Source organism: Pungitius pungitius, chromosome 7 (genome assembly GCF_949316345.1).
Source record: "Pungitius pungitius chromosome 7, fPunPun2.1, whole genome shotgun sequence".
NCBI classification, from domain to species: Eukaryota; Metazoa; Chordata; class Actinopteri; order Perciformes; family Gasterosteidae; genus Pungitius; species Pungitius pungitius.
This window is the reverse complement of record NC_084906.1, coordinates 6,618,052-6,690,140: the sequence shown is the minus strand read 5'-3', so window position 1 is coordinate 6,690,140 and position 72,089 is coordinate 6,618,052. Positions and strand designations below refer to the sequence as shown.

General features: G+C 42.2%; 2 protein-coding genes across 4 annotated transcripts; one reads left to right on the top strand and one right to left on the bottom strand.

Annotated features, from left to right (window-relative positions):
* The first annotated feature begins 3,752 nt into the window (after window positions 1–3,752).
* LOC119217017 (kynurenine--oxoglutarate transaminase 3-like) lies at window positions 3,753–11,180 on the top strand. 3 transcript variants are annotated; one of them, XM_037470302.2, is made up of 14 exons: window positions 3,753–3,887; window positions 4,670–4,760; window positions 5,074–5,135; window positions 6,997–7,141; window positions 8,029–8,178; window positions 8,285–8,371; window positions 8,484–8,606; window positions 8,692–8,812; window positions 9,091–9,167; window positions 9,254–9,343; window positions 9,432–9,618; window positions 10,388–10,461; window positions 10,560–10,646; window positions 10,764–11,180. In XM_037470302.2, the coding sequence occupies exons 2-14, from the start codon at window positions 4,671–4,673 to the stop codon at window positions 10,818–10,820; spliced, it is 1,350 nt and encodes a 449-aa protein (XP_037326199.2). In that variant the 5' UTR covers window positions 3,753–3,887; window position 4,670; the 3' UTR covers window positions 10,821–11,180. The 3 variants fall into 3 exon arrangements, with proteins under 3 accessions (XP_037326199.2, XP_037326198.2, XP_037326200.2); XM_037470301.2 differs by having other exon boundaries at window positions 3,837–3,943; XM_037470303.2 differs by lacking the exon at window positions 3,753–3,887 and having other exon boundaries at window positions 5,061–5,135.
* Window positions 11,181–49,768: 38,588 nt separating this feature from the next.
* LOC134132177 (G2/M phase-specific E3 ubiquitin-protein ligase-like) lies at window positions 49,769–53,568 on the bottom strand. Its single transcript, XM_062563482.1, has 7 exons — window positions 52,868–53,568; window positions 52,166–52,249; window positions 51,594–51,880; window positions 50,876–51,099; window positions 50,494–50,694; window positions 50,195–50,384; window positions 49,769–50,076 (listed from the first exon to the last, which is right to left on the bottom strand). Exons 3-7 carry the CDS (start codon window positions 51,820–51,822, stop codon window positions 49,769–49,771), a joined length of 1,152 nt encoding a protein of 383 aa, XP_062419466.1. The 5' UTR covers window positions 51,823–51,880; window positions 52,166–52,249; window positions 52,868–53,568.
* Between the last annotated feature and the right edge of the window lie 18,521 nt (window positions 53,569–72,089).

Sequence of the window (72,089 nt, the reverse complement as noted above, 5' to 3'; positions counted from 1 at the left end):
GAACTAACTAGCATTGCTCCTTTATCAAGCTTGCCACTCTGCAGGGAGTGGACAGCTGATCCGCATTACTCAGTTGTTATCCGGAACGGGCCTTGGTGTGACTAGTTGCCTTCACAAGTCACATGAGTAGTAAATAGGGCACACCTGCAATTGAATGTATACATGCAAGTGTTTTGTGAAGGCCTGTTAGAGAGCATTACCGAAAAGAGAGGATTGTGAAGACCAAGGAGCTCACCAAAAGTATGTTAGGTTATAAAAAGTACCCCAAGCTTTAAACATTTTACAGTGCACCATAAAATCTGCAGACAACAGGACCCTGCTGTTTGTGCTTGTTGTCCCCTTCCCCCTGCGGGTCACTTCATTGATCCGTATGCTATTCGTCCTCGATCCTCGGGACGTGTTCTCTGGGCAGTACGGGAGAGGTAGCTCACTGGAACAAGAGGAACGAGGAGAAGACTGCAGCTGAGAGGCCGAGGTGGTCCGATAAGTCCTGGCTGTCCTCCCTGGAGCTTCTGAGAGTGGACAACAACCAACAAGTGCACAAAGCCAGCAGTAACCAATGAGGTGTGAGGAGGCTTCAGCACTACAGCACTCCCTTCAACACCCCAAACCGAGAATTAGAGTACACTACCCAGAGCAATTGGTTTGTGATTCTCAATGCTGTTACGATATTTTATCGTAACCTTTTTTTAAAAAGTCAGGAAGTACAACATGCAGCAACAATCCAGAAAAAACACGTAACAAGTACCCCTGGAATGCTTATGGGTAGCATGCTTCGGATGTTCTGCTGTTATTTTTGTCAAAGCCACATACTTTGTTCACTGACAGTTGCTCCACAACTTCCTCCGGTGTAATAAATACACCAGGATCATTAGGGACATCACCAGTATTAAATGTCACAAGAATATCGCTATAATGTTTACTCCACAGCTCTGCAACGTTATCCGACCCAGTAACTCCATTAATACTGGATGGCAAGGTCATCTTAATGTTGTTCACAACCGTAACATCTCTCCTGAAATCCCAGGCATTACTCCCCTGCAGCCTTTTGGCCATGGAGTTTGCTCTCATGCTCATTTATTTTGATAAAGCGCACAGCATATACAAATCTAGTATTTGTGTATTTCATTTGTTCACTGTCTGGACCATGTCTTGCTTTTCCTGATAAAACCCAGTTTTTAAAAGCTTCTTTTCCCTTATGTGTCTAGTTCAGACACATATTCATTCCACCCAGACCGAAGCTTATGCCATTTACCCTTCATTGGCAGAATGATTCACTGCCATTAATCAACTGCTACAGTCATAATTTAACATATAACTTTGAAATAAACTTGGACACTTCTCCGATTGTGAGCTGTGTGCTCTCAGGCAATAGGAAAGACACCTTTTCTTTTGCGTATGTAATGGCCTGTAAAAAAAAAAACTGAAGTAAGGGGGCCTCAACCTTATTGCTTCAATTTGGAAAAAAAAAGCCCCCCCAGGAGTTAACGTTTTCTTTGAACCTGCTTGTTGATTTATAAAGACCTGCGACATCCTCTCTCTTCAACACAAACTGTCAAATCCGTAATCTCTCCAAACAACAAAAACGTCACTCGAACGTACATCGAAAGTGTCCCCGAGGAGAAAAACCGTAAAACAAAAAAATCAGAATTCTCTAGTTGACTCGATCCAGCGGGTCCGATTTTACGAGCTCTTTCCCAGGCTTTTCCTTTGTTCCTGATCCTCCGCATAGGGCCGGTTCCCAGGCTGCTCTCTCCCTTCTCTTCCAGCCACGTGTTGTTGTTGAAACTGCCCCCTGCCTCACTTAGGTGACTTAAACACCCACAGCTGGGTGATTTTTGAGGCCTTTTGGGAAATGTAGGGGCGCCAGTGGCAGCCCTTTTGTACCAATCCTGTGCAGGGATGTAGCAGCGCTCCACTACCTGGCCCCTTGTGATGCCACAGTATGTACAGGTTTAGAGAAGAATAATCCTCTCCTTCCCACAAAATGTGGTACCATTCCGTCATCCAAAAATAGATGAGGCATCTTAAGAGAAAATCATTGTTATTATCTCCAAGATCACCACGTACGTGTGCATCCGTGAATGACTGTGCACCTCTGTCTCTGTCCACAGCTAGTGTCTCATTGTGTGGCAGCAGCCTGCATCACAAGAGGCCAGTTATGGCTGCGTGCACGGACTCTCCCCCGGTCCAGGTGACTCACCTTTGCCCGTCCTTCCTGTTTAGAGTATTTGATGCTGGCTGTATGACTTTATTTACTCTCTCTACAGAAATAGACAATTAAAAGCTATATTTTTTAATATTACACTTTATTTCATATTGGAATCGTTTCAACCAAAATCCCAAATAAGACCATTATTACGGGAACCAGAATTACTACATTCTATTCATACATTCAGGTCAGCATGCAGCAGATGTGTCAAAGACACTGCACATTTGCTAACATCATGTTTGACAACAGTTTAGGGCTGTTATTAGAACATATATCCCAATTAATATTGTTTTGACTCCATTTATCTCTTTCAAAATGACACTAGGAAAAGATATTTTAGTGACATGTGACTTGATGTCCTGGTTTACAAATGAAGGAAGCAAAAAAAAGAGCAGCCACTAGATGACAGTATGGGGAAGAAAACCAAATAAAGTCTTTCCAAGCTCCTACAATCAACATATCATGCAGTAATTAATATTACATAGTCATTCAATGATTATTTATTTATTTATTTTACAACCACGTATCCAGATTCAGATTAAATATACATGGTCCAGGTTTGGATGACAGGTTATTATAATATGAAGGGAGACGGTAACGACCATACGGACGATCACCTCGTCTCTTTCCTTCCACAGCAGGCCTTTTAGCTCAGTTCTGCCGAATTTACCGAATAAATGGACAAAAAAATATTTTGTTTCTGAGGTCAATAACAAAGACCTAATCTTTCGTTTCTAAATGTTTTTTGTGCTCCTCATCTTTTTGTTTGTGTGCTTCTCTTTTTGTTTGCAAGCTCTCTTGGCTGCAGAGTCAAGATCTTCTGCTGGTTTATTTTGTTGTTGTTGTGTTACTTTTTATTTTTCATCTTCAAGAACCTTATTTCTGGCAATAAGTAAATAATGTGTACATAGTGTAAAAAACGTTGTGTTTAAAATGTATTTTTGATAATCAAAGACAAAGTGCTGTGTCTCATTTTTACCACAACAAAAGACAGCCTTTTGTCAAACTCCCATACGGAAGAATTGGAAAGTGTTAATGGAAAATATTCTCAGTTGTGTATGAAACAGTCCAATGATTAAGAAAATAAACCATTCTCAAAATGCTCTGGGTGGCAAACCTTTTGGAATCATTTATTTGATCTTAGCCAAAGCTTTAAATAAGGATCCCCCCTTCCCACACCTTAGATATACAACTACTATTGTTTTATCTAGAGACAATACAATGTACTATGTTCCCCTGCAGTTTTTCTTTCTCGTTATTAAAATGCAGCGCTTTCTCGAACAACTGAAGTGTAGACCTACATCCTTTCCCAGACGATCCACTCATCTCAAAGACTTGTTACCTGACTGTGCTCTTCTGATACACCGTCTCGGTGTCTTATTCAAGGACCAAAAAGCCAACAACTAATGGCAATGTCGGAATGAAATGAAGAGAATTCCATCTATATCTGGAGGCCTGGGCCTTCATTTTGTTGTTATCATCCTGAACACATGGCAACAACACAAGGTAAAAGCTGTACAAATTTTCTCCGTAAATTCATGGCTACCGTCCGTGGTCGACATACAAAGAAATGCCAATTTCCGACAACTGTAAAGGCAGCACGGCTCTGTCAGGCCCGGGATGACGTCACCTCCTGCTGACCCTCACACTGCACTGGAGCCGTGTGCACCGACAAGTAAGTTGTAGTCGTTGAGCCGGCGGTGCCTTAACCTCCATCCGTCATGCAGCATGGTACGTTTATAAGGACCTTTGTAAGGAGCCGAGGGCTGTTAATTGAATAGCAAGTGAAAGCTAACGCAGCATGATAAAGGTCGCCGCTGTTAGCTGCTGCTATGCTAGCAAGTGCGAGCTACCATCTGTGACAGGAGACATGACGTTAATGGGTTGGCTAACGATAGCACGTGGCTAACTAATCATACTATCAACATGCATGTTTTACGTGGTACCGTCACAGGGGGATATTGGAAACGTTGCGTTATTGAAGGCAAGTGTCGAGAAGAAACACTCCCCAAGTGCTATATTTATAAGTCTTTGGCATACGTTTATTTTGTATTATAAAGTTACATAATAATAATAATAATACATAATATTTCCTCATGGCCTCTCAGTTTAGTAATAAGAAATGCATCACTTAGTATGACTTGATGTCATGTCTATTTGTTCAAACTCAATCAATGTCTGCTTTTGGTTATTAAAAAGTAATTATACCGTATGTTGACTAGAGAAGCAGCACACCGGATTGGTTTGGATCAAGCCACCAGACATTTGTAGCATGTCTATATAAAGTGATGCAGTGGAAAAAAATGTGGGTGGCATGAACCTGCCCACAGCTGTAAATAGATGCACAGGTGGCAACATACAGAAGCACACCGCCCGTGTGACCAAATCAAGCAGGACGTGGAAGCGGGCAAGATGAGAAGAAAAAATGCCCGCTTTATTCTTCATCTCTTTGTGCAGCATGAACACAGCACGACAAGTCCTGACTTGCTCTAAGCTCGCATATCAGTCAGCCAACGTGAACTGCAGGAGAAGATTCTGCACCTCACAGGTAAGACCACTTTAACGATATTTAAATGTAGAGATGTAATAAGTGCTTGGACACACTTGTACTTTTAACAGCTCAGCTTATTAACACCGGGCAGAGTGATGTTGGTTTATGGAAGGATAATGCCTTCAGATTATGCACTGACAGTTACAAAAACATTGACCAAAGTCCTGGCAGGTTAGCCTTTGTCAGCCGTGGCTGATGATTGTTTTTTTTCTATCGACAGGCGAGTGAGCTGTTGGGATATAAAATGAATAAGGACCACTCGAGGATGATTTAAGTTGTGTCTCTAATATATCCCAGTTTTGTGTTGCAGCACATAATGACATCACGGCACACACACGCCAAAAGGATCGATGGACTGGACAAGAATGTGTGGTAAGGGAAACCTTTATCTTTTGTTAAACAGTTTGTGGAGTTCTGCTTACCGACCTCTGATCAGGTTTCTATTTTCCACTGCTAAGACAAGACCCAGCATTATTACTTATGACAAGAGCAAGGTTAGGGTGTGTAAGAGCAGGTTGGTATTTGTTATTGATCAGCGTGTCACACTATATATGGTAGGAACCTTTGGGGCCTCGACCGGTGTTTCTGATGGGACTAAGAACAAACAGTTTTGACCGCTGTGGTACGCTGTAAAATAAATTGTAATCGTGGGTGCTGTAATATACACTCACCGGCCACTTTATTAGGTACACCTGTCCAACTGCTCTTTAACACTTAATTTCTAAGCAGCCAATCACATGGCGGCAACTCAGTGCATTTAGGCATGTAGACATTTTCAAGACAATCTCCTGCAGTTCAAACCGAGCATCAGTATGGGGAAGAAAGGTGATTTGAGTGACTTTGAACGTGGCATGATTGTTGGTGCCAGAAGGGCTGGTCTGAGTATTTCAGAAACTGCTAATCTACTGGGATTTTCACGCACAACCATCTCTAGGGTTTACAGAGAATGGTCCGAAAAAGAAAAAACATCCAGTGAGCGGCAGTTCTGAGGGCGGAAATGCCTTGTTGATGCCAGAGGTCAGAGGAGAATGGCCAGACTGGTTCGAGCTGATAGAAGGGCAACAGTGACTCAAATAACCACCCGTTACAACCAAGGTGGGCATAAGAGCATCTCTGAACGCACAGTACGTCGAACTTTGAGGCAGATGGGCTACAGCAGCAGAAGACCACACCGGGTGCCACTCCTTTCACCTAAGAACAGGAAACTGAGGCTACAATTTGCACAAGCTCATCAAAATTGGACAATAGAAGATTGGAAAAACGTTGCCTGGTCTGATGAGTCTCGATTTCTGCTGCGACATTCGGATGGTAGGGTCAGAATTTGGCGTCTACAACATGAAAGCATGGATCCATCCTGCCTTGTATCAACGGTTCAGGCTGGTGGTGGTGGTGTCATGGTGTGGGGAATATTTTCTTGGCACTCTTTGGGCCCCTTGGTACCAATTGAGCATCGTTGCAACGCCACAGCCTACCTGAGTATTGTTGCTGACCATGTCCATCCCTTTATGACCACAATGTACCCAACTTCTGATGGCTACTTTCAGCAGGATAATGCGCCATGTCATAAAGCTGGAATCATCTCAGACTGGTTTCTTGAACATGACAATGAGTTCGCTGTACTCAAATGGCCTCCACAATCACCAGATCTCAATCCAATAGAGCATCTTTGGGATGTGGTGGAACGGGAGATTCGCATCATGGATGTGCAGCCGACAAATCTGCGGCAACTGTGTGATGCCATCATGTCAATATGGACCAAACTCCCTGAGGAATGCTTCCAGCACCTTGTTGAATCTATGCCACGAAGAATTGAGGCAGTTCTGAAGGCAAAAGGGGGTCCAACCCGTTACTAGCATGGGGTACCTAATAAAGTGGCCGGTGAGTGTAATGGATGAGCTTTCCCTGATGCAAATAAACGGACATAAGTGCATATCAACCACGGGCAAGTGAACTCTTATTTATCCCTCGAGGCAAAGGCAGCGCGTCAACTAAAGTTTCCGGTCAAAAACGCCTCAGTAGCTTAAAGCATAGGCTTAGCTCCTACAGGGTGTGAGGAACCTGTTGTTGTGGAACGCAACATAAACACACGTAACACACTGTGTACAAAATAGGTGTCAGTCAATGTTGATATCGAAGCATAACAATGGATACATTAAATGTATTTTGGCTGTCCTTACTTTTTTCTTTGGTCAACAAAACCTTGTCTGTGATTGAATTTTTAATGTGATTTCAGGGTGGCTTTTATTTCGCTGGCAGCCGACCCAACTGTGGTGAACCTGGGCCAGGGCTTTCCAGACATCCCTCCCCCTTCTTATGTCAAGGAGGCACTGGCACGAGCTGCATTAGAGGACCGGATGAACCAGTACACCAGGGGCTTTGTAAGGCTGATGATATCACTGCTGTCACTCACTCCTGGTGCACTGCTCCTACATGCAAATCATTATTGGAAAGTTATTTAAAGGGACAGTTCACCCATAGTAAAAAGACTGCTTATTTCTAGAGCTGTTTGTACATTCTTGTGTTTGTTTTGGTGTGAGTCAAAGAGGGTTGAAGGTGTCAGTCACAGGCCGGTCTGTCTTCGCTCTCTCAAGAAAACCCCTCCAAAAAACATGTCTCATTACGTAAATTAGCATCCAGACACTCAAAATAATCCACATAGAACTGTTTACAACTATACTTAATTTGTGTCAACTTGTGTAACTTGTTTTTCATAAAATTTTGGTTATTTAGTTGGAAAAGGGTACTTGTTATAGCTGAAGAACTTTAATTTAGGTTATGAAAAGTAATGAGCTGTAATTTAGTCAATGAGGTAAGTCACTTAATGATGCGTTCAGGCTCTGTTCAGTAAGAATGACTATTAGATCAATGTAGGGCTGTCACGATATCACATTTTTGTAGCCTAGTGACATAAGTACGCTCTTTGAAAGAACGTTTCATTTGTCAGAATAGTTAGACATTACAATTGGAATGTGAAAAAATATACTTAATTAAATAAAACAAAGGAAATAACTGAGCAATAGAGCGGGCGAAGTGTGCGTGCACGCTGCCTAAGCTTTTTTACTTGTGCTGATCCAATCTTTGATCTGAGCACTGAACTACCAGCTAAACCTCCATCGTGTGGGAAAGCTGCAATTTGTGGTCGTGAGATGGAAGCAACCACATCAAACTGACATTGCGTTACAGAATTCACCAACATATTTGCCTTTGCCAGTATTCCCTTAATTGCTGGATCTCGTCTACGTGTTATTTTTCTGTTGATCTCAAGGGTCATCCGCCGTTGGTGAAGGCCCTTTCTCAGGTTTATGGGAAGGTCTACGGGCGTCACATTGACCCCCTCAAAGAAATCCTGGTCACAGTGGGAGGCTACGGCTCCCTATTCAGCACCATGCAAGGACTGGTGGAAGAAGGAGATGAGGTAAGGATCTCTCTCTCTCTCTCTCTGGGTCATACAGAGGTTATAATACTCATTCATTCGTAAACATGCACCCGGTACTGACAGTGAGTTTATTGCTTCTCTCCAGGTCATCATAATAGAACCTTTCTTCGACTGCTACGTACCGATGGTGCGGATGGCCGGGGCAAAGCCCGTGTTGATTCCGTTGCGTCTCGTGAGTTAAACCCACAGCTGCTGATGGACTACAAATACAGTTTCTCTTTAAGCCACTGGACGTCTTGAGTGGGTTTGTAGATTTCAGGGAAATGTCTTCTGCAATATTTCAGAAGTCTGGGAAGAAGACACCCTCAAGTGCCGACTGGTTTCTCGACCCGGAGGAGCTTTCCAGTAAATTTAACTCAAGGACAAAGGCCATCATCATCAACACCCCCAACAATCCTATCGGAAAGGTAAGTCTACATCCCCGTTGTCACTTGTTAGGTCTGAAAGATGTGGACACCTGCTGCCCCAGTAAGCCCTGTCCTCCTCCTGCAGGTTTTCAGCAGAGACGAGCTGCAGATGATCGCTGACCTCTGCATCAAACACGACACACTGTGCTTCAGTGACGAGGTTTATGAGTGGCTCATCTACAGAGGACACCAACACATCAAAATAGGTACGCTGTACAAAGAAGTCGGTAAGAGCCGATCGCCCTCATGAGCTCTGGGTGTGGGGGTTTCCATTGCGCACACACACAAAAAAAAAATACTAATTTGATTTCAGCCTTAGATGGCCACTTCGTACCCTTAAGAGCGTCTCAAGTATTTACTTTATACGCACCAGTACAGTTTGATGGAAAACTGTTTCTGTCAACGTATGTTCTTAAAAGGGACAATTTCAAAAATGTTGTTACACAATTTTCTGAAGGTGTGACGTAGGTTTCTTTCTCTTAAGCCACTCTGCCTGGAATGTGGGATCGAACAATCACAATCAGTAGTGCTGGGAAGACGTTTAGTGTAACCGGATGGAAGGTGAGAATAATGTTGACTCAGAACGCGATTTCTAAATTTGAAACAACCAGTTCTTTTACATTGTCGCTGAAATTCTTGTCTTCTAGCTCGGGTGGTCCATAGGGCCGGAGCATTTGATGAAGCACCTTCAAACGGTCATGCAGAATACTATGTACACCTGCCCGACACCTTTGCAGGCAAGATTACATGGCTCCTGGAAACCCGAAGGATCTTTTCATCCCATATTTTATTCTCAAGCTTCCAGCTGTCTGTCTCTCCTTTCAGGAGGCTGTGGCACAAGGCTTGCTGCATAACGTTGACCTCATGGGTCAACCAGAGTGCTACTTCTCCTCGCTGGCAGAAGAGCTAGAGGGCAAGAGGGACCGCATGGCTGCCATCCTCCAAGAGGCCGGCATGACTCCCGTCATTCCGGAGGGAGGCTACTTTATGCTGGTGGACGTCACATCTCTCAGTGAGTTTGTGGACATTCAAGCTGACATCACTAGCACATCTGCACCGCTGCTGCTTAACCTGTTTGGACAGCTTGTTTTCTTTGCAATTTAGTTACGTCAACCTTTAATCGGTTTCATGCTGTGGTTAAGAGCCACGCAGACATAAACTGAACAGGTGACACAATAATCTACATTCAATGGAAGTGTGAGCTCAGAGGGAATAACCAATCCCTGTCATGATGGGACAATAAGCAGATTTGTAAAGCATAATAGGCCAGTTTATGCAGAAGCAGACCCTCTGAATTTATGGACAGAGTTGTTTGCCTTGAATCCAAAAGTTTGTTTAAACCTGAAAGACTGTTTGCATTACATTTAGGAGTTAGAGCATGTGCCTTTTTTTAACAGGCGGACAATAATTGCAAGTAAAAATAGTTTTAAATCCTTTTAGATCATGATAAAATGAATACAACTGAAGTTATGCCACAGGACACCGCCACTGTCCCTCACAAACGGAGAAAAGAAATGAAGCAGCTTTTAATTAGTAACTTAATATTTGAAAAAATGTAAAACATTTGTTTTCTTAGAGAATACTCTGGGGCATATATAATTTGTGCTAAGATCAGCTTTTACTATTCACATAAATTACTACAAGGAAGGCTTTTCATATTGCGTTATGCTAATGACAAGAGAGCTAGTGGAAATTTTGATACAATTTGGAACGTGGTATTTTATGGACTTGCTGCAGAGAGACACGACTCTGTCTTCATTTGTGCCTGCTGTGTATCGTAGATCAGGACCTGTCTCATATTGTCGAAGATGAAGCCTACGACTACAAGTTTGTGAAGTGGATGATTAAAGAAAAGGTAATTGAATTACTTCATTCATCTAGCTCTCCAGAATATACAATACTTTGATTGTAGCAATATATTTAAAGTGTTGTTCTTACTAATATTTTCTTTAGAAACTTGCAGCCATTCCAGTCACAGCGTTTGTTGGAGAGGAGTCCAAGAAACACTTTGAGAAATACATTCGCCTTTGCTTTATTAAGGTAAATACAAAACTGCCTGTTACAAACCAAAAACACAGTACCTCCAAAATGTTGTTAAGATTAATATTAAACCCTGTTAAGATTAATCTTTTTTTACTTTTACTTTTTTCTTAACAGAAAGATAGCACTCTGGATGCAGCAGAGACCATCTTGAAAAACTGGAGGAAGATTTAATGTAATTTGTGTAAACTGGTCAAACTGACGGAATGGGACTTTACACCAATGTTGCGCACTAGAAGTCAGTAAAACACCAATAGTGAAGCCGCTAATAGCAACACATGGACTTTGCTATGTGCTCAAATTTGACTCCCAAAACAATTGTTTTGGGAAACTTCCATTGTGGAAAAAATGAGAAAAAATGTAGATTTTTGTTGTGTTAACAAAGTAAATTTTAATCAATATCTGTCTGATTTATACATGTATAGAATCAACTTGTTTTCCAAATAATGCCAATATGTGAATAAGTATTTGTTTGAATTTTTAAATTGTTGCCAATGCCACAATAAAGAAATGTAACTTAATCACAGAAAGCGACTAACTCTTAATTGTTGTTGGTTAATATCATATTTTATGGTTTGCAGTATACACAGAACTACGGGGTATGTTTACTTCACTAAAGTAATGCAGCCATACAATATGGCTAAATAAAACCTATTTACATTGTATTTGATCTGTGGATATTTAGAAAATTAAAATTAGACTTCATAATTGAATGAACATAATGAAAACCAAAATAATCAGTACATTGAGAAAGTTATTTGGATGTTGGCAAACATTGAGGTAAGTGACAACAAGTTGCACCTTGCACAAAAAGCTTTTGGGCGGTGAGCACTAACGTAATTCTTTCCTCAGGTAAGTTAGCATGGAGCGCTTATGTAACGTCAGGCAACAATATTGGTCACGAGTTTGTTTTGTATCTTCTCAAAATAAACTTCATTTTTTACCCATTCAGAAAATTAGACCAAGAGAACGCGGTCAAGTTCGTACACTAAAAGGAGCGGTCAAAATGCTCTGGTTGGCCGTCTGCCCCTTTCAACCACTTTTTCGAATCCTCTAATCCTATTGGACAAAACCCGCCTGGAAATGATCGACAGCTTCCTTAGCCACTCAGAAGTAAATTAGGTAGAGGGTTAGAATATGCTCAAGAGTTAGGATTGGCTGAAACCCCTCCCTCCTCCCCGCTCCTAAAACCTTCGCAGAAATGGCTCGTGGTGAGCATACAATGGCGGCCTCAAGTTACTTGCAAAAAAACAAAAACAGTTGTCGTTCAAAAAGTTAAAGGTAAGGGGCATTTATGATATATAATATATATATATATATATATATATATATATATATATATATATATATATTCTGGTTACTTGGTGGTTATTTTTGCTCTGGTTTTGGTAAGGTTTGGTAAAAATGACACTTTCACAACATCATTGTTATCACATTTCCTTTTTGTTAGCTCCTTGCTTCGCTGAGGAAATGTTAATGTTAGCACCGCCGCCGTGTTCACTTTTTCTGTACACATTAGCATATCAATATTTGGAGTTGTGTTTGGAGTATTTTCAAACGGATTAGTGCAGGATTTAGCCAAGGCTAACGTTTTGAACGGTGTGAAGCCTTTATATATTCGATACTTCTGTTCGGTTCTCCACCATTTTAGTAACTTAAGCGGGACTCTGATGCAGCAGGCTGGTCTCCCTGGTCCTCTAACGAGGGAATATCCCCGAAAACATTGTTTACAACGACGATTGCACGTCTGCGTTGATTGGGATCGATTGTGTTTGTCAGATTTACAGAACCCTTAGCATATGTACAGAATTGTCCCTCCAATCTACTTTATACTTAAATATTAATGAATATTATATGATCTAATTGTTGGGCACATGGCTTTTCTCCAAATGAGTGGTCTATGGCCACAGATATTTCAATGTAAATATTTGGTGGTCAATAAATAGAGAGAAACTCGAAAAATTAGAATATTTCGATATATATATATATATATATATATATAAAATCAAATACAGGCTTGAAATATTTCACTACACTGCATGTAGTCTATATAATATATTAGTTTCACTAGCTTTTTGCACGATATTCAAATTTTTCGAGTTTCACCTGTAATGCAGGAATCATATTTTGGGATTTTTTTATTTGATGTGTAAACAATAAAAAAGAAAAATAATTAAAATACATACCATTAAGATAAAACATCTGTAAGCCATGTTCAGTTTAGTGGCCTTTGCTGCTATTTCCTAACAGCAGCCACACTGCTTGTAAATACTCTTATTCTGTTTGGGGCTTTTTTCCTTTTGTTACAAAATACTTGTTTTTCAATATCTATATATAATTAAAAAAAACTATTTCACAACGGGATAGTGGTTCCCATCCCTATTCTGCCGACATTTGGGTTTAATCCTCGTTGTGAGCTGATGCCGTTTATCTCAAAATGAATAGGGTAGCACTCTAATGTTACTGACTAAATGGAGAAAATCAGCATGTTAATCAGTACAAGCCTTTCCACCCCGTGGTTTTGTTGACTTAAATCACTTTAATTAATAAACTCTGTCATAAGGGCCATGCGCTCCGTAATGCTTATGTCTCCACTTAGTCAGTAGGAAGAATAAAGGCAAGGGAAATGTATTTGTACAGCACATTTTAACAAGTCACTTCTCACAGTGGGAGTCTCACACACAGTGGACTCTACTGCTTCTAAATAATAAGATGTACATATACTCAAAGTATAGTTTGAAAGTGGCTAAGTTACTGTCCCAACACACAGGGACACTTGACTAGACCGGAGTTTAGTTTTTTAGTTGATTCAGTTCAAATTGCCCCTTTTTATTTATCCAGCTGCTAATCATTTAAATGTAAATGATGAGAGGGTAGTGTAGCACTTGTGTTTTATATTTCTGCCACACACACACAGTCTTTGCAGTTTTCACAGGTGCAATAATACCATTAATGATGGCTCCCCTCTCTTTAATGCCCCATTCAAGGACCAGCATGCACTCCTAGACCCGGGGGCTGGAAAACTGACTCCCCCGAAGGGAATGCAGCCATCATTAAAGTCATTAAAGTAATTTCTTGCTACAGCTTGTCGTTATATGTCATTTATATTGGGGTTAGGAAAGCATTTGATCAAATCCGTCTTTGGGGTGATGTGTGTCCTGTAAACCACTTGAGGGAGACAAAGTACACCACACGGTAGTACATGTCTCTGCACGACTTAATCTTCTGGTTTTACAGTGAAATTTAGAATAAATTTAATCTACATATATATAATACAAGTCATACTCCAACATTGCTGCTGCTGCTTACAGTACAATCAAAGTATAGAAGCAAGGTCAAATGAACAAAAACATAAACAAAAAATAAAGGAGAATATAAATCAAATAATGTCCCTATATTTTAGATGCTCTTTAATTTATACCCAGTAATGTTAGGCTCCTTTGTAAAAGGTAATGCTTAACTTGACTAAATACTGAACTCATGTATTAGTCAAATGCAGCAATCAGTCAGGGTTTCAGTGGTGGAAAGATGCTGGAAAATACGTGTTGACATTATCGGAACATGTTCCATGTAAAGGGTCATTCCCACTGCTTATGTATGACTGAAATGCTTATTGTATCCATATATCCCGCTGATCCAAATCACTAGCACAGTGTACATGGAAGGAAAAAAGGCCAGTGCCTTACCACATGCACACATCCCGCCTATGCCACTTATTTTTTTTGATTGACCAAATACTGTATATTTGTTGGCATAACGTAATGAGCATAATCTCAATGATCCTTTCCAGATGGTTTGTTGATAAACAATATTTAAACGGGTCCTACCAGTTTCATGTTTTAATTCAATTAGCTTGAATCAAAGTAAAATAACTCGCGGTATTGGAAGCAACTTCATAATTTCAAAATAGTTAAAGGACCACAGACGAAGGCATCAAATGAAACTAAGCTAGCCAGCTGGTGTCACTCTATAATCATGAGGCTGTGGACACAGTGCAGGGAAATAGTAAGGACTCGGTTGCAAGAATGTATATGTAAAGGAAACGGATCCTCTGCCCCAGCAGACCGGTGCAAACGGCTTCTGTGCTTATTCATAAACCTGGTGTTGAGTTACCACGCTATCTTGAGCCTCCATAAATTCAGAAGGTTGCACGGTCATAATGCCTAGATGCTAATGTAGGGATTGGAAGGGCAAACATCAAGGCCCTCTCACCCGTGGCGCTGAAGATATCCCATAATGCTTCCTTCTGCAGCTGAAGTGCAGGCCTACCGCTGCTGGCTGGAAATAGATGTTTAGTTTGGCTTTTTTTTAAACAAATTTGCAGTGCAAAGACATTGTGTATCAGGATGCCATCATGCAACAATGACCATCATGTATATCCAATTATTACAGACTTGTGTGTTTATTTCTAAACTGTTAAGTGAGCGATAATCTGCTTGCTGTCTTTATTTGGCTTTAGTCACACATAGTGTAGCTGTTTTCTGCATTAACAGACTTTCTTTTCTCAGTTTTCCATAACTGTATCTAGCATCAACTCGCACCATATGGGCCTTGTTAATGTGTTTTTCTTTCATGTATAGGAATATTCAGCTCCACAAATGTGTTGCTCTTCATATCTGTCCTTTTAATGTGAAACCGGTGCTGGGAACACGACAACTGCAGTTGGACATTTTAATAGGATTATTATGTGGTTTGCTTTTATCGGACTTAAGTAGTGTGCGGTTGTCAGATCCCCGTGGATTAGATCTGTCTGCATAATGCCGTCATCATTTATGTTAATTATGAATATTGTGCCAATAATCTACTGTCACACTCCTGTTATGAAGGCGGATTGAGGTTATTGTTGCCCCTAAAATGAGACCAGATGTTTGTAATACTTTGTGTTACCTCTAGGTGGCCATAGATCCTCTACTGTAGGAGAAGAACATAGCTGAGCATCACGTCCTCGCACGTCCTCATTCCTGCTCTCAAACCAAACTTTACCAAAAAGCTCTGATGTAAATAGTGGTCATAGTAGTGTTGCATAACCTTTTTGGTCATAAACATTTCATGAATTTATTCCTTCCAGTTAAGGGAAGAAGAGTCCAAATCAAAGCCGCAGAGGTAGAGAAATTGGCCCAATCTAGATCCTACATATCTCATAATGCAACTTGTTTTTCATTATACTATCTATAGCTCACCAACTTCTTTCAGAGCAGCACATCTCCAGTTTGTTGATAATTTGAAGCCTCTGGCCTAAGCTGAGAAAACTGACGATATCACTATGACATCATCAGTGTCTTTTCTCAAACTTAACTGTAAATCAGGGCCGCAGAGGAAGTGAACCCCCTGTGTTGTCACAATCCGCACCGCAGCGCCGCTAGTAAAGCCACATGTATGTGGAGTAACGTTAGTAGTTCTTTAGGTCAAAGGGCCGTCTGTTTACAGCACATTTAGAGTAACAGTATGCCCTTCAAACACACAATGTCGATGTCACAGAAGAATTACATTTAGAGTAGAAAAAAACAATTGGCTCAAGGGATCACAGATGGGTAAAAACTCAAGTACTAATCACCATAAACGATAAACACCCACGAAACATTTCTATGAGACTAATTCTGCAGCATTTCCCAATGTGTCATCCATTGTGGCCGAGACGTAAATATCTGTGAGAATCTGCACCCCCAAACGATGTCGGCTCCCACACAGGCCATATGGCAGTGTGTGCCTGCCTCTTATTGCCAGCCCTCGCTCTCTGCACACGAGCTAACAGCTTGGTGGACACATAATTAATTTACTTAGGCGTCTGCCATTTATTTTCCAACCTACATTTTGTTAATTGGACAGAGGAGGTTAAAATCAAATGAGTGTCTCTGGGTATGTTAAGGCTACTAATTGCACTGAATTTACAAAATAGTGGTTGCTTAAGGCAATGCAGAGGGGGGGGGAGAGGAATGGAGCAAAAACATCATATGTTTTTAAGTCATGTTTTCAGTCTTGCTTGTGCTGAAGTCTGCAAAGGACCAAAGACTGGCGATGATAGATAACATTTCAATTACTATATCATCATTTGGAAAATGTGATTCCTTTGATCTGACATGGGTTGTATTTGTTGGAATGGGTCATATCTGCCCCCCCTCCCCCCATCACTGTTGCATCATTTAACAGTGCTTCCGTGAATCAGACATTTTTTAAAATCAAGTTAATTCACTAATAAATGCGAATGTTATCAGGAGCCGACCACGCAGCACAAATCTTGATGCCTCTTGTTTTGTTGTATTTTGTAAACATCAAACGATGATGATGAAAGTTCTTATCTAAATGATCATAGAGATTAAAAAAAAGTATCAACAGAAACCGTTAATTAGAAATCCTCAATATGAAACGGGTCTCATTGTGTTGCGTTATTATTTATTACGTCTCTCTGCACTGAATAATTAAAAACGACAGCGGTCTCGGGTAGCAAATAATTAGCTGAGATATCCCACTCAGTATATCGGCTGCTTCTTTCCCTCGTGTCACAGAACTCTCAACTCCGCATCAACGTGTCCTTCTGTCCAGAAGACAAACGAGGGGTTAACGACGACCCAAATGATTGCACCCGCCTGCAGCAGCTGGGTGGAAGTGTTCGCATGGCGCCCCGCGAGCTCAGTAAAACAGGCCACGTTGTCCACGGCGGCAATCCCTGCTGTTGTTAATCACCCGCCCCCCCCCTTCCTGATCGCACCCCCTCCCTTTCTCCGGTTCTTTCTCCTGCTCTCTCCCCTGCACTGATTTGCAAGCGCAGATTAATCAGAGCATGGGGGCCTTGATGAAATTTTGCTGTTATTGTTCCCAATTTTAGCAACATCTTTTATTGTCTTCATCATTCATTTACGGGGGGGGGGGCGCTGTGTCAATTATGCAAATGATGTTGCACTCTTTTGCAGATTACTTCGTTTGGTTGCCATTGTTTGCGAGGAAATTTAATTATTAAATATTATTATGCTCATGTTTTCTTTCAATTTTGCGGAGCTTTGTTTCAATTTGATGCCTCCTCCATCTGCTCTTCCTCCGCTCTGTGCCAGCCTTGCAGCAGCGGACCACACCAAGGCCAAACAAACGCCTCCGTTTAATGATTTTGAAGTTCTGAGCTTGCTCTCATCTGTGGGTTCCGGACTATGAGTGGGGGGGAAAAAAGCAGACCACAGTCAGTTTAATCACCGGGAATTGAATTCCAGTTTATTCAAAATTGACATTCAATTATGTGGCACCTAATGATATTTTAATCTCTTTTCTTTAATTCCCAGGAATTGGCTTTTCAAAGGCTCTTGTCTGGCAGCAACACAGGCAGCCTGAATAAAGAATACAGATTGGTATTAGATCTGGCTGATGATAGGGGAATTAAAGCTTTTATAGTTCACACGTTCAGAGGAAAGGCAGTGTTGCCTTATTAGACATTTCAATCCCACTTTCTTAAAGCCATCGCGGCCATCTTCTCTCTAACACCATCATTCGGAAAATTCAGCAGGGCAGTTTTAAAAAGCATTCATCGATTTCTACAAACTCTTATTTGATACTGCTTTACTTTTTTAGGTTGTGGGGAATCTGTCAGTCATAGATGGTCTGATTTGGGGTTTGATTGTGCAGATTAATCACACATGTATGCAAGATAAAAATGATTGCAAATCGGTTTGTTAAAGGTTTTTTGTGGCGGCTCCTTGCAAGCTTCACGGCCAAAGTGGTTGGAAAGTGGAATCTGTCCACGCGAGCATCGGTCCAGCTCGGCCATATGCACCAGCTCACAAACCAGTGTGGATTCACAGGACACGAAGCGATGGCAAATGGAGTTTCTTTAGGTTTTGGAGAGCTTTCCGGACTAAACAAGTAATTTCCACATGTATGCCATTTAGTAGAATAGCTGGTCAGAGACGGTTGTAGTTGGAAAATTACAAAAAATAATACTTTTACGTGTTTCACATCCGGAATAGCTCCTTTGGCATTTAATGTCCCCAATAAACAACAACCAAACTACCACTAGCTCTCTGCAGGGCCTTCGTCCATGTTTCTGCATTCAAAGGGGCCGCTTGGATCTGGAGGCAAACGTCTGTTTTTAATTTTCTTTTCAAGTCAATGTTTTTTCAAGTAGTTTGATAGATATTGATCCTGTATCTTCTGCATTTGCCTCCCACAGTGTCACTGCCCCCCCTTTTGCCTTTTGGCTGCGTGCCCTGTCGGAGATGTGATTGTATTTCTACGACAGTGTTGATCTCACACACATGGCTTCCCTCATCAAAGCTCACGGGTGGATCTACACACCGACTGCACCTTTTTGACTCCACCAATTTAAAGGGACAGGACGGGGGCCGTGCGGCAGCCTCACAGGCGGTCTGGGGGGGGGGGCGGCTGGTTCAGCGGGGGGTCGGTTGTGGTGGTGGGGAGGGGGCTGGAAAACCTAATCCCCGAGGAGCGCTTTCCTGCTGATTACGCAGTGACATTTCCCTGCCTTGTGGGATCCTTCTATTTCTGACAGCCGGGTGTGTTGGGCGGCCGGTCCGGCGCCACTCGTCGTGTCTGCCGTGGTTGTGGCTGGGAGGAACAGCTGTGCGTGTTAACGAGGCCATGGCCGCGCAGACCAGTGAGGCGGCGATGCTCGACTGGACCGGAGCACCACACTCAGGCCACATGAGGCCCGGGGACACGCAAACAATGGCTTAATGAGAATGCGTGCCATTACTGTAATTAACACAGCTCACGTCAAGCACTGTCAGCTCTGCAGCGTTTCACGAAAGGTCTTGCGTTACACTGGAAAGGCTGCCATGCAATGACCAGAGGCCCCGCCTACAGTGTGGACCACGCAGCCTGCACAGTGTAGACCTACCCTGCCATCTATGGTTAAAGAATTATTATCCACAACATTTAACTTTGATCAAATGATCTGTACTTCTTATTCTTTTCTCTCATTTCATTTTTTTTTTAAATTTTAAACACGTGAAAAGCAGCACATGAAATGCAACAATATGCATTAATTTACCAATTCCAATTTAGAAAAAAAAGTGTACCAAGCAGCATCACACTCCGACTTTTCCTCCTGTGCTGTTATCACATCAAACTTAATTTGTCCCTTGTGATTATGTTCACACCAAAGCCTTCTGAGGCGTCTAGCATGTCTGTAAACGCTGCCATGATAAAAGCTCTTTCAGTTCTCTAATGCTAAGGAAAGGAGCTTCAATGCTTCCTTACTTGGGTCCTTTAGCTTAGGAACCACTGGATCACCAGTCGTCACACGATTCCTTGTGGCGGCCATATTTCAGTAGTGACGTACCATTCAGGCGTCCACAGGAAATAACGATCATGACTGAGAAACGTACATCATGTAACTGTTAGCAAAACTTATTTTATAGTGCAACCGTGTTAATAAGTAAAACTTTAAACCTTGTTGTTTATGTCGTCTGCATGACTCAAGGCTGTAACACTATATGGAGGCGTCTAACGTGTGCTTCTTTGTAGTCCATCCCAAATCATAAATGCGTAGTTCAGTGAATGTGGGGTCAGATTCCCTAAACACTGGTTTTCTTTTCTTAACTCCTCATGAACTCTCCTAACAATCTTTCCTTGACCCCATGACATTTTCCACAGAGGTCAAGGAATAGTGTTTAGGAATAAACGTCAGGAGGTCATTTTTGTAGCATCATTCCAGTTTTTAGTTAAAGTCCTTCCTCCTTCTCCAAGTGCAAACTGAAATCTTGTGCGTCACCCGTCTTAAGGAGAATATTCTCATGCAGAGGCCTGTTTGGAAATGGCGATTCTGCATGAACTTTTTTAGTTGGTTGAAATTTAGAAATTTGGGTTTTAGCCAAATGCCGCATGCAATGACAACCTCATTGGCATAATCTTTTCATGTTTTTTTTTTTTTTTACAAATGACATTCTTCTCAATTTCAATGTATGGATTCTGTCCGCAGAGCCCTGAAGCCCCGCCCCCTCTCTTGCACAGAGCACAATCTCTTGTTTATTCAGTGTATTGAAGTATATTAGAAAATTGAATGTGTCGTCTGTCCAAAATGTGACAACCTGGACACTGAGTCACATTCTTTGGTTCCCACAGATACACCCTCCAAGTTTTATGTAAATACGAGGAACAGTTCTCCAAACACACACACGTCTAGATTCCTTGTTCTATAGTTGGATAAAAGCTCTGTTACTTTGGAGAACTGTACAAAGATTGGTGGTGTGTTTTCTCTTTAAATAGAATTCCTAATTGGTAGTCTCGCAATCTGTGCTGTTTGAAGTCTGATGTCACCACTGTTTATTGAGTTTGTGGCTTTGCTCACTGAGGTATTTTGGGCCGTCGTAATGCTCTACATTCGTCGTCAGTTGTGGGGTCGGACATTTGTTTTGGGCTATATTTGTAAATGAATAAAAATCCACTAACCCGCTGTTGTTTTCGTAGGGCCGGGCCAGTTTTCAAAGCGGCTTCACATCCGGAGAATCTGCATCTGTTGACAAGCGAGGTGAGTGCTGCAGTCGGTCACAGGTTTGGGACTTGCGTTGCATTTTAATCTCAATTCCAGAGTGAAGCAAGAGGCAGATGAGGCGTGACAGACAAACACAGGACATATTTCAAAGGTGCCACACTTGATTGAAAACCATGAGGTCAGGGTAGGAAAAAACAAATTATTTCGGGGGCAATTTTTGCCCCCACTGACTGAAATCCAGGGGCATTTTACAAGAAATTGGGGGCATTTTTGGAATCTTGTGAAATAACATTCATCCTTTGTGAAAAATAATAAATATACTTATTTGGGCTTCCTGTATAGACATTTGTCATCAAATAGCACCAATAAGACTATTAGGCAGTAGTCTGTAGTGTTTCTTGGATTTTTTTAACCAAAATGAACAGAGAATCTAAATCAGACTCAGTTTCTCGTATTAAGCATTATGTTCAGCAGTGCCAAAAAGCTTGACCGTTCTGCTGTCTTTGAGTATGCTGCTCGGTCATCTTTTGACGAAAGGACACATTTTTCGATGTTTTTCGCTCCCCTTGATAAATTCAGAATAATTTGAATAATTTGCGGTGCTGCTTGACAACGACGTTGGCAGTTCATTGTTGGCTAGTTTTAGTCCCTCGAGTCCCTCGCAAAAATGCGGGTGGTTTTCTTGTGGTCTTCCGCCACCTGGCTGGATTTGCTCTCCGTCACTCACAGGTCTGATCAAGAAGCGCTGCTTTTTTCTTTTTCTTTTTTCTTAACGATTCTTCCCGCATGCGCAACATCAGTCAAGGCGAGAAAAAAACATTCTGTGGCAAATGGACCGGTTCATAAGGGCTACGATGTTTTGACAAGTTAACTAAATTGTAACGTTATTGTTGGAAGAATCCTTGGGATTTCAGGGGCAAACCTATATTTCTTAGGGGCAATTTGGCCCTTTGCCCTTGTGTATTTCCGACGCTGCATGGGGTATAACACACGTGTATCATAGAAGTACGGACGGAGCTGCCCGGAGCAGCTGTGGACAGAGCAAGCATTAAACTCTTCAGACGGACCCTTTTAAGCCTTTGAGACGTTGCTTTGAATTCATTACCTCCGTCACTGGTTTGGTTTGATGCTTCCGTTGATCTGGGATGACGTGGCCGACATGTCGCAGTGTGGATAAAGCAAATTATACTCTGTGCCGGAGCCGTGTTTTTACATGGAGGCAACATTATTAACCGTTAATCATGCAGGGAAGTTGTCAGCGGGGGCGGCTGCAGTTTTCATAATGGCCTAATTTCTAGCAATCGCACACTAATTATCTGCATTTGCAATTGTTGTGATTTGTCTTTGTGACTGTGAGGAGAGCTTTTAATGTACAGTTTATAGTGCAGGGCTGAGTTGTTGGGTTATGGCTTTGGAAAACACCATAGGGCATAGCCGCCTCATAAAGCTGTGACACGACTGCAGCATAATTAGGAAGGTCAATTCTCAATAGAATCCGATTGCGGTGGCAATGCTACAACTAGCCATTGTGAACTCCGTAGATGAAACACAAATGAACTACAGGAACTTGTGTGGGAGAAAATGCATTTTGTCTGAATATTAAAAGTATATTACAGCAGGTACATTGGTTTTGGACGGCATGAATACATATACGCAGCAAGTCATTGCTGCCGATAGACAGGACGTTTGATTATGTGCCAATAAAAGCTATTTCATGTCGTTATGTCGACGGCAGCAGGTCCGACGGCTCCGCCAGCGTCGTAGCACCCCGACGCTCCGTGTCTGATGCTTCCTGCCGCTCGCCTGGAAAGCAAGACAATGGAGTAGCAGCTGGTTGGTGGAGGTGGAAATGAGTTATCGAGACAACTCCCTTTCACTATAAAAACCCAAATCCTTTTAGTGGTTCTGAAAAAGTAAAAATCACACAAATAACCCGCCTTAACTCATAAACCGCTATGACACTGATAAAGGCAGTGTGAGCCTCGCTGTTTCACTTGAGGCAGATTTCCCCTCTTTAGGCCTAGCATACATAACATCAGTTTATCAATACATGGGCCTACAGTCCAGTCCACCCGGTGAAGGTGAGCCGGCCTCTGTCCCCTCAGCTTGCGATTGGATGACAGAAGGCTTTTCATATTTATTCATTCTTGAATTGAATTGAATTAGAATTGACAAACTTCATGGCGGCTATCTCTCCCAAAGAGATGTCACGTCAAGCATTGTGCTGGTGTCAGTGTTGATGCTCTTATTATTTTTGTGACTCGGCCAAACGCGTCACCTTTGACCTCCAAGGTCAAATGTCAGGCAGGTTTGTTTTGCCTTTAGTCTAGTGCGAAATCCAAACCCCTCCCCTACGAGCGATGCCAAATTAGCTTTGTGAAGAACTGAACCGGCCAATGTGTCACCACCATCGTCAAAACACGTCTCCAAGGTCACGCGTTCCAACACACACGTTTATATAAACACAGCGCTTGCAACGCGATGAATGGAGCAGTGTGTGCATGTCAACAATTGATGACTCTGCAGCGCTTAAAGTGGTTGTATAGCGTTGTGTCTTTTTAATTAGTGTTGAATTATTGAGGCTTACACAGCGAGCCGTTGTTTGCTTTAGGTTGTGTGGGTGATTGAGCCACAGAGGTGGATGGGGGGGGGGGGGGTCGATTTTACTCATAGATCTTTCTCTTGCCCAGCCCCTGCACGCCTTTTTTCCCCCACTTTTTTTACTTTCCCAGGAAATGAGACACAAGTTTGTTTTCAGCCTTTTGCAAAGGTGACGTGATTTGTTTTGTCTGAAGATTCTCATCGCTTCATTGTGTTTCCCCCAAAGTGAAGAAGCTACCAGAAGAGGGTGGAGACGGTTTACAGCAGTACGGTCGGCACCTATAACCGGTGTTTTCATCAGTGTTTACAACAATGGCTGAAATCGGTGAAAGGAGGTAGATCCTATTTTGTATGAGGGGGACAGGCGTGGACTTTTCACTGCCTTTTCTTCTCCATCTCTCATTTGCTTTCTCTGTGGTTCTCGCCCCCTTTTCCCCCCTCACATTCTTTCCCTTCAGAGAAAAGAGGGCTACGCATTAATGAGTCAATGCGGGGCTGTATTATGTTTAATTAGGTAGTTTATATAATGAGGTGTTCATTTCTAATGGAGAGACATGCTGTGAGCAGCACATCTGCAAGAATAAGTCAGGCAATCAGCGGCATGAGGACCCATGGAACTGCAAATGAGACTTACTTACTCAAAAATGAATTATGTCCCAGTGCCTCTCCTAAAGCCCATTAATTAAATCCTCTGGCATCAAGGTCTTTTTCTTAATTTCATGTTCCATTAGCATAATAAACACAATTTGAGTTAGCACAATGTGATCAGTTTAATGGATGCTATTTATTTTACTTTATTATTTAAAGCTCTGGTAATGGGGGGAGGGTAGGTGGGGGGTAGATACATAAATATATCTCTATGGCTCCCTCCACGAAAAAGCTCCCATCAGGCCCTGGTGTAAACAGAGATGCTCCTTTCAGAGGCCCCATTCAATCGAAGTGCAGCAGTGTGCTGAGGGAAAGGTGTTGCATGACTGTGATTTTTAGGGCAGTGGACTGCAGTGTAAACTGCTGTGTGTGTGTGTGGGGCGGGGGGTTTCACATTCATTAAAAACGGGCCCGCGGTCTTGTATGTCACAATCTTCTTTCTCATGATCTTTGGTGTACAGTACAGCACACTAGTTCTTTCTGCTAAGTGGGAGGAGAATTAGGATTCGGAGGCATTCATATATACACACACACACACACACACACACACACACACACACACGGGGCACATTTGAGGCGTGAGTGCAATCCGCGTGCAGGAATTTATGGACCTTCATTAAAACAATACAAGGACTTAATGTATGGCAGTGAATTTGTTTTGGCCTTAAAGCGGCACCCCAGAGGTGAGATATGATTAGCGTTATTGTTGAGGACAGGTACATCATTATCTCCATGCACCTCGACCATCGGCAAGTTCCGCGGCCATGCTCCCTCCTCTGACTCGGGCACTAGCACAAGACATAATCTCTTCTCAGGAGCAGAAATCCACTTAATCATGTACTCAAGTTTCAGGGACTGCCCCCGAGTGCTCTCTGTTTAGACGACTGCTCGGCAGTAACCTGCTGCAATGTTTTAAGTTCGCCAAATGAATCGGCTAATGGATTAGGAGGTATGGAGTGTCCTACTTAGACTGAGATGGGGCGCGCATTTTAAATTGTGCCAGGTAAGGACAAGGACAAGGAGAAGCTGTGTTCCAGAAGTAGGTTTTTTTTTCCCCTTTGAGAAAATACTTTTTTTTTTTTGCCCCAAATACTGTGAAACTTCCTCCTCCATTCACGGTTTCATTTGACATTCTAGTAGCTTGAGAAGAGAATAACGAGCAGTAGTTTTCTGTCACTGACAGTGTTTGTCCAGTACACACACACACACACACTCTTTAAGCTACACAACAGGGCCTCATGCACACCGAGACGATGCAGCGTGTTACCGAGACGTCTTCTTGGTTTCAAAGATGCAAAGACGCTTTGGTATTTTAAAAAGAGGGTGGGGTTTAAAATAGACTCCCATTTTGAACAATCTAAGTGACCAAAAGTCAGCCCGTTACTTTGGCATACCTCATGGTAATGGACATTAAAGTGGGGTGATTGAAGGAGAATGGCTCCACGTGTCAAGTGTTGAGTGAAAAACACATGACACCAAAACCCATTAGTGTCCTCTGGAGAGACAATGCCCAGAACTCTCCATCCTGCTCCTCCTCCTCCTCCTCCTCCTCACTCCAGACTCAGGGTGCTGCTCCTGTCTAAAGACACTCTTTCTGCTGCAGATAAAAGGCCCTACGATTAGCCCAGGGGTTGAACTGTGCTCTATTCCAGTTTCGCTTTTCTTTTGTAAAATGAGAACTTGAAGTGATGTCAAAGTCTGTTTTTCTTTGTAGTCCAGGAAATCATCCAATTATCTTTTCACTGGATCTTTTATTGGAAATGCTGATGCTCAGAGATGGTTTTCCTTGATGTTTATTGCATGGATTTGGATTGGCATTTTTTTTTAAAACTGAAATCCAACTTGGATTATTGGAATCTATTCATCTTTCTGTCCACCTTTCTTTCCCCGCCGTCTTTCTTTCTGTTAATTTCTTCAATGTAAAGAAACTATTTTCCATCTTTTATTTTGTCAGCTTCTGGTGTGTGTAATGTAGGTTGGGTGGCCTTTAATACACCTGGGCTCTCCACCCAAGTAGTAAACACGGAAAAAGATACCACGTCAACATATAAAAAATACATCAAAAGGATAATGTTCACATTTATTGTCCTGCCCCCTCTTAGTGGTCACGTGATTCTATTTAAGAAGCACAGTTCTACAGACCTGCACGTGTGAGTCCATTAAGAAGAATCTCCTTCTTACGAATCAAAGGTATCATCTACTACTCTTCTAGCTGAAATGTATCGGTTCATCGGATGAAAGGTGAACCGGGTCACTGTGACTCAGGAACGGTGTCTGTAGAGCGCTCACACACTGACGCATTCAGGTTTTGGTCCTGACATCAACTTCCTCCTGAAATTAGCTGTAACTATAAACAGCCGATTGCTGTTGCTGCCGATTGATTCAATGTTTTTTTTTTAACCTGTGAAAGTGATGGGCAGCGTTGGCTGGAAATGAGAAGCTGCGGGAAATGAATGGATCTGTTTCTGTCGCACCGCAGTGAACCTGTGTTTTTTGTCCAGGATTCAGAACAGAGTCGACCACTGTTGCACCAAAGCATAGTTCCACATTCAAAGTTTCACTCTCATATGGAGCCAAATGCTGTCAGGGAGGAGCTTAGTGGTGGTGTAGGGGAGCAACGCACTGCCACTCTACCAGCCAGAGATGGTGTAACCTAAAAAAGTAAAAGATGTACACTGCTGTGTATGAATCTGTTTATCGGGTTGCCCCTCAAAGTGAATCCGAGTGGACCTTCAGTCCCGCTGCTAACAGACGTCTCGGTTTGCTTGTCGGACTGCTTGTGTTTTTAAACACCCTCTATTAAGAGTGTTTGACACAAAGGGGGGACATGCGCGAATCAATAGTGGAGCCGTGTGCTTGTGTTACCCTGAGAGTCCCGCTGGCCGTTGAGTGGCGCCATGAGCTCATAGCTAATGACTGAAGATCAATGGCCAGGAAGCAGGCTGTGGTTGTCGCAGCGTTATGTTTACCAAACGGCCAATGCTCCACCCGAGGGGGGGGGGGCACGCTCTGTGAACCTGAGTTGTGGTTTTTAGTTGCTTATTGCATTTTCAGCTGACATAACAAGTCGCTGATTGTATTATTAAATCATGTCAGTCCATCAGCTGTACAAATACGATGCAAAATTTCCCAGCATTCATCAGACGCTGTCATATTCATTAGAGGTCGCTGCCTCAAACGGAAAAGGTTTTCAACTTAAAAAAACCCAAACCATATGAACAGTGTTGCAAATAAATACACAAAATGATATTGTGGGGAAAAAAGGACCAGATTAATTCTTGAGAGATTCAGTGCTTTCACATTCACATTTCTCCCAACACAACCATGTTAATGGTTTGAGGTGCAGTCAGACATCAGATCTCATGCGTATCAGCCAGTGACATCATATGGTTTAATTCATATGCATTTTCCTGTTGTGGAATGCAGGTTGATGGAAGATAGTGCAGTGATCACGGCTATTAGAGGCCACAGAGCCGCTCTCTGTCATCGTTTAAACCCTTTTTAATGGCAGTAATAACCCTCAGCGGCTGTTTCTAAAAAAGGTTATGGTGTCTGGGATATTCCCTGTTTGTAGAAAAAGGAATAGGTGATTGTCCTGCTTTTTGAAAAATGGGGGCAAAAATTGCGCGGCTCCTGTCAGAGTAAATCCAAAAGCTTTTTACTAATGCAGCTTGTCTTTAAAGCGCTCCCTCGCGGTCAGTGACGTCTCCCTGTGAAGAGAAATTGAAAATGAGTCCCAGTCCCACCCTGAGCCTCTGTGGTTTCAGGCTCAGAGCCCACATTCAGACAGCAGCTCATCCAGTCCATTTATTTCTTCTTGCTAACATGCAGACTTATTGTTACCCTCCCACAATGAATTGCTCCAGAAGGCTGGGGAAGCGCCGCCCTCAGTTTGTGTAACGGTGGCATCTTGGATGTCATTAGGAGAGAACTATGCAGGGGGACCGCAGATCAATGGATTCCACCACAGAAGCATTAGTACACTCTGTGTGCGATCATTTTACCACACAACAACACCGCCTGTGCGTCTCTTACTGGAAACAAGTGATGCTTTGTTGCAGCGAAATGAATCCGCTGAATTCATAACCCCAATCAGATATTGAATTGGCAGTCGGGGAAATAATTGCGCGGAAGCCTGCGAGTGAAAAGCGAACTGCGCACAGTGGCGGGAGGCTCGTTCAATATCCTCTCGTTTGACTTTGATTTAATCGCAGCCTTTTTCGATCCTTTCTAATCCACAGGAACAAATTTGAGTCTGTAGAGAAATGGGTTAAAGATATCAGCACAGTGGTTGTGTTTTTAGATCCGGCAATTGCACGTCACGCTGTGAGTTTGTCTGCGTCGTGATGATTTCCTGGCGATCTATCGAGTTCTCTGCAATCCAAACATGATCGACATGTTTGGCCTCAGCAGTCCTACCAGGCAAATAATATGCTCTCAAATACGGCGTGCTGAAACTCAAACCTAATTTCATCCAATGGGGTACACATCTGCCATCTGAATGAAAGGCATCCCAAAGCAAAGTGGCATTTTTAACGTGGATTACTTTGGTGCAGATGCATTTGACTGCTAGGATTACAAAATATTCCAACGGTCCGTACACAAAGATCTTAAGATTAGGTAGCAATGAGGGCCGGATGGTAGTTATTAAGGCTGTGGTTATGGCCAAAATCACGATAACAATTACTTGTACATCTTAAGATTGATGCGTCAATATTGTGCAAAGCTAAGAGGTTTTACGTGCTATTTTCACTGTGTCGTATAGATATGAAGGATGATGACTCCAAAAGAGTCCGTCCCACAAACCACGGTAACCAAAACACGGACCGTGTTTAGACGCTCAGAACCGCCCAATGCCGGCTCTCCCTGACCACCAATCGGAGGGTCTGTTTTTGTCAAGGTGTGACTTTGGAGTTTTTAAAAGGGTTGTTTCAGATTCCCCAAAGCCACAATCACCCAACAAACTGACCTGTTAGTCTGAAACGGCTGCTCTAAAGGCAATTAAACTATTCTCAAAAGGGACTTTTCTTTTAGCTCGCGGAAGAGGTTTTGACTTTAACTGTTAAACAACCACCATCAAAATAATTTTTCTGGTATTGATCAATTGAAAAATGTCTCATGGTTTTATGTTGAGAAGCACAATCACCATTATTCCAAATCAGTGTAATTGCAACACATCTTGGAGTTTCAACAGTTTCATCACCATTTTCTTTACGAATGCTCTTAAAAGCAATCTCCCCTTGTGACGTGTTCAGGCTGAAAATCAGGGAATCCAATCAGTTCTCTTTTGCCCAATACGTCCTAAAATGCAAAGTCCCATCCCCTGCAGGGGAAGGATAAATATTTTGGAGAGGTTGTATCAGTTAAGTGACACGGTCACAACGAGAGGAGCTTGCAGTCTGAATTAAAGCCGTGCTCTGTAGCAATGCTGTGGCCGCATTAGATTAGCCACAACCTGTAATCTGTCACTTAGCTGCAGCAGCCTCGCTGTTGCAACTGATGTAAACTGCTGCTGTCTGGCCACAGAGCTGGGGAGTGTAATGGGGATTCATTGATCCGCTGGTCTTTAGCTGATTGAGTTAGATAATTAAAAAGCCTCTCGTATCAGTTCCATTAAGGATTGTTTGTGTTGCTCCCCTCCTTGCTCTTGAACAACAAAACTTTGGGCTCCAGAGAGCTGCTGGAAAACCAGCAAAACTGTCTTTTTGAGCCCATTATTTAATGTAGTCTTTATTCAATTGGATGGTACGATTACTGATTCTCAGCTCGATGAAACCGCGTCAGTGGTAGGTCTAACCATACACTGTGTAAAACGTTGATGTAGACTCCGATGTCCCCCACTGGTTACTGAAGAGCATCTTAATCTTCCCGTGGGCTTGTGCTTCCTTGGTGCCAGTTGCAACGCATCTTATTTGAGACATGAAAGTTGTACTAAATTGTACCGCTTCGGTGAAATCCAATCTCGTTCGTTCCTTCCGTTTGTTTATTAGCGCGTTGGCGTTGAAGCAGACGCCTTCTCTTTTCCTGCCAAAGTTAAATTTGGAGACCCTAATGAGCCGAGGTGACACATTGCAGAGAGCTATAGGCTCTCTGGCGGCACCCCACTGCCACTTCACTATTGGGGCCATAACAACATGTTTATTTCGTCCAAAGAGTCGTGAATATTAACATTTGGGGATTGACTCCCTTTTGGAACGGGCCTTTAATTGGCCTTCCGATGAACTGCAGTCTTTGTCCCTTGTTTTAGGTCTTGCATGTTGCCGCTCGGTCTAGGCCGAGATCACAGACAGATATTTGCGATGGAATATCATCTCGCAGCCTGCGAAGGGACCAAAAGGCGTCTGTGCAGAACATTAGGCGGCGGTGGTCATGTGCCAGGATCACCCCCCCCCCCCCCCCCTCCCCTCCCCCTCCGGAACAGGATCTGGAGTGACTGTGCTGTCCTGAAGCGTGTGGCCGGAGGTCTGCTCTGTGCCTCCTCCAAGAGGCCAACTGTCCTCTGCTGTCACTGGCAGCGCCGGCTGTGGCGTTGAAAATAGCCGCGCTGAGCTCATTAGCAGATTAGGTGTTGCGATGGATCCGTGCGGTCTGAGCCGCGCGGCCCGACATTGTTCCTCCAGGACGCCAATTACGGCTGATTGACATGCTGGCGCATGGGGATGGAGGGGCGGAGCCTGCGGCGCGCGCCTGTAGAGAGGCGCCACGCGAAGGGCAGAATCATCTTCTCCACTTCGCGTACGGCATCATCACGACACGCTCCACGTCGCTGGCACCCAGAGAGAGATCTACATCCGCGGTTGTGCGCTTGTGTGCGTCAACTCGCGTTTGGAGCTGCTGACGTCGGCGGTTGAGGTTTAGAGCTCATGGCTCAAAGCTGCCTGCGGGCCGTAGACGTAGCGTCCAGTCGATCTTTGCCGTGACTCTTATTTCCTTGCTTACCTGAACACAGCGGCACCAGTCTGTTGGTCCTTCAGGCAGCTCTCGCTGTTTGATTGAGGATGTCTTGCGCTCCCGGGGCCTTCCCGTCAGCGCCGCTAATCAAATAGGTTTGCCCTTTTTGAATAGATGTTGCCTGTGATTCCCAATGACACCCCTCCCCCGCTGCTCCATTTGAAAGAGAATCATTGTGAGTCTTTTTAAATGATACAGTTTGATCAGTGGGTGTTTTAAAACTGGACAGAAAATATTAAACTTAATTTCACAGCATCAACGGAATGTCAGTGGTGGAATATTAGAGAATATTAGATTATTTGCAGAATGTGGAAAACTGCCAACATGGCCTCTGATCATGAGTTTCTTAAAAATGGGTCAAATCACAGAATTGGAGCATCCTCAAACATTCATAAACGTTGTGATGTGCGTGTTTTAAGTTTGGGGCCCGATAAACAAGTTGAGGGAAGGCTGGGGGAGGGTGGGCGACTCTCTGTCTCTCTGTGTGTGTGTGTGTGTGTGTGAGTAATAGTACGATAGGATATTATGATATTCACCCTTTGTGGCTTGGCCCATGTCCAAGCTCTCAGGGAGGCATCCTGTCATGTAGCATGTATCCGTATCTTGTTAAAAACAAGCGCTCATCTACATATTGAATGCAACCTCCAATTAGATCTTAACCCATTGTCTACAAAAATGTATTATTATTATAAAACATGGAAACATAACCAGAACTATCTTAGCCCGTCTTCTTGGGGGTACAAGTCGTACTCTAGACCCCCCAAAAAACTAACCAGAAGCATCAGTTTAAGTCACTTAATGATCCATGAAAGAATCAAAGCTCTTGGAGCATGTCTGCCTTTTATGAATCCAAAGACACAAGGGGGGTGATGTATTAAATATCCGCGTAGAGATGTATGCAGAGGACTCTGAGTACATGCTCCCCTGGGAAGTAGAAATCACAACACACACTCGGCCATCAAGAGAAAACAAAGGATTTACAATAAAACAGGAAACCGAGCAAAGTGAGAAATTGATCTTTTAAAAAAAATAATAGTCTACGGAGAATAAAAATCAAGAAATGCTAACAATAATGGGGAAAGAGCTCTTTTTGTTCCATGGCATGTACCTCATACATATCGTGTATCTTGTGCTTCGTCAGAGTTGAACAGAACAGTTTCATAGGTCAAAGGAAAAGTGCCCTTATTAGTCTTAGTTTGCAAAAAACAAGTGAAGTGGATGACCTTTCAGTCAGTAAAATAACAAGTCTATTTGAAAGTTTCTTGATGACTGTTATGATCAATACATATATATATATATATATATATAATTAGTGTGTCAGCATACCAGCAGCACCGGGGCAATCCATACCAGGGGTATTACAGAGACTCAGCGGCTTCACATTTAGACTGAAGACTTTTCTGTTTGCTGCTGCCTCTCACAAAACCACATTTAAGGATGATTTTTGTTCTTTGCTTCATAAACTACACTGCAACTTCTATTCTAGTTTATGTCTCTATTCTTTTTTAAATTTCCTTTTTCTTTCTTTTGCCTGATTTGGATCATTTAAATTTTTATATGTGCAATTCTATCTATCTATTCATTCTTTATTCATTTTACTTGAGGTACCAAAAGTTTTCCTTTTATTGTGAACTAGAATTTTGATTGTTTATGCTGCTCCCTGACCAAAGACAGGTTTATAAATGTTAACCTGCCTGTTATGATCATAGATTAACTTTCTATAACAAATGAGATGAAACGTTAATTCCCAGGCTTTGGCAAATGGCTTTGGATTTATATTTGATTATATACAATTTTATTCAAGATTTAGTTAAGATTTACACCAACTATGCATCAGTCAAGGGAATACAGCTGTTAAAAGCCTTTCTTTGTTTAAAGTGCGCAATAGAATACTTTTGAATTTTATCTATTATAATGTGATTATTCACAAAGATTCATGGGATTAATCGCAATTAAAATTGGTAATGGTTTCCCAGCACTAATTAATATTTTTTTGGGATCAGCTTGCAACCGTTAAACTCGCTCAGCCGATTTGTGAAGAAAAAGCTGGATTCCTCATTGTTTTAATACATTCAAGTGCACAAATGATCCTAGCGAGATATATTTTTTACACTAATTTTAAATCTGCATTTTATTTTATATATTCATGTCTTTTCTATTCTGTGAAATTTTTGGTGTCTGTTTTTGTCAGCTGAAGCTCTTTTTGGAGGTCCTTGATTTAGAATTCTGCTCTGATTCAGTTTAGACAGCAGGCATGAATAAATAAACCCAACGTCTGTTACTTGATCTACGTTTCCTTATATGAACATGTTTTTACATGCCAATCTTCAATTATAAATAATGACCCAATACGTATGACCGGAGATAACTTTTTCTACTTTGCTAATATGCTAATTTCCTGTGTTTTAGGTTAAGTGGATGAGGGCAACTTACAGTTGCTTTAAAAGAAAATTGAAATGTATATCAAAATTGGTAAAAATAACAGCAGTACTGCCTTGTACGCACTTGATGTCGCATAAGGCCTCCCCTTGATATGGTGAAACAAAAAGGGACCTTAGGTAGAGCTGGATGACTGTAATAATTATTACAGTATCATCCTGTCAACAAACCACAAGCCCATCAGCTGTGCACGCCACATCTGGCTGGGCTACTTACCTTAAAACACATGATTTACAGTAGCAATCTAAAGTTTAGACACTTTCTCATTGAGAAAATGATATATAAGAATATTTATTGTATAGTGAACAACTAATGGGAACCGTTCAGGCAATGTCCAGTTGTTTTTAACCCCTTTTCACAGCCACGGTGTGGAATAAACTACCAACATTTCTTGGATTGATTGAAAATTATAATACTTTTAATTCTTAATATTTTTCATAATTGATTTAACACAGAAAGAAGCATTCAGAGAGTGAGCAGCAGACTTTCTATATTTATAGATATATATATTAACTGTGTTAAACGCAATTAAACACTAACTTGCCCAGCAGCAGTATTTTTTTGAATGTTGCAAATATGTAAATCTAAATGAAGATAAAGTCAATAATGCAATAATGTGGGCGATGGTATAACAAATGCCGTCTTACTTTCCTGCTAATGCTCTGTACTGCTCTGCTGCGCTTCCCACACGTACTATTGGAAAACCTGATACACCTCAAAAATTGTACTGTACAGCTTGGATGTGAGAGAAAAGTCAAATGTGTTTTTGTGCATCAGAAGAAAAACAGCCCACAGCCAAAGGGCTTCATTCAGGAGCAGATAAATGCTGCCGATGCCTAAAGGTTATGTGGCTTTCAAGGCACGCAGCGTCTTGATGCTTATCACAGATCTCACACGGGGAAGTCATGCATGTATGAATACGTGCAACCAAAAAAAAGTACATTTAGCGACAGGACTCTGTTTTTTTTTTTTTTTTTAATAAGCTGATGTGCTCCTACTACATTTATGTTATTCTATTGAGATGCTAGCGAGAGAGGAGTGTCTTTAACAAAGGAGACGATCCTATTAATATTACTAATAAGTCTATAATCACACTCTTTTTATGGAAGAAAACTAACTTTGAAACTAGGTCACCCTTAACATTCTGTTCCAATCGCTATGCAACGTTGTGTGGTGTTAGGCTGACAGCCCCCCACCCCCATACACCCCTGCCGCCACTGAGCCATCATAGCAGGCTATCGTTACAGAGCTGCAGATTAGGGACGACAATGTCGCAACACATTTCTCTTTCAAAGGGCATTACTTGACCACCTGTTGTCACAGAGTGCAAATGGTTTCCTTTAAATAAATCTTCACATCTTCCTCTTACTCCCCTTTTTGCCTTTTAATTATCACAACCCTGCAAACAAATGCGACAAGGGGAGTGATGGGAACATGATTATGGCCTTTTATTTGTAAAGTAAAATGTGTTGGCGGCGCACTGAAGGTTTGTTTGATTCCTATTGGATCGTTGAGGGAAACTCTGGGGGTGAATTCACACTCGCGGTTCAGACACTGAACCCCAGGCATGAAACCCACTCACAAGGGGCAGCGCACACGCCAGCTGCGTTGTGGACGTGTCGTAAAACGGAATAGTGCTTCGAAATTTTGCTTTAATTTGTTGTATACCAAACAAGGCAGCCATGATTTATCGTATGAATGAGCACATTTCTTAAATACATAATGGGCAAAGTCGGCAATTTTTAATGCGTACCTTTTCAAGGGAACGTCATTTGTGCTCAGCCTCTAGCAGCATAACGGCTTGGATGTTGTTCATGTTGAGACCAGGAGCAAACCTCACCGCAGTGAAAACTTGATGGAACATTTTCAAATTGGAGTAAAACGGAGTTAAAGTGTTCCATAATGTGTTTGCTACATTATGATGAATATGCCCCTCACGGCCTGTTAAAAGCCTGAGCCTGACATGCAGAATAGCCGTAATCCACTCTGTGCGGCTCCGCGTTGCTTGATTTGACTTTTATTGATGTAGATTTTGGATGGCATCTGTTCTCTAACTACTTAAGCCTGAATACGCCTCGGCATCGGCCTTTATCATTTGATGAATGTTTTTTTTCCCCTGAGTGCACGTCGAGTCCCCTTTTACAGGAAATCCATGGCTTTTACCAAAAGGAAAAAAAACTCTGTCGCACCAGGAAGTAATTTCATAATGAACACAACAACCGTTTACACACTGCCTGCCTTTGTCCCCGTAATGCAAACAGCGGGTCCGGTCCTCCTCTGACGGAGTGCCGCCGCAAAGCCTTTCATTTAATCACAGGCCGAGCGGCACAGGATGAGGGGCTAATGACCCATGAGCCATAAGCAAGTGTTAGACCCAGTGTTAAACCAAAGCAAAAAAAGCTTTTACCGAATAGCGTATCAATATTTTAAAGCAAAGCCGCTCTGTGCCCCCCCCTCCCCCCCCTCTAAGTGGATTAGCTGCGTGATGTGTTCCGACAGTATGTTGTTAGTGATACTCCATTTGCTTTGTCTATCATCTGACGTTCCCTCGGTAATCGGCCGAGCAGCGTTATATTTCATAATTTGTTTTGCTATCAGGGCTGATTTGTAAATGTGCATATTCTAATTAGCTCCAGCGACTGTTTCTAATTTATTAAATATTAAGTGATTCGTGCGGTGCCGTCTTTCTTTACATCCCGCAGATGAAAGTTTGTGGTATGCAAATTCAATTCCCTTTTAGATGTCAGCAATTCTTTTCCTCTTTTATTTTTGAATGTCTCATCTTGCGACTGAAGCCACTTGTTTGCCCTTAAGTTGATATTTATTCATCTCCAGTTGTTGTGTTTTAGCCTTTCAAGAGAACTTTTACTGCGTCAGGCTTCGTTTAACTTCGTTACTGTTGTCTGAACAACAAAGGGGGCCCTGCGTTCTCTTTGTAGCCAACTTGTAAGTTAGGGCACTCAGAAACTGAAAACGGTGACGTTGAGCCCATGTGGCCGTTTCCCACGTAGCACACGGTGTGAACCCTCCGCCATACGTGGTGCGAGCGCTACGTTGGCCTACGAACGCTCCTGTTGTACGCGGCGTGTGAACGGGCCGTCCGTCCTTTATGCTTTGTGTCCCTCCAGCCTGCTGGAGATCTGCACCCTTGTAGTTTATAATCCCCCCCCCCCCCGGGTGGGGTACCTGGGAGGGTGTTGGAGATGGGCTGCAGGAAGGTGAGAGAAGTGATTCGCAGTTGACGTAATGTAGTCCTTCAAGGAACATTCAGGCTGACTGTTTACCTTCGTGAAGCAAAAGCAAACACGGGATCTGGTGCAGAGGGGAAAACTGCAAACAGATCGTCAGGGAGGTGGTGGAAGAGCCAGAAGAGAGAGGAGGTGGAAGGATGGGCCGAATATATTTGCAGATCCAAATGTGTGTCTGATATTTTGTGGGGACTTTAGTTGCTGTCGAACCCCCTCACTCATCTTACATCAATAAACAAAGAGGCAGCCGAGGCAAAGGCGAAGCAAAGCCGTCATTATTGGCTGCTGCTGCAGCTTCTTAAGAAGCTCTTAGCCGGCTCCTCTACAATCCTTCACCTCGCAATGTTTTATGGAACTGACTATTTTGTGCTCCCCGCAGGTTTTGCAGACCTTGATCATCCAGTTTCCTTTGCTTTCGCTCCTCTTTCACTCTCTTCGCTATGCGATTTGAAATGTTTTTGAATGCCACATGTACTCGGCTGATAGACATTTATCGAACACCCACTTATCCTCATACTAATTAAGTTTCAAGCAACACATCCATCAAGCTATTGAGGCAGGTAATTTACTATTTACTATCACTCTGAGGAGCATTACAATGTGCTGGATTCTTATTTGATCACAATCATTGTTGATAGAAAGATCTTTCTTTCTGACTTACTGTGGATATGTAGCATATATTGGTACAATAGGCCCAAATGTATACGCATAGAGTAAGTAATCTAAAGTGTACGGCGCATGTTTTTACTTGTATGTGATATGGACTTGGAACATGCTAATAGTAGGCAAAGAAAAGTCTAAATCCTTGCCCCAATCTGTACCAAACCCAACTGCAGCCTCCTTCTATTTCATCTCATCTCTGCCTCCGTCCTGCCTTCCCCTTTTGCATAATAAACCATCAGCCAATTTGTCATGAAATCCCTCATTTGCTGCATACTCAGAAAGGCCGATTATGCTTATTTTTCATTTGGACAGTGGGAGATGGAGCCAGGTGTTTGGCAGCAGTGGAGTGTTCAGGTGTAACTGTGCCGGTGACAGGACATGACGAGCAGCCGCAGATGAAGGATGAGGCGTGGAGGATTTTGGGGAGCGGGGCACCCCTCGACCTCCTCCCTCTAGAATACCCCCGCTGGCGAAGGGGAGGTAAAAAGTTTCTCCTGAATCACTTCTTGCTGGAATCAGCTATTATGTCTTAATTAGCCCGTTAGAGCCATATTGAAAATACAGCTGTTCATTTGGGAGGAAGAAGAGAAGCGATTCTGCTCCGCTCGACAAGATTAGCTCCCGCTCAGGGCTGCACCAAATGATAATCACCATCGTTCTGATCAATATTGGAATAACAATATATTTTTTTCAGGATTATTTATTATTGTTAGGGAGTGAGTATTTGCACATTCATTCTAATGTACACTTTATTTCGACATGAGACTTATTCACAATTCATATAAACAAAAATTAAATCAAAAGATTTCCTTACCTTTTGCGTAAACATCAAATGATGGCATTATAGCAGAACAGGAAAACATTGGAATTCAGTTTCTGTTTTACCCGTTTGCTCTGTGTTTAAATGAATAATAATCTGCAGCGTTCAGGAAAGTGGGTCCCAACCGGTCGCAGCAGGGTTTATGCGCGCAGCGGCATGATGGCTCCCCAAAAATGAGGCCGAACCCTCAAGGGCCCATCTCTGGCTGGCGGTTTTTAGAATTTTATTCACTTGTGGGAAAGTCATAATCGTGAGCCGCAAGTATGCCATTAATGGTGCCGCAGTAATTAAAAAGGAAGTAGTTGTGTGATGTATGACGAGTGTGTGAACAGCTGTTTGCTGGTCATTTCTGTGGCTGGGATGAGATTGAAGAGCTTGGATACAAACGGTATGTTGTGGGCCTTATCTCACGTAGTGCTCTACGCTTGTAAGGTGTATCTTTAGTGTGTAGACCTGGTCCGGGGGTCTCTGACCACCCTCTGCCTTGTACATATGTGTACAGAAGAGGTTTGGTTGAACCGTGGTTATCGAAACCTGTTCCAAATGCTCTTTTGTTCTTCCATAATTCCCAGAGGTTAGGGGTCATTCAGACTAATACAGTGTCATGAACACCTTTACCATCCGATGGTTTCTATGACCCTACCCGGTGCCCTTTGGTCCTGAAGTACTGGCAGTACGAAGGGTTGCAAACGGACAGAACGGTTCCGATAAATTTCCTGACACTCGGGAAGCATTTAACAGGAACTTTAAATGTATTTAAGAACGAGGCCAGCAAGCCAAGCTCCGCTTCAGAACATAAATGTTAAACATAAAACGTTGTTTTTGAACATCTTTGTCATCACTTAGAATACTGATTCCTTATTAGACTGAAGCCATGTTCACTGAAATACCAAGAGTGTTTGTGTACAGTAGGCTAACCTTTTACAGCAGTGAGAGTAGGATGTATGTACGTCCACACTGAAGTACTCCATCATGTCGCGTGGAGGGGACTCAAAAGCATCTCATTGCAAATCATGGAGGTTATAATCTCTCAACAGATAAACGATATTTGGCGTAATTTATTTTCTGTCTCGTGGTCAACCAGCAGGGGTGATGTCGTGCGCAGCTGGTGGCGCTAATGAGCCGTGATGGGTAGCAGTGTGCCAATAACACGCCACAAGACCACCAGATGATATAAACCGTGCAGATTTTCAAAGAGGCTTTGTCAATCTTTTGTGCATTTAACGTTGTTTAAGCCTCGAGGACACCTTTTTTAAAGTCTTTATTTATAGTGAAACGTTTAGTTTATGACTCAAATAAATCAGCGTTCTCTCTTTGACGTCCTGCGTACGGAGCTATAAATTCAAGTTCCTTCAGCATTCAGTGCTGCTTGATTGAGTGACTACAACAATAACAATAGAAACCCACAATATGAAAGATTCAAAGGATTCTGAATATTTGAAGTGATATCCCTAAAAAAAACGGGTTTGGTAAAATGAAAATACAAATGAATTGTATAGGCTCCTAAATAAATTTCATATGAAAGGATTGTACTCTGGTATACAAAAGTAAATGACATTGTGTTATTATTATATATAGTATAAAGTTTAATATCCTTGGCAGGAGTTTCTTTCCTCTGTTGAGTTTGTCGTGTAGGTACATTTAAATGTTTTCATAACAAAATTCAGTCCTGAGTGACTTCTGCTTTAGTGGGTTAATACACGGCTCAGTATTCCCTTTACTCTTTATGTTTGTAAATGTTATTATTTGTATTGTTTTATTTATTTGTCTTTTCCCGTGTCTGACATCTAAGTTCTTGGGTTTGACTTTTCTGGCTCTCCATGGCCGCTAGCAAGCCCATCGGAGCATGCAGCCTCTATCACGTAAGCCCGTGAATAGAAATGTCCTCGGCTGGAAATATTGACTTTAATATCTCATTTGAAAAATTAATGTAACCTTTTGATGTTAAATCCATACTCAATTTTGCAGAATGTTATAGAAATATGCAGAAAGGGGATAGGAGGTATTATTATGTTGTTGATTTTTTTTTTTTTTCCTGCAGAGAAATTACATTGTATGGTTGTAACGTCAACCTCCCCTGTGTTCTTTTTAGTCCACGCGGGGGGAAAAAAGACGGGGCCATTAAGGCAAAATGAGAAGAGCTATTGATTGGGCTCTTATGCCTTTTTCTCTTTGCCTCATTTCCTAAATGCATGATAACAAGGGCCAGTCACTGAAACTAACAATACTCCTTAATGAGCCCAACTCCAAAGAATTAACCCAAGTTTGCATAATGATTCACAGATGTTTCCATTAATGCTTGATATGCATTTGTTTAGTTGTTTTGTGGACTCATGTTCCATTTGCCAAATATACGCTCATCTGCTTATATCATTATGATACAATCAAGACATTATTTGATGAGTTCTGTGATGGAGAATGGCCTTCTGGTTATCAGAGCTGTCTGGGTGACAGCTTTTAAAAGCTATCATATTAGAATAATGTCGCAGTTGATGTATTGGAGATAATAATAGTCAAATAGAAAACAGTGGGATATGACATGACAAGGATAGAAAAACATGCTTTTAGCTGATGGGATCTTTTAATAGAGATACACAGTTTGCTAATATAAGGGATTTGCAAATTGTTTATCCCAGGGGCTCCAAAGAAAAGATACACAAGTTGACATATGATCAGCACTAGACATGGACATTTAAAGTCATATTGCTGTGCTTAATTGAAATGTTTGAATTGTTATTTTATTTTACTCTTTACTGGGGTATTTCATGCAATAAGACCTCATGAGGTTTATAGTTATTGTTAATGTAGTTGGCACAATTTTGTATCAAGACATCTCAATATATATTTTGCCCAGGTATGATTGTAATAGAATTAAAGCTCAAATGTGGCCATGCCCTAAATTACACCCTCGGTTTTGATTTTAGTGTTTGCCACCACACGCTGTAATTTCTGTAATTTTCTCTCTCCATTAGAACAGGCAAGACAAACACACCTCACTCTGTCTGCTCTTTGTTTATTTATTTTAGCATTAGAAGAAAGCCTATATATCTGCGCTGGTTAACAGTGCAGTGAGTTGAATCAATGCCGCGTCATACGGCTCCAGTGTTTCACCATTTCACCAACCTTACTGGTTGCGCATCGCCCAGCAAGGAGCTAGTTAGTTGTTAGCTAGAGCAACGTTCTGTTGGTGAGGAAAACAAACAACGCTGACACGTTCAAGAAGCCTGTGTCTGCTATGAGATGCATTTAAGCATGTTTTCAAGGCCTTACACAAACTATTTGGTGAGCAGCGCTGAATGCAAACAAAACCCTCTTTGTTTACAATGAACTTTAATTATCTCCCCTAAGTTAATCCGGGCCTAATTAATTTCAGTCGTTGTTATCTTGAATGTATTTGCCCAGCTACTTGGGACCCTTGTGTTGCTTAGCATGATGAAGTGGCGCAGGTTTATCCCAGTTCACGTTGCTGATAAAGCCTTCTTTGGCTACAACAGAGGCATGTCAAATCGCCATAAGTCTCCTTATCAGCAACGTTTTCTCATCACACACAGACGCTAGGTGAAATATTTCCTCTTGGGCAAACAACATACATGTCCAACCAGCGTATCTAAACATGAAAGCTGCACAAGGTTATCTCCCAGCCCTCACGCCTTTGATGGGGGAAACAGGAGCGTTGTTAAGTACGGCGTTAATTGTAGTGTCTTCACTCTACAGAACTGTATCGTCTGATACGCTGTGGCTGTTTTCCTTTGCATTACCTAAGGCTACGCATTTGCATGATGAGCGTTTGGAGCAGTGCACAGGGGTGAGGCTCAGATGGGTTTACGTGAAATCAAAAGGATTTGTTTCTCATGCACTCACTCAAGAAATGTGCATTAAAAACTATGGAACTTTTTAAACTTCACTAAGATGCCTGACTCAGGTTATTGGTCCTTTACAAGTAATGAATACTATACCATTTTCCCCTGTAGGTCTTGTGTGCAGTGTTATCGTTGGATATTCGCATTTGTAAGCAGTTTGTTGGCCTCATTGTCGGAAGTGAAGCTTCTTCAGGATGTAGTATTCCCAGCATGGGGCACTCAGGGCCTTTCTAAGCCAGGGACAAATCCATGGCCACGGTGAGACCCCCGGGACGTTGATGTCGGAACGCTGGGAGCAGTGGCACTCGACCAGTACAACGAAACAAAAAATAAGAAATGTAGCACCGGTACACTCTGAAAACTACAGTAGGTTGGAGAAGTGGCAGCTGTAGGGTGGCTTGTAGCGGGCCATTACAGGACTCTGCCTGCTACAGCGCTTCATAGCGGGAGGGTTTATCCCGCTGCTCCGTTTCGCTGGCTCAGCTGAACTGCATCCTCTATCCGGGGACAGTCGCCTGCAGAGGGGCAGATGGTCTCCGTTCTCCCACTGGGACGCTTTCTCTCACGTGCAGCAGAGTGGCAGAGCTTTGCGCCGCAACATCGGTGTGGCAGAGCGTGCTCGGGGTATTGATTTATTAAATTAATGAGTTAGTGAAGATTGGTTTGCTCTATGGTTTTGGGTGGATACAATCCTAATCATCTGTGAATTTCAAATGGAAATGGACCAATTGGTGCGAATGCTGACCTACTTTGATGTCCTTATGTTGGTCGGGTCCCCAAATGTTGTAAATGTATCTACACGGGACGTCTTTATGCTGTGGTTTGGCACAGAGACTGAGCGCAGTGCGTCATCCCCTCCCACCTGAGGGGGAAACAATTGGCGCAACAATATGCAACCGAGCACTGAAATGCCTGTAGCTAGCTAAACACATTAGAATGCATCATGTCAGAGGGTTAATTTAGCACTATATATGTCTACCATGCACCAAAATGATGGATGATGATGAAGTTAGCCGTTATTATGTGTAACGTCGAAAACAGGCCGAGCACGATCACTGTTGAGCTATGCTCAATCGTGATGAGAAGTTTTTTTTCTTGTTAAGGATGATTTCATGGAAATTCCTGTGATATTTGGCACAATAAAAGAAAAGCTGTACAAGAATAAAAGGGGTTTTCATCACATGGGATGCTTATTCTGTAAGAAGCTACTAATCCAAACCTATACGAATAATGATAGTTATGTGAATGGATCAGACCAAGTAAGACTAATTTAACAATAACATTGCAAATTATATTTACAACCAACCGTGGGACTAAAAGGTTAAGCCTTGTTACATTAATGATTCTATTTGGTTACCGAAAGGTAGGTAGGTAGGTAGGTAGGTAGGTAGGTAGGTAGGTAGGTAGGTAGGTAGGTAGGTAGGTAGGTGTGTGTGTGTGTGTGTGTGTGTGTGTGTGTGTGTGTGTGTGTGTGTGTGTGTGTGTGTGTGTGTGTGTGTGTGCGTGTGCGTGTGCGTGTGCGTGTGTGTGTGTGTGTGTGTGTGTGTGTGTCACATTTCTTTGATTTTCTTTAATCTTTGCGATCAATGGGGCTGAGATTAATGCAACAAATTATTTTAAGAAGTGCCAACAATGGCAATAATCTCCCAACATTTAGTCGGGACGTTTTCAAACCAGTGTTTTAGGGACACACAGTTGGTCCTCTGCAGACTGTGCTGTGCAGTGTTAGATGTTGAGATGGAAGTAGCCTAGCAGCTAGCATAGCCTAGCGGATAGCTTAGCCTAGCAGTGCTTTAAGTGGTCTGTTGGCCACTCGCCCGCTTCTGTTTGACTCATGGAGGAATTCCTCTGCACAGTTCTCCGCTGTATGTCACACTTCTGTTTGTTTTACTTCCCAAACAAAAAGCTGTCTCCATCTTGAGCCACCGTCTTGCTTTCTCCAGTGTTATTGACTGCAGCTAGCCGAGTATTGTACCGCGGTCAAACAAAGGTACGCTAACTATGTTAAAATATTTTCTTGCATTAATTTGCCACTTTTATCGCATAGATTAACATGTTTATGTTTAGAGCCCTATTTTATATATGTGTAGGGTAAGTGAAAGGTTTCTTACCTAGTTGCATGAAATTGTAAGTATAACGTTTTGAACTGACAGTGCAGGCCCACTTTTAAGTGGTTAGGCATTTTCTCGTGGGTTCAGGTCAAGTCGGATAATATCCACAGGTGGTATCCAAAATAAATTGCAACACTAAGTTGTGGCCCTTTTTTCTCTTTGTAACCATTAATTAGCCTCACAAATGCAGGTCTTCATGATCGAGTAAGGTATCATTTTCCTGCATACACAGTGGCCGGTTTGCCTTGCATGTCCCACATCTCAACACATCATTAATATTGCATGAACTTGTTAGTGTCTTCTTCCTCACCGGCTCCAGGAGCCAGAGGGTACATCTGAAAGTCGACTTGCATCTCCTGCTTTAACCAGAATGGTCTCACATCAATGTAAGGATTATCCTCCACTCTCCCTCTCCCCCAAAATATTCATTACTGGGAAGTGTCAAAGGAAAAAAATATTTGTTCTCTCTTCTCTCCCCTTCGCAGTGGAAAATACATTTTTATGTGTGATTTTGACCCAAAAAGGTTGGTTGTACGGATGAGTGGCTCCCCGACAGTTCTGAGTGAGGAGCGCACTCCACCAGAGCAGCAATGGAAGGAGGAGCAAACGCACCTTTGAAAAAGCATTTGAATGCATCGTTAGAAACTGTGTTGCAGGCCTAACATCCAATTACTTGACCCCTCGTCATCTCTGAAGCATTCCTTTAAAGAAAATCTAAAAATATTTTGGAGGTTGTAAGCCTGCAATGAATGTACAGAGCCCCTCCCTCATTACAACAGGCGGTCAGGGCAGCAGCATCAATTCCTGTGGCAACGAAGACCCCACAGGGGCCAAGCAAGAGGGTCTGACCAAGTGGGTGTGTGTTTATAGTGTGGGGGCAATACTGGAAGGCAGTGGCTGCTGGTGCGCATTTTCTAGGTAGAGCATTCCAATCAATTTCAGTCAACATCACAGTATGATTGAATGCAAAACAACTAATCAAAAACACATTATTACTTTGCAGTTAACTATAACATTTATTCAAACACAAAAAGAAGCAGTAAATAACACTTTGACTATCCCATTTTTGTCACCCTTAAAGGCAATTCAGTATAATATACAGAATACATATATACACATACATATTAAAAATGGACCTGCAAAACAACAATCTCATTATAGAAACCCTGTTATTTTGTCGAATTGTAAGTCCCCCGAACATTTGCATGCATCTCTGTGTGTTTCTATACCAGATTTAAAGGCCAAAGCATAGACGACTCATTGCGAGTGTTGCTCAAAGGAAGACTAAACTAAAATCTGTCGTTAGGAGCAACAAGCTTTATACTCTGTGCGTCATAGATGAGATTTCTAACCTCTTGTACTCATACATCTGTTGCAAGGGAAAGTGTTATTTTCTGTAAGTAATGAGATTGTTTTCAAGGTTGCTGTTAAGCATCAATTTACAAAGAAAAAAATGGATTTTAATGAAACAGAAAAAAATGTCATTATTTGTCTTGATTTTCTCATTTAGGCTGCTAAATATGACATCTTGTTTTATTTATTCAACCTTGCGAGTGCAAAACGCTCGCAAAACAACCCAAGCTAAAAGCTGGAAACATTGAATGTGGATTAATTGACTCTAGAACAAAGGTCAGAATCTATGCCTTGAGTCCTATGCTTTCTTTTTAAAGTTTGGTCCAGATGTTTTTGGATAGAAGAGAACACATCTTCCCTCTTTGCTGCTGATGGGGGACATCTGAATGCGATATAGTTGGTGTGAGTGAAAACCAAAAAACGTGTCCTACAAATCCATGATGTCCTCTATGGGGCGCCGTTTGTAAAATGTTGCACGTTCTAAAATCCTGCGCAGTTTTCGTACATTTAGCGTTATCATATGAATAAAAAAAGCAGGACAATATTCACATGTCACTTTTTCAAACATTTAGAGACAAAATCATGTAAATACATGCAACAACTTTTCCAAGTACAATGTTTGGCAGTAACAAAAAGTTGTTAAATAATATAAATATTAAATGTAAATATAAGTGTTAAATGTAAATCTAAATGTTAAATCTATATCTAAATGTTAAATCTATATCTAAATGTTAAATCTAAATATTAAATCTAAATGTTAAATCTAAATCTAAATGTTAAATCTATATCTAAATGTTAAATCTATATCTAAATGTTAAATCTATATCTAAATGTTAAATCTAAATCTAAATGTTAAATCTAAATCTAAATGTTAAATCTATATCTAAATGTTAAATCTATATCTAAATGTTAAATCTAAATCTAAATGTTAAATCTATATCTAAATGTTAAATCTAAATCTAAATCTAAATGTTGAGTTGACATGTTAGACTCGAGGATCGAACATTCCCATATTTACGGTAATTGTGTTCCCGTTGTGTAACAACGCATGGAGAAAGCGCGGTATTTTAGTCACTTCATGCTGCAAGGCAAGATGGCCAGTCCTGAACTAGCCCTTGTCATAGAGCGAGCTGTTGCAGCTGGCGTTAGGGCGGCCCTCCAAGACCGACCGACGCCTACACCAGGAACAAGTCTCGTCGCAACAGACACCACATCATTGCCGTCGGTAAGTTCGTAAATACGGTTGTTTTTTAAGGGGGAAGGGTAGCTAGCAAGCTAACTATGCTAGCTAGCTAATTCTCCAATTAGCCATGTTGAAGCCTACAAAGCTACCACAGGGATTAATGGCAGGTCTTGACATTAGCACCCGCCAAATGCAGATACATTTCGGCTGCGGCGGGTAAAGCGGTCGCTCCCGTTAGCCACTTTGATGGGTGGAATTCTATATATCTCCGTGTACTTGTTATACGGACTGTCTCGTGTTCAGTGTGTTACGTCTAAGATATTATGTCCCTTAAAATGCTGCCGTAGGGGAAAACGGGTGGTTATAGGCAAAAGGGTGTTGGTACTGTGTCATGAGTGCATCCTCCACCAGCCCAGAATGCTCTGTTACTTTGGTGGCAGCGATGGTTCATGTGCACCGACTACGGCCCGCCTCGACTAAGTGACGCGTCGGCATCTATGCGCCTCCTCGGTTTAGCTTAGCTCTTTCAGATTAGCTAGTAGGCTGAATCCACTTCTGAGAGCTATGCGCCGCCGGAACCAGGCGTAGAGATGAAGACCCGTTTAACAGCTCATGGCTATTCGGCAGATGGTCGGCCAGCTGAGATCCATATTGACCTGCCTGCGCCGTTTTCTAAAATAATAAACTCATTGTAGGGTTGTCAAGCCTCACGCATTATCCGTGAGACACACGCATTTCAACCACCTCACACGCCACACTTTGATAAGGACACGCCAAACAAGTTGTCCTGCTAACGTTGATGCTGCGCACGTATCATTTTCCCCTCGGCGTACGCTCGTTACTAGGCAACATACAGCGCGAACACACGTGTCCGGTGGATGCTTTTGATGAAACAAGGCGCATTTAACATTTAGTGACTGTACATATACGAGTTTTTTCTTGATTTGGCTGTTGCTGATTATTTTAACGGAACTGACAACCCGGTTCATAAATTAGACCAATTAATAAAATGTATGCAATACTGCATACTAAAAATAAAAACTCTACCTAGTCAACTAATGACGTGCCTGTGTCGATAGCAAATGTTATTATTTGGAGCACTGCATTAATGTGATGTTTTAATTTCTTTAGGTATCAGCAGTGATTTCATCACCAAGTACAGCGACCACATCACAGAGATCGGTAGGTTTTGAATTCATGAGAGACCTGGTACCAAGCCTGTTATGTTGTTATCAAAACCTCCTCCATCTTTTCACCAAATTCAAGACCTGTCATTTTTTGTAAGCGTGTTTTTTAGTCGTTTTCAAACGAGGTCCTGCGGGTACCATTGAGTAGTATGTAGCTGCAATTGCAAATCTATGAATTATCTAGGTCATATCTTGTCGGAAATGTTGCATTCATACATTTGCAAGAGTCAATTGCCCATATACATTAAGTTAATTTTTCAAGTTAGATAGAGAATGTTTGTTTCTGTTCAGTCACAATTGAAATTGTTTAAACACGGTTGTTGGAACTTAAATCTTTTGGTATCTTAAGTAAAAAGTGAATGACTGTAATTCAAAGCTGTATTATGTTTCAAGTATCCACTTTGCTGTTCTTCCAGGATGGTAACCTTGGACAGCAGAGCTACATTTCCAAACAAGATATCGAAAATGTGCTGTCATTAAAGACCACACTGACAGAAGTTGCTTCCATCCTCTGCATTTCCAGACCAACCCTGTACAAACTTATGAGGGAGCACAACATCTCAAGAACAAAGTTTGTACAATTTAGTGATGAGGAATTAGATTCTGCAGTATCTCAGATTAAAGCAGAACATCCTCATGTGGGAGAGGTCATGCTTAATGGACATATGCGTTCAAGGGACATTGTGGTGCAAAGAAAGAGGTTAAGAGAGTCAATTAAAAGGGTTGATTCTGGGGGTGTTGAGTCCAGGCGGAGAACAACGATATCCAGGCGTGTTTATTCTGTGCCATGTCCAAATTTTATCTGGCACCTGGATGGTAACCATAAACTGATAAGATGGAAATTAGTTGTACATGGTGCAATGGACGGCTACAGTAGGATGCTCATGTTTCTCCAGTGCTCTAACAACAATCGGTCTGAAACCGTTAAACAGCTTTTCACTACAGCAATAAGACAGTTTGGCAGACCTCTGCATATCAGAACTGACTTGGGGGGAGAGAATGTTCTTGTTTGGGAGGATATGCGGGAAAGCAGAGGAGAAGAATCTGTTTTAACAGGAAGCTCTGTACATAACCAGCGCATTGAACGTTTTAACAGGGACTTAAATAATAATTGCAGTCATGTCTACTCACCCATTTTTTATGAACTGGAGTCAATGAATGTGCTAGACTTGGACAATGAAACAGATATATTTGCTCTTCATTATGATCAGTCTGCTTATTTTCTACTGTTACTTGTTTGGTTCCCCTCGGGTATTGAAGTTGTGTCATGTGTTCTCTGTCTGGTCGTCATCTAAAGTCTGTTAAGTGCCCATGTGGGATAAGTTTTGATTTGTTTTGTTTTTCCTTCTCTTGATGGAATTTTGAATTAATTTAACCCTTTTTGGAATCATTATTTTTCAGATACTTTGAGTGTAACCTTAATAAAAAAAAAAGTTTCTGCTCACATCTAGTCTTTATTTGGATCATATCCTACAAAACCATCACAGCAACATTTGTAGGTTATCCTAAACATTGTAAAGTTAACTATAGCCACTGGAACATAAATATACAATGCAGTTGACAGGTCAGTAGTCGAAACACACTTAAACCATGTGTGACAATGTGCCGTCACTACAAGTGTCCTTAAATGGTGCTAAACAAGGCTCCATTCATCAGGGCCACCACAAAGCAGTACTCAAATTCATCATCATCAGCCATGTTTTTGGCATTGACAAATATGAGAAGCTCATTTGAGCAGGTGTGCGCAACCGGATGACGCTTAATCTCGTCATGAATGAAGACGATTTTGGGATTTGGCTGGAATCCAACAGCTGGAATTTTGCTGCTCCCTGTTGCAAAAGCCAGGATGTGACCGAGGCCCAAGTTCTGAACGAAGTCCTTCTCTTCTTCAGTCAGTGTTCTGGCCCCAAGGATTTCACCAAGCTCTTTATCTTAAGAAAACAAAACAACCCACATATGAGAACAACATTATTGCAGCTTCAAAATAATTAGCACACGGTCTCTACAGACACAAGTGGCATGAAGTGAAGAGTGCATGTGCCCACTTACTCTCCACACACTGGAGAAATTCTCTGAACTTTACAACCATGAGCTCCTCTTTTGGCCTTTTGTCGCTGCCCAGGACAGAGTAGCTTGGCTTTAAGAGGCAAGCAAGAACTTCTGCTGTGACCTCATCTCTCTTCTCAGGCATGTCAAGAAAGATTCTCATGCTACGATGTTCCCTCAGAAGTGGAAGTACCTTTCGGGGGGAAGAAAGGAACCATGGGAATAGTTTTTGTTGCAGAACTAGCTGTTGTGTACACCATGGTTGATGTTTGTCCCATAAGTAATACATTACTTTCACTTACTCCATAGTAGGATAGACCATCCATCAGTTGATTGAAGCAACTTTGTTGATGCAAGATGACATGATACAATGTTGCATTCCTAATAAATTCATTTCTTCTGTCCATGGTGACTGGGTTTGGAAGACCCTCAATCTGAAATCTCCATGTGTCACAGCAGTCCAGCGCTTCCTCTAGCTCATCCACTGTGCTTGCTTGTTTGACCTGAAGATGAGATCAATTGCAGAATTTACTATTTAAAAAAACTTTAGAAATTACCTTTTCATGTAACAGCAAACTCAGGAAACAAGATAAGGCCCACATTACCATGGACATTCCAAGAAACAGACAACAGTTGAATCTGTATCCCATGCATATTAAAGCATAATTGGTTTTATACTAATACCTTCTTCAGAGAATCCCTTAACTCCGCGTCAGCTATGTCATCAGGAGTGACACGTACTTGCAGGATATCTTCAGTCACAATGTAGTCCACTACATGTGGTGCAAGGAATGCTGGTGGTTCACCACCTTGGACTATTATGGTAGACATCATCTTTCCAATGGTTCTGTACACTCCGTTTTGCACATGAGCTATGTTCAGCTTTGGAGTAAACCCGTTGGGAGACTCTGAGGAAAAGAAAAACAAACATAACAGCATTATACAACAAAATCAGCTCACCAGGTCAACTGGCATGCATGCTACTTTAAAAACATTTTAAAGACTGTTCAAGTTCAAACAAGCATCGGAGGAATATATTAACTAGTGTCAGTGGCCACCACTGTTCACACATTGCCCCCACAATTCAGTGGCTGGAATTGGAGTAAAGGTGTAGGAAACTAAAATCTTAAAGCTGCAGTGCGTAGGATTTAGTGGAAACTATTGGTGAGGTTTCACAAACGTTGGTGGCCTTTTGGCAAATCCTCAATGCACTGTATGTGTGTGTAAAACCACACACGTACAGTGAAAAATCCTGTAAAGTCCTCAAGAAACACCATCTCAATCGTGTGGCAACGTCAAACTGTGGGAATATTTCTCAAATGCAGGAACTGGAAACTTTAGGTATGGTGAGTGGAATTACAATCTACACAAAATAAGGATTTCCTAGACACGGATATTTTACCTTCAAATGCTCCACTGCCTTGGAAGATAGCCCTCACAAGCAAACGAAAGAACTCTCGTCGTGGCCCTCCCAAATCTTCAGCATCTTCCTCCATTTCATCACTTGCAAACGTGACATAAAGCATTCCAGAGCTCTCTGAAAATCTGGGTCTGTTGAATTGCCGAAAGGCAGTGGTCCAAACATTACTCCGGCTTATGAAGATTGGTCTCGGCGTTGGGGTAACAACCATTTCGGCATGTGCTTTCAGAATTCCAGTTATCTCTTCTCTGGTCAAAACTTCTGAAGACCTTGAAACCAAAACAAACTGAATATAAATAGGATATTTGTCACAGTGTTTTATAGCCTTGTGTACTTAATCCATTTAGAAAATCTGTGTTGCACAATTAAACTAAATACATAGTACTTTGGATAGAAATACGGTGTTAATTATTATAGAGGCACGTTCAATGTGATTTACTACATAAATGGAATAACTAGACAGGAAAATATGAATAATAGTTTGGATAGTATTGTTTAAAGATAATTCAACAGCACTGCATATAATACAAGACATTTTTTTATGAAAAATATACCTTGAATCAAGCAAGACCGACTCTTCCAAAAGACTGCGTCTTATGGCCTCATCCACAGCTTCATCTTCCTCATAATCCACAGGGCTGAAACAGGTGCATTGTTAAATAGTGGGAAATAATTGAAACAATTATTGAACTACTGGAAAAAAAAACATGTTTAACATGCAGTGTAATTTCGTAGATTAAATACTAGATAATATATTTGTAAAGGCAATATTATTATATAGTGAACATGCAGACATATACATATCACTGCAACATTTTATTGAACACAAAAAAGTACCGTACAAAAAATCTGCAAAGTGATTAGGGATCACATGTGCATCCAGCCTTCCAGTCTGTCCTTCCCTTCCCCACTCTGCCTGAGCTCTGGACTCTGCCTGCTGATCTGCCTGGGATCTGGACTCTGCCTGCTGATCTGTATGGGATCTGGACTCTGTATGGGATCTGGACTCTGCCTGCTGATCTGTATGGGATCTGGACTCTGCCTGCTGATCTGTATGGGATCTGGACTCTGTATGGGATCTGGACTCTGCCTGCTGATCTGTATGGGCTCTGGACTCTGCCTGCTGATCTCTTCCTTGAGTTTCCATCAGGGATGTACACAATGCCTCTCCCCGAGTCACTGAATGATAAAAAACACTTAGTCTCCCTTCAGATACAAGTCTCACTTCTTGTAATAGCACAAAAACATTGACCAACCTCTCCTTCTCCGTGGTGCAGGATCTTCAAAGTCACTGTCATCAGACACTGCTATAAATTCCTCCTGAGCAGAAAGAGGGTTGTTTACCATTAGCCAAAAAAGTTATTTCATATGTTTTTTATTTTTAATAATCAGATTTATTTCACTTCATGCAAACATTGACACACTGTGTGGGCCTAATATCTTAGAATATAGCAGGGACATACCTGAATATAAACTGTAATACCTCTTATATTACATATTTATGTAAATCAAAAAGAATAATAACTATACAAAAGATTGGAAGAGAAAAATGTTTACCTCGGCAGGTCTCTGCATTCCTGCTAAAATGTACAGGCATGTGTTTGAGCAGATGGACGCAACTTCTTTTCCTCCCCATGGAAAAGAGTTGGTGACCTTGGGTTTCATCAGTTTTTTACATCCCTTTATGGTGCATAAATATTCAAATGGGAATTCCTGGTTCTCCGACAATCCGAACGTGGCTCTAAAGATGGCTGTTATTTCCAATTTTAATTGGACTTCAGACCACTCGGATGAAAATGATATTTTGCCAATGAGGCCATCTTCCGCTAATTTCGTTCTGGTGTCTCCTCTTGGTATGGAGAAGATTGTGTTTGTCGACCAAGGCAAACACACAATGTCCTTTGTGAATGTTTTGTAAGGTCTTCGTCTTATTAACCCCGGTCTTGCACCACTTCGTTGGGGAAAAGATGTAAGAGGTACCTGTGTTAAGAGTGAACAATTTTAAATATGTGAAATCACAACAGGGTCAATGCCCTAACCTCTTCAGCATCTCTTAACATGCATTGCAGAAAGTTGTGGTGGAAGATTTTGCACAGATAATCGTAAAGTAAGAAACAAAGGCTCTGAGTCAAATATGTCTTTCTCTGTTTATTTCCTTGCAAGGGAGGAAAGGTCACAACAGCTACGTGCTCTGCAGACTGTCAAGAACCTCCTTGCCCCCTAACAGAACGAGGCAGTTCTTATACCTAAGTTCAGTTATCGGTGGCGTCAACAGAAACCTTGACCACCTTGTTGAGTATCTACTGCCAGGATACTGGGGACATCTAATCCATGTCATGACACGTCAGTTGTTTGTCCATGGCCAGTAATTTTATGGTTTTTACTAGGGCTGCAACAACGAATCGATGAAATCGATTAAAATTGATTATTAAAAGCGTTGGCAACGAATTTCATTATCGATTCGTTGTGTCGCGCGACTATTATGTTTGAGTATTAAAAGAAAGTTGCGCGCGCAGAGCTGAGGAAAAAAAAGTTGAGCGCTCGCGCAGCAGAGCGTTGCTAAGAAAAATAAATAAAAAAGAGCAGAGCTGAGGTAAAGGAAAGACCATCGGAGAGACCCGTAATACTGTTCTGAAACATGCGGAGGCAGAGAAACCAATGCGACCTAAATCCTCCCAGGTATTTCACACTGAAATGGGGGGTGCGGGTCCTAGCGGCAACGGGGGGGGGGGGGGGGGGGGGGGGGGGGTGCTGCGGTTGTCTTTGCAGCGCCAGTAGTTTCACGTTCTAATCGCCGCGCTCGACTTCAAGGTGTAACCTTTATTATTGTTCGGTCTGAAACAGCGCGCCCAGTGACGGGTGGTGCAGCAATATTGTTGTCCGGGTGGAAATCAGGAGAAAGGTCGGTCCGGGATATTTTCGTGAGGGGCTTTGAAATTCGGGAGGGTTGACATGTCTGATTGTAAGATATGCAAAAGCGACATGGCCTGGTACGGGAGCACCACGGCAATGATTCATGATTTTGTGCCTAATATATTTAATTTGGCGGCTGTAAAGTATACATCATGCAATGTGTGTATGTTTTTTGTGTTAGTCCATTTTATTTGCTTACTTAGGGATGTTCAAGGAGCAATCTGTTAGTGCAAAACATATTTAGAAAGTGCACAGTCAGTTCTATTTTTCAATAAAGGGTTGGAAATGAATGTTTTTACATTTTTTATTTTTTTATCCGATTCATCGATTAATCGAACAAATAATCGACAGATGAATCGATTATTAAAATAATCGTTAGTTGCAGCTCTAGTTTTTACCATGTAGTTATTTATGGTGGTCAATCACAGGTTTACTATAATCGGGGCTGCCCCGCAGCCAAAAGGTTTTGATAACAACATAACAGGCTTGGTACCAGGTCTCTCATGAATTCAAAACCTACCGATCTCTGTGATGTGGTCGCTGTACTTGGTGATGAAATCACTGCTGATACCTAAAGAAATTAAAACATCACATTAATGCAGTGCTCCAAATAATAACATTTGCTATCGACACAGGCACGTCATTAGTTGACTAGGTAGAGTTTTTATTTTTAGTATGCAGTATTGCATACATTTTATTAATTGGTCTAATTTATGAACCGGGTTGTCAGTTCCGTTAAAATAATCAGCAACAGCCAAATCAAGAAAAAACTCGTATATGTACAGTCACTAAATGTTAAATGCGCCTTGTTTCATCAAAAGCATCCACCGGACACGTGTGTTCGCGCTGTATGTTGCCTAGTAACGAGCGTACGCCGAGGGGAAAATGATACGTGCGCAGCATCAACGTTAGCAGGACAACTTGTTTGGCGTGTCCTTATCAAAGTGTGGCGTGTGAGGTGGTTGAAATGCGTGTGTCTCACGGATAATGCGTGAGGCTTGACAACCCTACAATGAGTTTATTATTTTAGAAAACGGCGCAGGCAGGTCAATATGGATCTCAGCTGGCCGACCATCTGCCGAATAGCCATGAGCTGTTAAACGGGTCTTCATCTCTACGCCTGGTTCCGGCGGCGCATAGCTCTCAGAAGTGGATTCAGCCTACTAGCTAATCTGAAAGAGCTAAGCTAAACCGAGGAGGCGCATAGATGCCGACGCGTCACTTAGTCGAGGCGGGCCGTAGTCGGTGCACATGAACCATCGCTGCCACCAAAGTAACAGAGCATTCTGGGCTGGTGGAGGATGCACTCATGACACAGTACCAACACCCTTTTGCCTATAACCACCCGTTTTCCCCTACGGCAGCATTTTAAGGGACATAATATCTTAGACGTAACACACTGAACACGAGACAGTCCGTATAACAAGTACACGGAGATATATAGAATTCCACCCATCAAAGTGGCTAACGGGAGCGACCGCTTTACCCGCCGCAGCCGAAATGTATCTGCATTTGGCGGGTGCTAATGTCAAGACCTGCCATTAATCCCTGTGGTAGCTTTGTAGGCTTCAACATGGCTAATTGGAGAATTAGCTAGCTAGCATAGTTAGCTTGCTAGCTACCCTTCCCCCTTAAAAAACAACCGTATTTACGAACTTACCGACGGCAATGATGTGGTGTCTGTTGCGACGAGACTTGTTCCTGGTGTAGGCGTCGGTCGGTCTTGGAGGGCCGCCCTAACGCCAGCTGCAACAGCTCGCTCTATGACAAGGGCTAGTTCAGGACTGGCCATCTTGCCTTGCAGCATGAAGTGACTAAAATACCGCGCTTTCTCCATGCGTTGTTACACAACGGGAACACAATTACCGTAAATATGGGAATGTTCGATCCTCGAGTCTAACATGTCAACTCAACATTTAGATTTAGATTTAGATTTAACATTTAGATATAGATTTAACATTTAGATTTAGATTTAACATTTAGATATAGATTTAACATTTAGATATAGATTTAACATTTAGATTTAGATTTAACATTTAGATTTAGATTTAACATTTAGATATAGATTTAACATTTAGATATAGATTTAACATTTAGATATAGATTTAACATTTAGATTTAGATTTAACATTTAGATTTAGATTTAATATTTAGATTTAACATTTAGATATAGATTTAACATTTAGATATAGATTTAACATTTAGATTTACATTTAACACTTATATTTACATTTAATATTTATATTATTTAACAACTTTTTGTTACTGCCAAACATTGTACTTGGAAAAGTTGTTGCATGTATTTACATGATTTTGTCTCTAAATGTTTGAAAAAGTGACATGTGAATATTGTCCTGCTTTTTTTATTCATATGATAACGCTAAATGTACGAAAACTGCGCAGGATTTTAGAACGTGCAACATTTTACAAACGGCGCCCCATAGTCCTCTGCATGCCGCGTCTGAGTTACAGACCGACAGCCTGCGCGTCGAAACTATGCAGCACGCAGCCCCTCACATTGGGAATCCCCCATCAGCCTTTTAAAGCTGCTGATGGGACTGTGGCTTGATGTGCTGCACGCTGTGAACTTCCAACTGTTAGAGGGCCGATAGAAAAGCATTCAATTCATCTTAATGTCTTTTTCCATATATCTTGCATCTTGAATAACGGCTCACACAGTGTTCTTGGAACTGAATGAAAATCATTTGGAGGTAAAAGTAATCATGGTAATTATTTTAGATGATCAATAGTAATTTGGGGACATGAGAAAAAGAAGCAGCTTTGTATTCAGTAGCTGCTGTCACAGCTGCAATAATTATTTGTAATTGGAGTCCAAGCAGTAACTGTTTTCACTGCGCAGCTAGTGTTTGACCAACCACTTGTTGCATTGTTATGTCTGGACATTTGATGTTGATTCACAGCTTCAGGCTACGGCCTCCTGATAATTGCAGAGAACGGCCATTTTGTTTCACTCCATTCATGCAGACGGAAGCTTAATTTGATGTTGCCATCCAACAACAATGTGCGGCTGACAGCGTTTCCCATGATTTGTTCAGTCACACCAGACAATATTTAAACTCTCCTTAACTTCTAAAGCTATATAAATGTATATGTTACAGAACAATTAAATATAATATATAATAGCAACACAATCCTTCCATTTACCGTATTTTCGCGACTATACGGCGCACTGAATTACAAGGCGCACCTTCAATAAATCGCCAATTTTAGAACTATTTTCATATATAGAGCGCACCGGATCACAAGGCGCATAGAAGTAACTGCAGTAAAACGTTTGACTGGGGCTGCGTTATGTATCCACTAGATCGGGCTGTGCTAAATCAAACGTTATTAAGCTTTCTGAAAACTCTTCACTCCCATGGTAACGTTGTTCAAACGTTAATGTGGATATTAACAATATCTCTGAACCTCCAACTGTCGTTCTTGATTAATGAAAACATTCTTGGCAAATGCTTTGGTGCATCTTGCACCGAGAGGCAGCGCTGGAACAGACGGTGGCGCCTCGCGGCGGACCGTCAGCGCGATCCCGACATCCAACTACGAGCTTTAATGTACTGTAGCGACTCTCGCTAATGAATCTCTGGACAATGTGCTTATCTTCTGGTTTTATTGTCGAGAAACAGGCTACTGTCGGCCGTAGCCTACGCCGAACAAAAACACACCATCGCTCTCCAAAACAACAACAATTCCCGCGTCCCCATAGGTGGCACTAAGATGAGTGACGTCACATTGTGCGCCCTTCACTGAACATCCCAAAACTCTGTAAAGTGCAATGCCGCTCCAGAACATGAAAACACAGTCCGTTACAATACGCTGTTGGAGCTGGAATTACCGCGGCTGCTGGCACCAGATTTTCCCTCCAATGGATCCTCGTTAACCAGTATGAATCAACCAATTGAGCCATATATACGGCGCTCCGGATTACAAGGCGCACGCGCCGTTTTTTTAGAAAAAAAAGGATTTTAAGTGCGCCTTATAGTCGCGAAAATACGGTACTGTGTTTGTAAGTTGAGTGTGTGAAGCCTGTATCTCCCGGGTTGACCGGTCAGTGGGACACCCACACGGCACACACAGGCCATATATATATGCGGAGGGGACACAAACCTCTTTGATTCAGAGAGAACGTGTTGGTTGGAACGAGGTTTAAAATGCGAAGCTGCTCCATTAACTGCTGATAATTGCATCTTGTTCAGATAATATTTCAAAAATGACTCGGAAAGCAGAATATTTCCCTTTAAACTTGAACTGCTGTATTCAAATGAATCTACTCAAGCAGCACACTGAGCAGGGTTTAGCCCTTTTCGATGGGCATATGTTAAAATGTGTGTGTGAGCAGTGATTCTGAGAACTCTTTGGAGATTGCATTTTGTTAATTGCCGTCATCCATCAAGCATAACATTCATAAATGGAATAGCCATTGGACATTTAAGATAATGCTCAACTATTATGATGGATCACGGTTTCAGTGCTTGTGTTCAATCTGGTTAGTGCCTGAGATAATAATCTGGCTTTAATCAGTCTTATGTTATACATTTGGAATCAGCACCACCTCCTGAGGCTCTCCAGGGGTTCTTGTGGTCCACAACAATTTAAAGCACACACAAAGTAACAATTGAAATGCATTCGATGACACATCTCCATATTAAAAAGAGGTTTTTAGAAATTATCCAGTTCCGGATCATCAATATTAACTGCTAGATAGGGTAATTGTTAATTATATATTCTACCATCGGCACAGGAAAATACCCACCTTCCCACATACAACATCTTCCACAGTGAGGATAAAGAAACCTTGGAGAACCCTCCCGGGATGGTCTGAATGCATTAGATGTAATTTGTATAGGATGAACAATGTAAAATATACGTTCAATGCATATGACAGAATTGATACAAATATTAAAGTAGTAAGCCAGGTGTAAGGCAGGACCACTGCTGTAACAACCACTTTCCAGATATAACCACCATCAGATGCAACCACCATCCAATTTAACCACTATCAGGTGTAAACATCCACAGAAACACAAAAGAGGCCAAGTCAGTAATGTCGGTTTATGATGACAGTTCTAGTGATGTGACTAACGATAATGATTAAAGCAACGGTAGGTGTCAGGAGGCAGCACCAGGGTCTGTAGATCCAAAAAAGCACAAAAAATTTGGGGAAAGAAGCTGAATTAGTAATTTAATGAGATGTGAATTCTTAAAAAAGGAGACCGAGGAGAGAGGACCTCAGTGCAGTCTAGGCCTATAGCGGCTCATCTAAGGGCTCGTCCGGGCTAACCCGAGCCAGCCCGATTCATAAGCCTTATCTAAGAGGAAGATCTTAAACGAGCTGACTGTCTGCCCCCCCGGATTGAAAGTGGACGCTGGTTCCACAGAGGTCTTGATAACTAATGCTTCTGGCTCTCATCCTACCCTTTTAAGACTCTAGGAACCACAAGTTACCCAGCATTTATGAAGCAAAGCTCTCTAGTAAGGCAATATGGTAGTACTCGTCTGGCTTGATCGATAGATACAATTGAGTATCGTCTGCATACAAAGAAAGTTCATGGTGGTCATCGAGGTTTCACCGTTTACAAACACAAACTTGGATCAATGTTTGCCGACAGTTGTGACATGGAGTAGAGTGGGTGCGCCGGGAACCGCAGGGTTGGCGACTGGAACCCCCGGCTACTCCATGTTCCATGTCAAAGTGTCCCCGAGCAAGACACCCAAACCTCTATCTGCTACCCGGGAGCCTTTACTGGCAGCACACCGCTCCCACTGTGTGGGATGCGTAATATGCAGAGAATCATTTCTCCAAGAGGATCAATAAAGGGTAGGTTCTTCTTCTTCAATCTGATAAATACGACTTCAACCAGCTGAGTGCAGTTCCTTTTATACCAGCCAAATGTTCTAGATGCAATGGGTCCAACAAGATCTAAATCCTGACTTAAAATACCTGTATTAACCAATGTCACACAACGGACTTTTGACTGTTTTCTCAAGGATCTTCGAGATGAATAGATGTTATTGAAAGGTCTATAGTTGACTAACACCTCTGTATCCAGAGTGGGTTTCTTAAGAAGCAGTTTAATTACAGCTACCTTGAAGGGCTGTTGTACATTTCCTGTCAACAAAGAGTTTAATAATATACAGTAAAAACATGCTACTTCTTTAAGCAGCCTAGTCGGAATAGGATCCAAGAGACAGGTTGAAGTTTTAGTCTTGTAGGAGTCAAAGTCAATGGGAGAGAAAACATCCAAAATATGTATCAAGGGCCTACAGCTGCATCCACCGGCACTGGTTTTATTTAGTAATAATACAAAAAAACATTACATCTGTATTCAATCAGCCAGTCATTAAAAAGAAAAAGCATTCTGGCATTCTCCAGGTAGCGGGCATCACTACTACTAAATATGTAACCAGGACTCGCTCCAATCCACAACCACACCCTGAAGAGGAAGAGGACGTGAAACGATGGCGTGGCAGTCTGTGGCGCGGAACAGGCCGCCACTGGACCCAATGCTGCGATTGGTCATCTTATGAAGAGCGGACAGGTTCTTTTAAAAAATAACTGCTATATGAGGTGGTGATTGGACGATCCATCAGTTGAGCAAACTTTGACCAAAGCCAATCACGCGGTGCAAAAACCTTTTCTATTGGGAAAAGTCCTCAGCGTTTTAATGCAGCATCTACACAGCATATTGGACCACGATTGGCATGTAAATCATGTACGAACACATGCTAAACTAAGAATTAATGTAAGCACAGAGACATTGTCCCCTTTAGATGAAACAAAATGAAATTATTTATAATTCAAAATACATAGCTTCTACTTGCGAGTAGTGCTTCCCTACCTTAAGCAATTCCTCTGAATGTATCTACAAGCACATTTTAGGTAAAAAATATATATTCACCTAATAGTGATTTGATCCCTTCAACTAATTAATCTGAGATCGTAATCTCCAGGTTCCATTTAATAATGTTATTAGATGTTGCATTGAGCAAGTCTTTTTTTATACAAAATTTCTAGAAAGACACACAAACTCCACTTTGTCATCAAAGCTACTCCTATGGACTCAAATCTGTCTTCGACCTGTTTTGAGGCTCAGACAAAGACGCATCTGCTTCTGCACAATGTTTTTTTCCTCTCGGGGATCAAAGGTCACATTATTCAGGCACCACACGGCATTCACAGTCAATCTCCAGACACAAGTGTCAGTGTCAATAAATGACAAGCAGGTGGAGCTGTGAGCAAAGTTAAGCTCTGAAATTCTCACATTTTGAGTGGATTTATTTATTTTCTCCCAAAGAGAGCCATGTGTCCATGTTTTCTTTCCTCCCCCTTTCTTCTTTTTGTTGTTCCTGAGACGGTTGCTCCTCATAGAGCGTTTGCTTGTTACTGTGCAGCCTTCTCCCACACATTAAAGGCCCTGTAACATCAAGCCTGCGCCTCTCTCCACTTACTCCATCTCTGGCATAACTAGAGGCTAACGGTCCCATTTTAATTGATGTTACTTCCACATCTCCGCTTCGTCCTGTGTATTGTGACGCCGCTGCTGGTTGGTGCTGTAAGTGACATCGTGGAGGGGCGCTTCTAATCCAGAGGTGGCAAATAATCAGAATAATTTGAGCGTGGGTGGGTGGGTGAGCGTGTTTGTGTGGGCCGATGGCCTGTATGTACGGGCTTGTCATTTTTTCAATTACCGGAGCTGTGGTTAAATGTTCATTTTCAGCAGTCAGCCCCGAGCAAAGAAACTAGTGAGCCCCATTAGGTTTTACCCACAGCCTCACACTCATTAGTTTTCTCCGGTCAGACGAGAGTGAGGGAGAAGCTGGGGCCGGCCTCTCTCTCTAAAGAGGTCAGGGTGGGGTCCGGTGCTCTGTCAGCCACAGCCGAGATCGTTACGGACTTTCCAGCCAGGATCCTCCGACAGTCGGGTTGCTGTGAAGCCTGGGCTGACCTTTTGTAAGGCAAATCAGCGCGCACTCCTAATTGACCTTATCTCCCTCTCGTCTCTCTTGCTTTCTCTCACATGTGTGTGACTGTGTGAAAAACTAGCGGCCTATGAGAGGAGCCGATAAAGTGGACAGCGCTAAACTCAGGATAGCGGTTATGTTTTTGAATCCGGATTCCAGGAAAACTCTTGGACACACACTTCTAATGGGGGGGGGGGGTTATCTTCTCCCTTGCATCTCATAGCAGCACAGGCATCATTAACCAACGTCCTCTGTTTCCACTGACCTCAGGGATCCTTTCTTGATTCTGTGCTGCTTCGGCTCTGCCAGCTAAATGGAGGTTACGGGGAGATCGCATCCATTATCCAGGTATTCAATTCAAAATGTCACCCCTTTCCACTTGGCACTGTTTTCTCTTCCCTAATGTTTGCTCAGGGCATCGGGGGGGGGGGAGGATAGATTTTTTGTCTCTTGTTTTCTCGGCACCGAGAGGGACGATTTTTTTCTTCTTTTCTTTCCCCAGCAGACATTAGCCAGGACGGATGCAAGGTGACACCGCTGTAAGCCTCGCCACTTCACCTTGCACTCCGACACCCGGACGTCCTCTCGCACTCTGTCTGCATGGCGAGTATCCTCCCGAGCACAGGCTCCATAACAAGGTTGAATGTAACTATTCATCATCCGGCCTCCGCTTAATTGGACCAAAAGTAGATGGCGGGGCGGCGCTCCGGTGGGCGTGGACAGAATCCAGTCCAGAGGAGACGCCGGGAAAGCACTTCAGGTGCTCACATGGAATCAACCCGCTTCGCATCCACGTGCAGGTTACCCATTTAGCCACTACAGACTCGCCTTTCATTACCCGCTTACCCTCCTGTCAGTGCAATTCAGTCCTATCATCCCTCAACCCAGTTGAAATTAACAGGTAATTTGTAAATGTCACTTTGGGTTAGACACCTCATTTTCTTCCTTTTTCCAACAATCCTCCTGCACCCACAAGCTTTAATTTTTCTTTTCTTTTGAGTAAGGTTTTCATTCACAAATGGAGTTATGGTCCACTAAATAAATGAGAGTAATTGATGATGGGAGAAAAAAAGTGATTTACTGTAACATATTAGAGTCAATCAATGACACACTAGCCGGGATTCCTTTAGTTACCGTACTCCATGTCTGCCGTCATTCCGAAGATGTTCATTTGAGAGGTGAAATGAGATGTGAGGAGACGGTTCAAGCGCTGGATTAAATATCTTGACATACTCGAGCAGATGCCAACTCACAAACTCATTTTAAGTGACAGATCATTCATAAAGTTGCGGACAAACACATTGAAGACGAAGAAGAAGAAGAAGAAATTATTTGGACTACATTTTCCAAGGGCAAGTCAAGTTTATTAGACAAAAGCCACAACATTTTTACTGGTAACCATAATGGGGTCAAGTCCTATCTTTGGCATCATGTGTCTAGTAAACCTGGCTGTATTTAGAGGACTGGTCCGACCCTTTGCTGGATGTAGGCTCGTTGCTTCCCGTGGAGGTTGCTCCCGGAGCTCATACGTGATGGAGACTGAGCGAGCTGGCTCACTTCCTGTTGGCTGCGCGCACAATTGGCTCAAAGCTTAACGATATACTTTCAAAATGTTATTTGACTGAATGGATCAAATTCTGATCACACAAATAATTATTATTAATTATTATGGAAGGGTTAGGCTTCATTTAGTGTTTACGCTGATGGATATAACTTTTTATCCCTTTTTTTAAATTTACCCTTCCAACATTCAGTTGGTTTTGTGGAATTTTCTTTTTTTTGTTGCATAATTTGTCTTTTGTCTTTCTTCTGTGAGTGTGTGTGTGTGTAGCCAGACTTATTTTCAAAGCTATCATCAGTTTTAGGGTCCTAGCTACACCGGACCAAATGGCATTCTCACGTGAACTCTGGATGTCTGATATTAACGGCTTGTGTGTCTAAATATTTGTATAGATAGATTTGTATTTTGAGCCTCGCAACTGTAACAATGTTCTTTCTACTTTAAACTCCCAAAGGATATGTTCTCCGTAGCCGATCAACAAGAAGATGAAGAAAAATACAAAACTGCCTTGAGCATGAGCACAGTGGCATGTGTGTCGTTCCTCACAAAAAAACACTGAACTTTTTTTCGGTTGAATCGTTTTCATCTCCAAAATATTCATATATCGCAGTTACTATGATCATACATTTCACCACTGAAGTAACACAGAAAAAACGACTACTATCTTGATATCAGTATCCGTATGTGTTGATATTTACGGAATGGCTACTAAACTGAAGGTTTTTTCGAAATCATCATCATTATTCGAGCAAGCAGGTGCAGAGAATCCTGTTTCATTTCCCTCAGCCAGAACTGGTGTAATAAGGGAAATGGTTCCACTGTATCACATTCTTTAGAAGCAGGAAAATAAAACATCACAATATTACTACAGCCAAAATCCCACATAATATCTCTTCTCATTTGAGGATATTATGTTATATTGAAACATTGCCCAGCTCCAGGTGGCCTGGTATGCGTTTTGTGAGTAGCAATAAATCAATTCAGACAAAGCATCATGGGCTTTCATACATAATGTATTAGTTATCAAGGATCCAAAATATTTGAGCTAATTTTGATGAGTTTGTGTGGAATACAATATAAAGTGTAAGGTTTTAGGGCATTCAATGCTTTTGTTCTACAGTTGTCTGGGAGCTGTTAAAGCGGCGTTCAGGCTAATTCCCCAATCAGTCAGAGCGTCGGCTAAGTGGAATTCAAGACTGATTTCACCGTGTGATACCGTGTGCCCGCAGCCCGTGAGCCTCTGTGTGATTGATAAAAATACGAATTGAGGAGACGCGGCAACCGGGAGAGGGGCTCTCTCATTAAAAAAGATGGTGTTCGTAATGAAGAGGAAATAGAATTAGCACTGAGAGGGATGAAGGGGAGCAAATTGCTGTAAATATTGAAAGGACTGATCGACAGCCTCCTCCTCCAGCCACGGCAGAAAAGTCATTATGTGGGTTTTGGATATAGGTTCCCCATGACCGCATATTTATTATCTATCTAAATAGAATCACTTACCTCTGATGCCGCCTCTGATAGCCAGTCACCACAAATATCACTTCCCCCTGGAGCCTCGGCGGGCAATTTTACATAAGGCCAGATGATTATGCGTGCAACCAGACAGGATTGCATTTTGTTGTTAACTTGATCCGGGTTTTCCTATGAGAAATAACCATTTATTGTGGGTGGGGGGGGTTTCTTTCCGTTTGACGTCCTCCGTGGTAGAAAACGAGGTCAAACCGGAGGAAGAAAATATGACTGTGATGTCCTCCCAATCCCAGGTCTTTGTTCCCTCTTCCTTATTTGTAATTGTGGTGCAATTTAGCTGTGTTTTATCCCTCGCGGCCATTGTTCAGACGCACCCAGTTATGGCGATAAATAAATGCGTTCCAGCGTCGGGGGGGCGGCACAATGTCTATTCATGAAGGCACCATATGCAGCGGTCAAGAGCATGCACGCACATAGGTATCGTCCCATTTGTCGAGCCAGGAGAGCTAATGACCTCACACCGCGCGATATTGTTTTCAAGCCACGCGTTCCATCTCTGCAACATTATAACACACGCGGTGGAGGCAGCGGAAATGGTTTCCATGAGCATGAATGCATTAGAAAATTTTGGGCGGGGATGTTGCATTAGAACTCCGCGGGGACATCAGCACGCGTGCACCTCTTTGGGTCCGTCATTCATCTTCCTTCACGAGGGCGGGGGTGGGAGAGGGGCGGCGACAGAAGCAGTGGGTGGCGACGCCGTCGGCCAACTTGGCAGGTTAATGAAGGTAATTTGATTCTCATCCGTAATGGCAGCCCGTGCCACGCGGGGCCTAATTGCACCGGCGGCGCGGGCGCCATTTGGTGGCACCAGCCGAGGCCCGGCGCGCGCTCCTCGGGGTTGTGCCGAGGCAAACAAGTTCCTGATTGGAGACGGAGATGGAGGCGATAGCGCCGTTTCATCTGCTAATAGTCGATCTTATTTCCCAGGCAGCCGTGAGCGCCGCTGTCGACAGGGCGGCGGTTTTAGCGAGTCAAGCGAGTTCATTACTGCGCGGCGAACAAACAGCGGGGTGGGCCTCAGAGTCTACAGGCACGTGGCATGTCAACGCAGGTTGAGTAATATGATATGTGATAATGTGGTTTTAGCTGTTGGTTGTTGGTACGCTCAGGTTTTCCATATGTAAACAGTAAATTGTGAGGTAATCCTAAAAATGCCCTGTTTTCATAGTAGGAGATGTTCTATGCAAGGTCCTCTTTCCTTTTTTCTTTTCTCGACAAAAGCACTTAAAAAAACATTCCAGTCTAACATATTTTACCAACTGACTGACATATCAAGATTAGTTTACCAATACTAAGGAGAAATAGAATAAACAGTGGAATTGATGGGTGTTTGTCTTTCCTTCAGTAGGTTGTATAAATACATATTAATGCAGTATGTCCACGTTGGTGTAGTAGTTTCCAGTGATGCCGTTTCGCCTCCATTGTTCTCTGAGCTTTATTCGGATCAATGTAATGTAGATCATTTATGGTAAAGGCACAGGTTATCACTAACAGTTTTTTAAAGAATCTTGAATATCTGAGGGACAGAACAGCACTTCTTGTCAGAGTTGAATGAAATCACCAAATCAGGGGAACTCGGATCGGGTCTGAGATACATCGTCCTGAAGTTAATTAGTGTTTTTTCTCACCCTACACTTGGATCCTAATCAGCATTGGGGTACAAGCTATTTTGCTAAGACCTCTTCATTTGATCATTATCTACAAAGCTGTGGTAGATATTATAGGCCATATTCTCTTTACTCTGCCATACAATCTAAATGGATCTGCTTTCAAAGCCTCAAGGACAGTCTGTGATGAGCTCGCCTAGATTGCACTCTTACTTATCTTCATCCACAGAGATGTCTGTTAACGTAATAATGCACAGATCGATATAATATTGTAATCAAACCTCATACCAAATACTTTCTGATCATTACAAAGCAGTCTTCCAACAAAATGTCAAACCTCCACGATACCAGAGCACAAGACGTTCCACTTTGTCGCAAGTCACTTTTTAATTGTATTACTTTATTCTGCGCAGCTGCTTCACTTGTGCACAACAGTAGAGAGTCGCCTGGTTACTTTGCCTCCATGCTGATGGGTACTCGCATGAGGTGAGAGTGTCCTGTGGAGAGGGCTTTTTGTAGCTGGAAGGTCACTGCTTGTTGCGTCTCCCATACATTCCACTGCTACCGAGGGAGAAGAACACCTGGTGGATATCAGAAGAGCAGAGAGTGATGTTTCTCTCTGTAAGAGACTGCCATTAGCCGAGCACAGCGACACCGGCCCGCGGCGCAGGGTTCAACCGCTCAGCTGATGCCGATGCAGCGCACACACTGAGGCTGCTGCTGTTTGTGGGGTTTTTATTCCAAAGGGAGCCGGGAGGTTGTAGTGATGGAGCCTTTCAAGATTTCAATTCAAATGATGACATTCATCACGCTTTATTGATATTGAACGAAAACGTGGGGTGACAGTTTGAATGAGGTTTTGGGCCATAAGGTAAACATTTTCAACATGGTGGTCGACTGTTATCACACCGCGTTCGTTTGCTTATCTAGAGTGTTGCAAAGAAGCTGACGCGTGTGCTTGTGTGTGTGGGCTAGATAAAGGTACAGACCGGAGCAGTCACCTACAGTGTGTTTTCATCATTCATAATCACAGGACATATCTTTATTAGCTCATCGCTCATAGCACGCTGCAGCTCTGCTAACATGTAAACTAACAGGCTTTATTTATGTGACATATTACCTGCTATGTTCTATTTTGCTTTATGATTCTGTGTTCTTTTACACTGTGGTTTCTTTAAGGGTCATTGTAATCATTGGTGATATCAACAGTGGAAAGTCATCTCCATTAATGTATAAATAGGGACCAGAAGATAGATTAGTTTTATGTAGTAATCCCTGACGGTGACATTACAAGTTCTCTAAACAATATTGCGAGCCTTATTGAGCAGCCAACAACTACTTGATATATAAAGATAAAGTGAAGTAATGGCTCCGGACAATGAAGAACCTCTAACTGTGTGTGCGTGTTTTAATACGAGCTTCTCTGTAGCTTTACCTTGCCGGGCCGGTCCCGTGTGTGTTTCTTAGTGCACGCCAGTCTCTCTGTTGGGCCCAAATGGCTGGCTGATGGTCTCCTCTCAGCACTGATATCAGGCAGCGGGTAACGGCGCCCTGACCGATGGCCTTGTCCCGCGAGAGCACACACACACACACACACACACACGCGCGCCTCCAACCACAATCAGCTTTCACCACTGGCACAGTTAGCACAGTTAGCTCAGTCAGTGGCTTCAAAGTGTTCGATGTTGTGGGCTAGCACAGAGGCAATGCGTGCCGGATCTCACAGTGTGTTGGCACAGTTTAGAGCGAAAGCCGACCACGTAACCTTCGAGCCTCGTCAGCAAGGTTCACAAGGGCCAAAGAGTTGTTTGCATCGGCCGGTTTCATGGTCCTCTTAGTGTCTGACAGTGTTCACTTGAGGCTGGGCATGAAATTGAAAGCCACTGGACTGAGTGCAGAGTGGATAAGCACTCCTACAGATTCTCATAATATCTAGCTAAAAGCCTGCTTCTTGTCCACCTCAGTGCCTTCCTTCACTAGTGGCTGCACAATTAGCCATAACAATCCCTTGCATAACGTATTTGTGTGCCACGTCCCACATTAAGCACTTCTTTCACAGTTGCAATATTTGGGCTTTGTCTCTCGGTTGAATTATGCATGCAGGCTTTTTCCTTGATTTGGTGAAACAAATGATTTCCTCAACCATGAAGACCGGTATGAAGGTGTGTGTATGGTGGTCCGAAGCATAGGGCTTTGACATTTCATGGTAGAGGGACCTCCGAAGAGAGAAGCAAAGGGACATAATATGTGTGTCATTCTTTGCCATGAGTAGAATATCAACAACCCGAATATACAGCCTGATGGAAAGAGCCTAATGCACCATGACAATACTTGTCTGATGGAACATTTATGTTCCTTGTTTGTATAAAAAACTCTTTGATTTTCCTTTTTTTTTGTGTGTGTTGGAGTCTCAACACCGACGGTATCTCCATCTCGTTTAAAGATGTTGGGGATGATCCACCCTCGGCTTGGCATCAACTAGGACCACGACTATTAGCAGGGGGCCGGCCAGTCTGGACCCCCTGTGCTGGGTAGAATGTGTGAAATGGGTCTGCTGTGTTCAGATTGGCATGTTGGAGAGAAATACACAAAAGAAGTCCGATGAACAACAGAGAAATACTTGCATTCTCGTGTGTAGTGTACATTTAACATAGATTTTTCCTGCCGCTCTGACGTTATAAATCAGATTGTGTAATCCTTGTTCAGGCTGACTGGTTTTCAAACAGATAAACTTTGGGTTTATAAGGTCAACATTCATGGTTGTTTGGCTCCATAATCTACCATAAAGCCAAAGCCAAAGTCCACTTCGGAAAATGGCTCATTAAGATTTTGATCAATCTTGTTCTTTCGGTGAGACAGACTTAGGAAATGCCATCAGAAAATTGCATTTCCCAATGACATTAGGCGCCCAGTTGACCATCCAATTCCATGTGTTTCTGTTGAGATGTTAAGATCTGATATCGTTTGGGTCAGAAAACCTGCTTTTTTTTCTCTAAGTGAGGCAATTAAATTTCCTTGATGGTCTCTCGGAGCACTTAGCTAAAGAGAATACACTTTCAAATCAAAAAGCTTTCAATCATCTCAAATCATATTTGGGATAAATTTGCCCCCCCCCCACTACCCGAGTGCAGTGCCACATGCAATGCTATCGCGCATGTGACAGACCCGTGCTGAGATGGCCAATGTGGGAGAGGTTATGGTGCATGTCTGTGTGGGCAGTGCAATGCTACTTGATGTGAGGGGCGTGACACGGTAAGAGAGGCACAGGAGACATCCGGCAAACTGAGACCAACGTAAATGATGAGCTATTCAAATCATCGCTATGCTACACACGGAGAGGAAAGATATGGATTGTGATGCAAACATGATGAATTTGATTTCCTTTTCAGCAAATTAACACGTGCACATAGGATCTTCGAGTATTCTTCATGTCACTGTGTCTTTAGAGCAAAGAAAAATAGTTTTGAATGTGTTTTCTTACACTCACAGCTCATCTATTTACTTTGATTTAGGTCTTCAACACTTAAGCCCCATTACATGATGATCTGATTGGCCAGAAGCGACTCCATTCAGGCGTGATTGCCTCTGATTTCATTTTACATAATGTGAATATAGTTTTTTGGGGAAATGGAGTATTTCCAAATTTCACTTAAAGTTTCACTTAAAACACATTAAACACATTAAGGTTAATGTTAATTTTCAAAGCAATATAAATTCAACACCAGTTAAGTTCCATTATTAAGTGTTCAGTAGTCATTCAATTTCACAGAAAAGTAGCGTGTCGCTTTAACCAAATACTAGGGCTGTATTTAATCTCACATTTTGAAATTCATTAATCCAAAAAGTTAGTTTTTCTTCTAAAGACTAAATCTTATAAAGTGATCACTTTGGAAAGCGTGTATTTTAGACATTGTGTTAGTTGTATTTTGAACACAAATCATCCTGGAGGCAGAATTCCACCTGGTGGAACATGTTGAACCATCGACTCTTCCTGCTGTCCTCGTGCACTTTGCTCTCTGTTCAACAACCCCCCCACATTTAGCCAGTTTTCCAAACCACTGTCTTTTAGTGACACACTGGTGTCCTCTTCAGACTGTATGCCGCGCAGGGTAAAATTTGGGCTGGAAGTAGCCTAGCAACTAGCTTAGCATAGCCTATTTGTCGGGGCTCAACGCACACCGAAAGTAAACCAAGTTGCGTAAAATGCGGTAAAATATTTTTTTGCATTAATCTTGGCCATAATAATTTCACAGATTAACACATTGACAGCCCTACTGTGATGTGGGCAATTAACAAAAATGAAAGATCGTTTTGTGACAATGTAGAACGTTCCCTCAAACAAAGGTACCGCATGAAGTGCTTTTTGTAAATGTGTTAAAAAAGAAGACAATATGGCAAGTCTAATGTCCAAAACATCTCTCTCTATTACTACCTGGTCCCTGGTTTACCATCATGCTCTATTTTACGACAGCTAATTAGGCGAGTTTTATAACCAGGTTTACTTAACTCTGTCGTGCGAGGACGAATTACCATTTTGCACTCCTCACATAATCATTTTAATTACCACAGGCAATTCATCAGGCTGTCCTCGGGGTATGAATAATTGCAAAGATTATGAGATGAGAGTACAGAGTATATATTATATATCAGGATATAGGCAAGAATACAGGGTATATTTTTAGGAGACCGCAGAAAATATGCTGTGAGAGTTTTTACAAGATCCTCCTAGCGACTTACGCTTGGTTTACACATTTTAATGTTTGTGTGCATTGGGGGTGGGGGGGGGAGTTGTTTGGGAGGGGCCGGCCCTTTGCTGACTTTGTCCTGACATTCATTCCCACACTATACTATATACAGCAGGGAGGGAATGGTCGGGGGGGCCCC

Coding starts and splice junctions, on each gene's coding strand:
- LOC134132177 (XM_062563482.1), bottom strand. CDS start 51,822: ATGGTTGTTACCCCAACGCCGAGACCAATCTTCATAAGCCGGAGTAAT. Junction 50,695..50,875: donor TAAGGGATTCTCTGAAGAAG/GTATTAGTATAA, acceptor TCTCATCTTCAG/GTCAAACAAGCAAGCACAGT. Junction 50,077..50,194: donor ATTTCTCCAGTGTGTGGAGA/GTAAGTGGGCAC, acceptor TGTTTTCTTAAG/ATAAAGAGCTTGGTGAAATC.
- LOC119217017 (XM_037470302.2), top strand. CDS start 4,671: ATGAACACAGCACGACAAGTCCTGACTTGCTCTAAGCTCGCATATCAG. Junction 9,619..10,387: donor GGTGGACGTCACATCTCTCA/GTGAGTTTGTGG, acceptor TGTGTATCGTAG/ATCAGGACCTGTCTCATATT. Junction 10,647..10,763: donor TTCGCCTTTGCTTTATTAAG/GTAAATACAAAA, acceptor TTTTCTTAACAG/AAAGATAGCACTCTGGATGC.